Source organism: Zootoca vivipara, chromosome 17 (assembly GCF_963506605.1).
Source record: "Zootoca vivipara chromosome 17, rZooViv1.1, whole genome shotgun sequence".
Taxonomy (NCBI): domain Eukaryota; kingdom Metazoa; phylum Chordata; class Lepidosauria; order Squamata; family Lacertidae; genus Zootoca; species Zootoca vivipara.
In genome coordinates this window covers 25134314-25195668 of record NC_083292.1, presented here as the reverse complement: position 1 = coordinate 25195668, position 61355 = coordinate 25134314, and the positions used below count along the sequence as shown (strand labels likewise).

Here is a 61355-nt window from a genome sequence, read left to right as displayed (position 1 = left end):
TCTGGAATATTAACCAGTCATCTGTCACAAAGCAAAGACTGGCCCAAACTAGCTGAATGACTGTATCCAAACAAAAGTATCAGCATGTGGGCTGTCCTTGCTAAGAACTAGTGTAGGGTGGGGTGGGTGGAAAGAAGGATGTAATAACATAAGAAGAGCCTACTGGATCAGGCCATTGGCCCATCTAGTCCAGCAGCCTGTTCTCAACAGGCCAACCAGATGCCCCAATGGGAAACCCATAAGCAGGAGCTACTGTAAGTACAAGAGCCCTCTCCCCTCCGGTGGTTGCCAGCAACTGGTATTTGAATGCATTACTGCCTCTGGCCATGGAGGCAGAGCATAGCCATCGTGGCTAGCAGCCATGGATACCCCTCTCATCCATAAATATGTCTTACACACTTTTAAGGCCATCAGTACTTCCTGTGAGAGCAAGTTCCATAGATTAATAATGTGCTGCGTGAAGAAATCATTTATCTTTCCCAAATCTTCCAACTTTCAGCTTCACTGGATAGCCACATGTTCTAGTGTTACGAGAGAGAGAAACTTTTCTATGTTCCCCTTTTCCATGCTGTGCATAATTTTATAAATTTCTATCATGTCACCTCTTACAGTACTTGCCTTTTCTCTAAACTAAAAAGTCCCAGATGTTGCAACCTTTCTTCATAGAAGTTGCCCTTTTCTGAACCTTCTGAAGAAGGTTGGGCGTCTGTCATGGAGAATGAAAGATGGAAGAAAGAACTGACAATCTCCTGGTGGTGCAGACTACAATTGCATTAAGCAAGCTGTTTCTTTCCACCACGCTGCGGGGGTGGGAATAGCTAGCTTTCTATAAACTTTTCTGATGTGCAATGGGATTCAATGGCTCTCTATTCCTGAAGAAAGATTCCATTAACCACAGCCACAACACTCTTCACTTCTTCCTCAGCATGTTTATTTAGAAGTAAATCCCAAGTTTGAGGGTACAAAGCACTCTGCACATGCACAATGAAACTGAATATTTTATGTATTTACATTTACTTATTAAAATGTCCCTTTGCATCCATGTGCAAGAAAGCACATATCACTAAGTGTGATTAGCCAGAATGGAACACTCTGGACCAGTCTTCATCAACCTAGTGTCCTCCAGATGTTGTTGGGCTACAAATTCCATCCATACCTGCCAAGTTCTGGCCTGAGAAATAAGGGACTGGACCGGAAGTAGCAAACCGGAAGTAGCGCTGCCGCCATTTTGGAACTGGGCGGAGCATGCTCAGAAGTGACTTTTGATGCTGCTCTGCCCTGTTCCAAAATGGCTGCCGCACCAGAAGTCACACTGGAGCCATTTTGGAACTGGGCAAAGCAGCATCAAAAGTTGCTTCTGAGCATGCTCAGCTCAGTTCCAAAATGGCCACCGCGCCAGAATAAATCAGGAAAAAACAAAAAAAAACAGTTTTTTCGGCTGGGGACAGCCGGAAAAACGAGGGTTTCCCGGGGAATACTGGAGACTTGGCAGCTATGCTTCCATCATCTCCAGTCAGCACATTGTAATCCAGTTTGGAGGGTACCAGATTGGCAAATGTTACTCTAAGCCATCTTCTAGGCATAATATGACAGTTAAGAGCCTCCTTACATTGTGTTATTTTGAGATTGACCTATACCCTTCCTCCAACAGCCAGATACCTTTGAGAAGCCTAAAAGCAGAACACAAAAACAACATCTCTCTGTTGTTTCTGTCTTAGCACCTGCTATTCAGAAGTGCATAATGCCTCTGAATATGGAAGGCCAATTGGCTACTGCAGCTAACAAGCAGGACCTGCAACAGAAACTTGCAACATGGCGTGTTCCTGTTCCAGGTTCCAGCCAGCCAGCTTTTTTCTAGGATACTCCATTCCATCCCCCAGCATCCCAACCCAATTTTCCATTCCTCCTTTATGTACACACAACAGGCAGTCAACATGTCATGCCTATTGAGCATGCTCAGTCTCCATTTGGCTGTTTGGGGGAGGGGATTCCTCCCTCCTTTAGGTTATACAATTTGCCTAAGCAAGAGTTTTTTTTTAAAAAAAAGGATGTATGTTTGTCAAACTTTTTAATCTTTGGTGTGGAACACTAAAAAAGTGGTCTCTGGATGGGGAGGTGTGGCTGAGGTTTCATGCTGATTGGAAAATGTGAGCATCCAGCATTTGCCATAGACTCACACTTCTTATCCACACGTATTTCCTCAGCTCTTTCCAGGCACGGTCTGCTCTTCAAAGCACTGTGTCTGAGCACCCTTTTTTCTCCGGAGCTTTCCCTGCAAACACCCACTCTTTAAAGCTGAATCAGAGCAAATGGCGAACCGCAGACACCCTAAATTGTTGTTTGCTCCAGTTGAGCACGAAAGAGCAGTTTTTGCATGGAAAGCTCTAGAGGGGAAAAAAGAGCCCTTAGACACAGAGCTTTAACGCATGGACCTGTGCCTGGAAAGAGCATGGCTTCCTCCAAAGAATTCTAGATGGGCCCAAGTGTAAGTAGGTGGCTGAGGTGGGCAGGATACCTTTCTTCAAAACCGAAAAACTGGAGGTTGTACCAAGTCAGGAAGAATAAAAATCAAGATACCAGGTTTATATTTTTTTAAAAGAATACTTAATAAGGTAGTGAAGCAATGGGTTTGCAAGCAAATGTCCATATTAACAGGACATTTGTTGTAACGTTAGTGCCTGTTTTAGGAGGTATTCACTTTATTACTAAAAGCAATCAAGTATTTCATTAATTGGGGCAAGATAATGGGATCTGGCACACTGAGAACAAACTAGTTCTGAGTGTGCCTGTAAACAGGCACAGAGAGAGAGACATAGACCTCCAAGTGTCAGTGGTGGGTGGGAGATCTCTCTCCAAACCTAGGAAAAATGTAGGGGTTGTACAAATTCAAGACGAAAAACTCAGGACAAGGCTCCAAAAATACCTACACTTGCATACACAAAGACAGTTTGTGTGATTCCAAAGCCTGTGACCTATGAACTCCATCCTTAGATTAAGATAGGGATCACGGAAAAGTCATGGTGAGGAAAAGCCCCTGTGGGATGTCATACCAACACCCTCCAAGGGTGTCCTTGGGGAAAGAGATCTTTTGCAAAAGGGTTGTATGTATGTCATTTTGTGTGGTCCTCTTTGGGCCTAGCTGGTATCTAAATTTCTCTGTCTCTCTCATCCTCTCTACTTCACTGAGAAGCAGTAGACTCCATATTTCTTTCGTAACTTGCTGGGAAATCCAAAGCTGTGGACACTGGGATTTGTGAGTCCCCCACAGTGGGCACGGGGAATGTTGATCGGAAAGCGCACACTGCCGTCATCAAGCCAGCCTCCGTCACAGCGGTCCAGCTGGGAGAATTTCCACGCAGCGTACAGCTGCCCGACCTTGGCGATGGCAGCCCTGTCGTTGCGGCAGGCTTGAGTGGCTTCCTTGAAATTCATGTGGCCCCGGATGAAATAGACCCGGCCTGGGCAGAAGAGCAGAGGGGAAAGAAGCAGAAGCAGGAAATGATGTTGAGGGAGTTAGAGTCAATGCACAAAGGATTTAGCTATGACCCAGCTGGACTACTGTAATATGTTCAATATGGGGCTGCCCTTGAAAAGTGTTCAAAAGCTTCAGCTAGTCCAAAATGCTGCAGCCAGACTGCTAACTGGAGCCACAGGGAAGATGTTACTCCCTTGCTAAAACAACATCACTGGCTACCAGTCCATCTCTGGGCACAAAGTGCTGGTTATGACTTATATAGCCCTAAATGGCTTGAAACCCAAGCCACCTTAAAGTTAATATCTCCCTATACAAATCTGCCTTGGTGCCAAGATCCTTGGGTGAGCACCTTCTATCTGTCCCATAAACATAATTTGTGATGACCAGAGAGAGAGAGCCTTTTCTGTGGCTGCTCCCAGATTGTGGGATTCCCTCCCAAGAGAGGCTAGACTGGCTCCCTCTTTGAATTACCTTCTGCCGGCACGCTGAGACCTTCCTGTTCAGACAGGACTTTGGAAACTAAGGGACAGACAAAGCTGATCACTGGCCGCCATCAGAGCAAACTGTGTTTTAATTGCTGGTTTGAAATGCGCCTTGAATCCCAGTTTGAGAAAGGTCAATAGAAATGCATTAAATAAATAATATAGGAGAATTGCACAGCTGTCACAGCTGCAGAGGGAAAGGGTGGCCTTGTGGAAACTGCCAGGGTATGAAAAGACTGTAGCAGGGAGTAGGGCAGAAAGACTCTAAGCCCCAGAATTCCTTCCTGCTCAGCATTAAAACCTGAGGAACTGGAACAATGTTTAAACAGGTATCCTACACATTGTTGCACACACCCCAATCTCCAGGCAGCGAGAGACTCCAGGGACGTCTGTGTTTTCCCAGAGTTTGGTTTCCTTGGAATGAAGGCCGATGGAGACTATGGAAATTTTAGGATATATGGTTTTATTTACACATATATGCAACCTGAGCATAGGATGGAGGGGCGCACAGCAATAACACTCCAACAGATCTTGCTTCCCCATTAGTTTTCCAGGGATATATCGCAGCCACAGCTTTGGAATCCAGCACAAAAGCAAGACAAGCCTCCTAGGATGATGTAGCATCCACCTGGGAATGCGCACTCATTTGTCTATATGGCAACCTCCTTGGGCATGTAAATGGTGGTACTTAACTAGCCAGCCAAGGCCACTAAAAGGGGATGGTCTGATTGGTTCAGCAGGTGTCTCTCATAGATTCTGACCCCACACACACTGGATCACAGGTTTGGAAAGGACCAACAAGAATCAACAGATAATTTTTAAAGAATGAAGGTGGTGGAATAGAAGCCACTTTGATAGGGGGAGGAAATATCTCATCAAAATTGTTTCGGCATAGTGCTACTTTAGAGAAGTCACTCATGATTTCAAAATTTAAAAAGACTAGAAAAATAAAACAGAAAAATATATGGCCTTTTCACGCCATGAAATTGAATTTTTTTATTGGTGCAGGATAATGGACTTTTTAAAGAATAGAATAGTTGAGAGATAATGATAAAATGTGTTAGAATGATTTAAGATACAAAATGAAAACTGCTTAATTGAGATTTTAAAATGGACCCAGTGTGGGGGGAATTGAGGAAGTCAACAATGTTAAGTAAAAAATGTAAGAATTGTTATGATTTTGTTTTCATGCTTTATTTTTGTTTTATGTTTTTTTGTGATTTTATTTTTGTGAATATTGGAAAATGAATAAAAATTATTGGGGGTGGGGTGGAGAAATTGAATTTTTTCATTCACGACTTATGAGATTGACTATATGGGGTAGGAATGGGGGTGAGGGAGAGCTTAAATGTATGTTACAAGTCTGTGTCAAGCCCAAACAAATTATGTTTGGGCGCTTGGTTTGGGAAAGTTTACGAAACCTAGGGCTGCTAGCTTCACAACACTCTTACAAGGCAGAATGCCACTTTTTACTGAAAGGTGAAAGGATGGAGGAGAGAACAAACTGCTTGTCTAGAGATGCATACAGAGTGCAGGAAACAACTGCTGAGAACCATTAATCTGAGCTACATAAATAAGTTTATTTCTAACAGTGGGGACTAGAAATTTGCTTGGTACATATGAATCACGCCAAGTCTCTGGCTTCGTCTGCACCCACATACCTTTCACAGCTGAACTGAAACAGAAGGCATCGAACCGATCTTTCAGCTTGTCCCGGGCGCCATAACTTCGAACCCCTGGGAGAAGAAGACGTCCGCCACAGGGCTCGCGGGAGTTAATGATGGGGTAATGGACTGTTCCTTCCATGACCCATCCTGCGTTGCACCAGTCCAGCCCTTCTGTCCAAGCTAAGTGAAGAGGAAGTAACAAATGCAATACAACGAGTTAACTGAGCACCAGTTGCTTCCTCTGATCCATTCCCGGCGCCTTGAAGCAACATCCATCAACCAGTCAGGAGATGCTTGTTCTCACCATCTCTATCTTTGCCAGAGAACAAGCTTCATGAGGTTGTTTCTAGAAGCGCAAGGTGGAGGATAACAAAAACAAGCAATCAGTCAAGAAACAAAGGAGGGCATTACAGGGTTTCCCTTTTCCTTTCGGAAGAAGAAATACGGTAGTCATGAGTGTTTCTTACTCATTCCAAAAAAAGACCCAGTTTGGCTGAAATGCAAACAAAGGCTTTGTCTATTTTTAGATGGTTTCAGGGCAGTCATACACAATCCCACATTCAGTACTGCTGCCTTGTTTCCCATCAGTGCCGGTCTTGTAGCTTTCCTCCTGGAACCCTGTATTTTTTATGCCACAAACGTTTTTGGTGTTTGGTTTTTGTTCCTGTCCTGCTTTTGTTGCACTATCCTGCAAGATGGCAATAATGTAAAACTGGGGAAACGTCGGAGAAGAACAAATAAACCAAAATGGTGTGTGGATGGTCCAGTATAAATCAACCATGAATGCACTTATAGTACCAATGTTATGTCGTAAAAATGCACCCACAAAACCCCCTGCCAATTTGAAGGGGCCCTTGGAACTTTCGGAGGAGCTATTTGTTTATTTGTAAAAATAGTTATATATTGCTATTCATTTATTTTTTAAAAAAAATATATTAAAGTGGTTTACAACAATTGTACATACAAACCACACAATAAAATGTACATAAAAATTAAAATTAGAAACGGACTTAACGACTGTGGAAAAATGTATTCTTAATTGCCTGCATAAAGTGGACGGAATAGAAAAGTTTTCAGCATGCGTTTAAAAGTTGAGACAGAAGGTGCCTGCTGAATTTCAATTGACAGATTGTTCCACAGCAACCACAGCATCATAGTTGTTTGTTTATAGTTGAGATACCACCCTTCGTTTTTAAAAATCTCATATCCAAAATAACAAAACGGGGGGTGGGGGGGTGGGAACCACTGAAGAACAGCAGTGACAATGTCCACAGCAGCAAATAAACCCCACAACCTAACCAAAATAAAGCAAAGCAATAAAAACCATCCCTAGCAGATGAGTAAGAAAACATCAGCAAAAATTGGGTTACCTCTATAAAGTTGTCCGTAGCTTGCCAGGCGGGAGTCCTGCTCTTGACAAGCCTTTTTGGCCTCAAAATAGTTGAATTTGTAGCGCCCTTGGCTGGTCTGGTAGGGGAAGACAATTCCTGGAGAAAAGGAGTAAGGGAATTTTGGGAAGGAGGTGAGCAGGGGGTGATGGGCCTCGGGTTACTTTTTTTAAAAAAAAATAAGTATTTCATTATTAAATTTATTTGAAAGTACAAATTGAAAAGAAAAGGCAGAGGGTGAGTGTCAACATATAACAGGCTTAGGATTCCTCGGTAACTATACAGTACACAGTGATAATCTTAACATCGGCCCCACTTACACTATACATTTAAAGCACTATTCTGCAACTATAAACAGTTGTGGCTCCCCACAAAGAATCCTGGGAGCTTTGTGAAGGGGGGCTGAGGGTTCTTAGGAGATCCCCTCCATCCTCCATGCTCTCATCCTGTGCACATTTCCCTCCCAGAGCTACAGTTCTCAGAGTGGTTTAACAGCCAATCGCTTTCCCCAAGGAACTTTGGGAACTGTAGCTCTCAGCACCCTTAACAAACAAACTACAGTTCCCAAAGTTCCTTGGGGAAAGCGATTGGCTGTTTGAAGTGGAATGACGCTGCTTTAAATGGATAGCACAGATAGGACCATTTTCTTTCTTCTTTGTATGCACTGACCATTCTGCACCCTCCCCAACATATATGAGAAAGGTGAGTGTTTATCAGGGAAACGCTCCTCCATGTCACATGCAATTTATGCAATATTTCCTGTGGCAGCTCCAGCAGCAGCAGATGTTGTTTTAGAGATGGTGGCTTTGACCACAGAGAATTTCAGTCCTTTGTTTCCCTCTATCAAAATATTTCCCTCCTAGCATATGTAACAAACCATTTGACTCCTTATCGGACTCCAAGAGTCACCTATAAATGTTATGAAACCAGCCCTCTTATCACTCCCAAGTAGAATCATAGAATCATAGAGTTGGAAGAGACCACAAGGGCCATCCAGTCCAACCTGCTGGCAAGCAGGAAACACCATCAAAGCATTCCTGACAGATGGCTGTCAAGCCTCTGCTCCAAAGAAGGAGACTCCACCACACTCCTTGGCAGCAAATTCCACTGCCAAACAGCTCTTACTGTCAGGAAGTTCTGTTTAGGTGGATCTTCTGTTCAAATGCTGTAAGTTGTTGCTTGGCAGCTTCCAAGGGCACTGGAGATGCAAAATAAATAATGCTGCACTTGCAGCATCCATGTGTACTTAATTCATTTATTTTATTAATTTATTGCATTTGTATCCCACCTTTTTCTCCAAGAAGCCCAAAGTTATCTTCTTCCTCATTTACTCCCCACAACAACCTGTGAGGTAGGTTGAGAGACAGTAACTGGGCCTCAAGGTCACCCAGTGAGCTTCATTGCCTGCTAGTGGGGAATTTGAACCCTGATCTCTCCCAAGTCTTAGTCTGACACTCTAACCACTACACAACACTGGCTGCACACTGACTACACAACCACTACACAACACTACACAACAAAGAGCAGTATATAAACTTAATAATAATAATAATAATAATAATAATAATGGTATGGCTTCTCATGCCCTCAGGAAAATGGCCACACCAGCCCCCTTACCGTCTAACTGCAGGACCAGAGATATGCTCTCATCCTCCAGGCCGTTGATCAGCTGGCAGCGGTAGCGGCCCTCATCATCCAGCGCCACGTCAGAGATGGTCAGCGAGGCATCGTAGCGGTGGCTGCGCCTCAGGCGGGCCCGGCTGCCCAGTGGGCCATAGGTTTTGTGGTGCACCCCGTTGGTGATCAGGATGACAACCTCCATGTATTCGGCCGGCTCCACTTTGCTCCACCTGACCCTGTAGTTTTGGGGTAGCGTCCTCAGGATGCAAGGCAGGGTGACAGTAGCTCCTCTCTGAGTGTGCACTAGCTTGGTCACTGGCTCCAGTAGGAATTGGAGGGGTGCTGGTGTAGCTGTGGGTGAGAAGGAAGGAAGGAAGGAAGGAAGGAAGGCCACTTCAGTACGGCCACACATCCACACCATACATTTAAAGCACTATGGTGCCACTTAAACAGGCATGGCTTCCCTCAAAGAATTCTGGGAGCTGTTGTTTCTTAAAGGTCCTGAGAGATGTTAGGGGACCCCCGTTACCTCCACAGAGCTACAATTCCCAGAGTTCGCCGTGAAGCGAGATAGAAATTCTGCAAACCCCGTTTTCAGGAAAGCCACTGTCACTACACAAGAGTGCACCCTGAAGACAAAGCGAGAAAGAAGCAGTTGTTAGCAGGAACCTAAGGGCTGAATGGTACAGTGGAAAATAACTCCAGAAAAGGTGCATACAGCAAAACAAAACAAAAACCCTTGGGTTGTGTTTTAAGGGACTGGGGTTGGAGATGGTGGACTGGCAGAAGGTGTTAGTTACAGGTAGGTAGCCGTGTTGGTCTGAGTCGAAACAAAATAAAAAAATTCCTTCAGTAGCACCTCAAAGGCCAACTAAGTTTTTATTTTGGTATGAGCTTTCGTGTGCATGCACACTTCATCAGAAGGTGGTTGGCTAGAGGGTGAAACAGCTTTGATGTATTTTTCCTAAACACAGTGTGCCATCATGGAAACGCATTACTGAATAAAGTCTGATAAACTGGGAATCTGGGGTGAGCCTCTGTATTGAACCCACAAAAGGAATTTTCTCCTTCAGAAGAGGGAATTGTATTTCTGTGATAGGAACAGTGGCCTCCTGACAACTCTCAGCACCCTTCACAAACCTCAGCTCCCTTAATTATTTGACCCTGATTTTTTTTTTTTACAAAAAATATATATATTGCCAGGACAGTGTTTTAGCAAACCGTTGATAAAAGTGAGGTGTGTCACAGAATGGTGCCGACCATTGCAAGGGTTAAAACTGAATGTGTGCTGAGCTGTGATATATGGCTTTGGCTGTGGGGCAGATGAAGGTCTGAGAGGGCTGTCGGAGGCCCCACATAGGTAAAAACAGGCAACCTGACCTCATTGTGAGATGGGCATTGATTCAAAATCCACTTAAAATGATTTAGCATGACCCGTGATACCAGCTTCTCAAAGTCTGATAGTCATTTATGCCTCCAATGCCCCTCTGCCACCCCTTACTTCTCAGCACCCCCTAGTTAATCCCCCCAGGAGGCATTACCCACCAACTTTGGAAACCACTGTGCTCAGAGATCCAGTTCTTCTCCCGCTGTGGCTATGTGCGAAATCGGGCAGAGTCATCTCTGTGTGTTTGTACGTGTCTTACACACCTGGATTTCCAGTTGGCTTTTGGTAAATAGCGGGAATTTCCAGAAGAGAGGAGAGACACAAGGAAGCCAGGATCAGGATCTGGTGCATATTTCAATGGCAGAGGAGGGCCTTGCCTGAAAAAATGAGTGACAATTGAGAAGGACCCCCAGTCCTCTCACACGCACATACTCACAAATACACTTCCACTATGAGCAACATAACTGCCTGCTGGATCTGGCCAGTGGTGGCCCATCTAGCTCAGAGTCCTGTTCTCACAGTGGCCAACCAAATGCTTGCGGGAAACCAGCAGGCAGGAGCCAAGCACAAAAGCACTACCCCCCCCCATGGTTTCTAGCAACTGGTATTCAGAAGCATTGTTGTTGTTGTTTAGTCGTGTCCGACTCTTCGTGACCCCATGGACCATAGCACGCCAGGCACTCCTGTCTTGCACTGCCTCCCGCAGTTTGGTCAAACTCATGTTCGTAGCTTCGAGAATTCAGAAGCATTACTGCCTTTGATTTAATAGGCAGAGCTTAGCCAACATGCTTAAAATTCTACAAGGCAGGCTTAGGCAGTATGTGGACCGAGAACTCCCAGAAGTGCAAGCTGGATTTCGAAAGGGCAGAGGAACCAGAGACCAAATAGCAAATATGCGCTGGATTATGGAGAAAGCTAGAGAGTTCCAGAAAAACGTCTACTTCTGCTTCATTGACTATGCAAAAGCCTTTGACTGTGTCAACCACAGCAAACTATGGCAAGTTCTTAAAGAAATGGGAGTGCCTGATCACCTCATCTGTCTCCTGAGAAATCTCTATGTGGGACAAGAAGCTACAGTTAGAACTGGATATGGAACAACTGATTGGTTCAAAATTGGGAAAGGAGTACGACAAGGTTGTATATTGTCTCCCTGCTTATTTAACTTATATGCAGAATTCATCATGCGAAAGGCTGGACTAGATGAATCCCAAGCCAGAATTAAGATTGCCGGAAGAAATATCAACAACCTCAGATATGCAGATGACACAACCTTGATGGCAGAAAGTGAGGAGGAATTAAAGAACCTTTTAATGAGGGTGAAAGAGGAAAGCGCAAAATATGGTCTGAAGCTCAACATCAAAAAAACCAAGATCATGGCCACTGGTCCCATCACCTCCTGGCAAATGGAAGGGGAAGAAATGGAGGCAGTGAGAGATTTTACTTTCTTGGGCTCCTTGATCACTGCAGATGGTGACAGCAGTCACGAAATTAAAAGACGCCTGCTTCTTGGGAGAAAAGCAATGACAAACCTAGACAGCATCTTAAAAAGCAGAGACATCACCTTGCCTACAAAGGTCCGTATAGTTAAAGCTATGGTTTTCCCAGTAGTGATGTATGGAAGTGAGAGCTGGACCATAAAGAAGGCTGATCGCCGAAGAATTGATGCTTTTGAATTATGGCGCTGGAGGAGACTCTTGAGAGTCCCATGGACTGCAAGAAGATCAAACCTATCCATTCTTAAGGAAATCAGCCCTGAGTGCTCCCTGGAAGGACAGATTGTGAAGCTGAGGCTCCAATACTTTGGCCACCTCATGAGAAGAGAAGAATCCTTGGAAAAGACCCTGATGTTGGGAAAGATTGAGGGCACTAGGAGAAGGGGACGACAGAGGACGAGATGGTTGGACAGTGTTCTCGAAGCTACGAACATGAGTTTGACTAAACTGCGGGAGGCAGTGCAAGACAGGAGCGCCTGGCGTGCTATGGTCCATGGGGTCACGAAGAGTCGGACACGACTAAACAACTAAACAACAGCCAACATGGCTAGCAGCCATTGACAGCCTTCCCCTCCAAGAATTTGTCTAATACTCTTTTAAAGCCATCCATGTTTCTGGAAATCACTCCCTCCTGTGGGAGGGAGTTCCACAGCTTAACTATGCACTGCAAGAGCAAAAACTTTCTTTTATCTGTCCTGAATCTTCCAACATTAGGATTCATTGGATAGTTTCCATTGGGTCCTAGTATTATGGGAAGGGGAGAAAAAAATTCCTCTCTCCACTTTCCCCATGCCAAGCATCATTTTATAAACTTCTATCATGTTGCCTCTGACTCGCCTTTTTTCTAAACGAAGTCCCAAACACTCTCCACGTAGGGGAGTTGTCCATGGGTGTTCCTTTTCTAGCATCCTGTTTCTAACAAGGGCAGCCAGAGAAACCCAAGGAAATTCATGAGCTTGAAAATTCTAGACCAACCTTCCTCAACTTTCCTCTTCCAGTTGTTATAGACTACAGATCCCATCAGCCCCAGCCAGCACAGCTGTTTTCACAGCAGCCAGCCAGATGCCCCAACAGAAAGCGCACAAACAGGACCTGAGAGCAACAATGCTCTCCTCACTTGTGGTTTCCACCAGTCTTTGATAGTGGAGGCAAAACATAGCCTTTGATAGCCTTATCCTCTATGAATTCATCTCATCCCCTTTTTAAAAGCTGTCAAGATCAATGACCACCACCATTACAACCATTCGTACACCACAAGTAGAGAACGGAGAGAATCAGAGAAGGAGCCACCACCCGTTACCATACCTCTCTAGAAAGACAGGTAAATCGTCCAGCCACTTTGACGAGATTGCAACGGAAGCTGTCAGGAGACGCCGAACCTGTAGCTTCTCATGAGAGTACAAAACCAATCCAGGGACACATCTCCATGGAGCGATGATGAGCTGTTGTTCCTCTTAATCCAGCCTCATGGTCAGCATCCCCCATCCCCACCACACAGATCATAGAGAAGAGTGGAAGTCCATCTCTGCCAATGTCACCAAGACAGGTTCTCCGGATGAGAAGCATTCCATCTCCCAGGAGGGACTCAGGTGACCACATCAATGCCAGTTGGGCCTCATGAAGACATCCTTATGATGGTGGTGGAGAGGCTGGCCAAGGAAGAGGATTGTGATTTCCCCTCATCCTTCCTCTGTATTCTTTCCTCCTCTCTTTCTCTCCTCTGGATATGAGGTCCCGTCAACAGTTTGCACATTCTTTTTCTGTTTTGTTCACCCCGCCCCAAGAATACATTAAAATGAAAGAAAGAAGAAACAAGATTATCATTGTTCTGCTCGGCAAACAGAACAACCCTCGCCAAACAAGCTTGCCTTTATTCCGGGGGAATTCAGACAAAATGTCAACACAGCCCTCATGCCGGCATCTGGCACCTTCCATGGGCCCACTCCTCAAGCTGACGATCTTAGTAAACAAGCCAATGTGCCTTTTGGGGGGTGGGGTGGGGAGGCTGAAGCTCCAGAGAGTTTCCCACAATGCACCACATCCTAAAGCTGTGTCCAAATTCCAAATTATTATTCTAGCCACTGAAGAGGCCAGTTCTCACAGAATGCCTCAGACTAGCTATGTTAGTCATTCTGGTGGGAATCCAATTGGTCATCCTGGAATAGATGTTCTAAGCCTTGGGAGCTTATGATTCCTAATTGCTTTGAGGTTTTTGGATATTAGTCAGCGGTTCTTCATTTTTGAACTCCGGCCATACAGACCGCCTACAGATGGCAACATTCAGTCACAGCCCATCCAGAGGCAGCTGATAGGGCTAAATTTGTGGGGTGGGGGTGGAAAATGTGACTTGCCTCTTCTCTGTATGTGGGACCCAGTTGCTAGGTAGGGAGCCCTGACTTCATTCCTAGAAGGTGTTGTAAACGAAATCTGCCCTTATTCCCTCATGGGGTATACAAGAGCCCTTATAGAGTCCTTTGTAGGTTCTCCATCGGTAGGAGAAAATAACAGAGGCCAACCAGAGAATATTGAGAAGCAAAGCAGCTAATAAGCCTGATCTTTATTGAACTGTTGCAACAGGGTGCTCCCTTCACAGGCAGGAGAGAGGAGGAGGACCCAGAACAAAGGTGTGCCTGCCCTTATATAGACATTTTAAATTGCCTGCCCTGGAGTCCAAGACCACCCCCAGAAACATCATACATAGATCACAGAAGGGGTGTGTAGCCCAAGACCACCCCCCAGATACATCACAGAAAAAAGGCGGTCTACAACAGAAATTTGAACGTTGTTGTTTTTCCGGTCCGCCAGGTTATCTAATAATGCCTTATCCGATTGCCTTTTCTGGTAGTCTGGCCATTCCTTTGAGATAGTAATCACTTACAGTGGTACCTCAACTTATGAATGACTCGACTTGCGAATGTTTCGAGTTACGAACAGAGTTCCATCCGCCATTTTGGATGCAGTTTAGATAGGATTTTTTTTACTTACGAATTTTTAATTTACAGTATTTATTTTTTAATTTCCCCATTGGCTTCGACTTACGAATTTTTCGACTTATGAAGGTCCGTTCGGAACGGATTAAATTCGTAGGTCGAGGTACCACTGTCATTTCTGAGACAATGTAAAGGTTCCCTCACCCCTCCCTCCTTGCAGAGAAACAGATCAGTTTGGGAGTCAAAATCATAGCTGCCAAGTCTCCCGTTTTTCGTGGGGAAACCCCTGTATTTAAACCCGTTTCCTGCTGTTATCCCGAATAGAGAAAAATCCCGTAAATCCTCAGGACTTCCTACCTGCCAAGGAGGCTCCTTCTACGCATGTCTGGACATGCGCAGAACCGATTTCGGGTGCCGCTCTGCCCTGGGCACTGGAAATCAGACAGCGGCGGCACCGCTGCTGATCCCGGTTTTTTCTTAACGGGAGTTGGAGGGTAAGGTCAAAGTGGTTTCAAGACTGTGCTGCTCCAGACATGTGGTTTTTATGTACGTGTTTGCTTGGTACATTTATGAACATTATATATATATATATATATATATATATATATATATATATATATATGAGCCTAGGGCTTGCCGATCAGAAGGTTGGCGGTTCGAATCCCTGTGACGGGATGAGCTCCCGTTGCTTGGTCCCAGCTCCTGCCAACCTAGCAGTTCGAAAGCACGTCAAAATGCAAGTAGATAAATAGGAACCGCTACAGTGGGAAGGTAAACGGCGTTTCCATGTGCTGCTCTGGTTTGCCAGAAGCGGCTTTGTCATGCTGGCCACATGACCTGGAAGCTATACGCCGGCTCCCTCGGCCAATAATGCGAGATGAGCGCGCAACCCCAGAGTCGGTCACGACTGGACCTAATGGTCAGGGGTCCCTTTACTTTATATATATATATACATACACACTAGCTGGCCCTGCACGCGTTGCTGTGTGTTAGTCTGTGAAATGGAGGATAATAGCCCCCCTTCAGATCCCCCTGAGCCTCAGAGTCCCCGAGTCGAGGCAAGATACTGTGGATAGGGCAGGCTTCATCCCTGTGTCTCCCCCCAGCCTGTTCTGACCCATTACGTATCCCTGCCATCTATTCAGACACCCCATCCCCCCCAGGCAGGCCCCTACCTCCACTTGGCCTAGTCTGGAAAGCGGCCTAGTCTGCAAAGCCGAGGTGAGATGCTGTGGAGAGGGATGGTTTCATCCCTGTGTCTCCCCCCACCCTGTTCTGACCCATTACGTATCCCTGCCCTCTATTCGGACACCCCGCCCCACCCCCAGGCAGGCCCCTACCTCCACTTGGCCTAGTCTGGAAAGCGGCCTAGTCTGCAAAGCCGAGGTGAGATACTGTGGAGAGGGCAGGTTTCATCCCTGTGTCTCCCCCCACCCATTACTTATCCCTGCTCCCTATTCCCCCCCCCCCGCATCCCCTCCAGGCAGGGCCCTACCTCCACTTGGCAATGTTGGTTATTTGGTGGGGGCCTAGGGGTCTGATAATGGCCGCCTTGGTGGTTTCAGTTGCTTGGTTGATGATGTCATTTGGTTTGTGGGTGTGGCTTAGATTTCACAGGAAGGGAGGGGTTGGAGGAGGGTATTACGCCACTTGAGGGCACTGTTTGACTTGGTGGAAAACCAGGTCTATACCTGCCCAGGTGTGTGATTTGAGGGATTTTTGTCCCCAACAACGCTCGGGGAGTGGCCTGGATCGTTGTGTCAAAATTTCAGGACAATCGGTCAAGCGGTTACGGAGAAAAGTGGAAAACGCAGTTTCACGATTTTTACGTATATATATATATATATATATATATATATATATATATATATATATGAGAGCTTAAATTTTTGTATTACAAAGGAAACAGCTCAATAATAATAATAAATTTTATTTATACCCCGCCCTCCCCAGCCAAGACCGGGCTCAGGGCGACTAACACCGACTATAAAACAATTAATTAAAATACAGCTTAAAAACAAGATTAAACACAACATTAAAATTAAAATTAAAATGCCGCCTCATTCAGAAAAAGGAAAAAGGGGGAGGGGATCAAGTTGATTCCAGGCCAAAGGCCAGATGGAACAACTCTGTCTTACAGGCCCTGCGGAAAGAAATCATGCCCTGGTCTCATGAGACAGAGCGTTCCACCAGGCTGGAGCCAATGTTGAAAAGGCCCTGGCTCTGGTTGAGGCTAATCTGACTTCCTTAGGGCCTGGGATCTCTAAGGTGTGGGTTGATATATGTTTTGATCTGCTGATCAAAACATTATTGTTGTCAAAACATTTGATCATTGCTGATTTTATCTTTTCAGTGTTTTAAAGAGGGGGTTTTTAGTGATCATTTTATTGTTTTATTCTCTTTGTAAACTGCTTTGAGGTTGTTGTCTTTGAGGTTGTTGGTGTGTAAATTTTACTAAATAAATAAATAAGCTTTTGCTGCCAATGTTCTGTGATGGGACTAGATGGTGTAAACCTGACATATCTGCATAATGTTGACACAATTTATGTGACTGATTCCCATCACAAAAAACTGGGTGGGATGGAGAGAAAGAGAGACCTCTGCTGCGTATGGCGCATGCACCGTGCGCATCTTGCACATGCGTCGTGTGCGTACCATGCATGCGCCGTACATGGCAACGCTGCACATGCGTGCTGTGTGGGGCAACACCCCTCCCCGGGTGCATGCCCACGGTGCCGCTGCGGGCCTCGGAAAGTCTTCCTCCACCCCTGTCTCTGTCTGTTTCCCTGTAATCTCACTTCTCCACTGAGGGAACTGCCAGAAGGCCCTTGGAGCTGAATCTCAGTGTCTGGGCTCAACAATGGGCTAAACAGTAGGCGTAGCTAGCTGCTTGAGCTCCGGGGGCTTCGTAAATGCCCTGCACCTGGGGGCGGGGCAAGCTGGTGCAGAGCACACTGCGTGGAAACTCCACAGAGTCCACAAGCCCCATGTTGCCGTTTCGAGCAGCGTGGAGCCTGTTGGTGCCAGAGCCTAGGAGAGATGTGTGGCTTGGGCGCGCTGCAGGCCAGGCCCCGCTGTCACCCCGATCAGTGATGACACCCCACTCACCCCTTGATACGCCACCGACAAGGGATGGAAACACTCCTTCAGGTATACAGGGCCAAAGCCATTAAGGGCTTTAAAGCTCAGCACCAACACTTTGAATTGTGCTCGGAAATGTACTGGGAGCCAATGTAGATCTGTTAGGACCGGTGTTATATGGTACCAGGACCAGTCTAGCTGCTGCATTCTGGATTAGCTGTACTTTCTGACTTACCTTCAAAGGTAGCCCCACATAGAGCGCATTGCACTAGTCCAGGGGTCAGCAAACTTTTTCAGCAGGGGGCCGGTCCACTGTCCCTCAGACCTTGTGGGGGGCCGGACTATATTTTGAAAAAAAATATGAACAAATTCCTATGCCCCACAAATAACCCAGAGATGCATTTTAAATAAAAGGACACCTTCTACTCATGTAAAAACACCAGGCAGGCCCCACAAATAACCCAGAGATGCATTTTAAATAAAAGGACACATTCTATTCATGTAAAAACATGCTGATTCCCGGACCGTCCGCGGGCTGAATTTAGAAGGCGATTGGGCCGCATCCGGCCCCCGGGCCTTAGTTTGGGAACCCCTGCAACTAGTCTAAGCAGGAGATAACCAGGGCACTGAGATCCAACTCCGAGGGCTTCTGACGGTTCCCTTACTGTGAGAAGTGAAGCTACAGGGAACCAGACAGAGGGCCTTCTCAGTAGTGGCACCTGCTCTGTGGAATGCCCTCCCATCAGATGGCAAGGAAAGTAACAACCACCTGGCTTTTAGAAGACATCTGAAGGAAGCCCTGCATAGGGAAGCTTTTTAACATGCAATGCTTTATTATGTTTTTATATATGTTTGAAGCCACCTAATGTGGCTGTGGCAATGCAGTCAGGTGCGTGGGGTATTATTATTATTATCATCATTATTATTATTTCTCCTGAATAAAACAACGTGACACATAGCAAGGCAGTATTTCATTTCACAGAGGTTGTTATGGTCCCACAGAGAGGGTTTCTTTAGCCCTTGTTTCTCACCCCCAGTAGTCCCCTCCCATCCCTGTGCATCAGGTCCATTTCAGGGATGGACTACAAGGCAAGCAACAGTTTGTTCATTGTGAAGGAAGGACAAAGAGTCCCAGGACTTGGTGTTATTATCACATGCTGGAGAAGACAACAAGGGATCTTGTTCATCCCATTCTCCTGGATGAATGGGCAATAAAGGCTCCTGGAGGAAGTGGTGGGAGGGCAGAGAGAGGGACAAGGGCCACATTCAGACCATGCATTTAATGTGATACCACTTCGAACAGTCATGGCTTCCCCTAAATGATTCTGGGAGCTGTTGCTCCCAGAGTTCCCTGGGAGGAGGGATTGATTGTTAAACCACTCTGAGAATTGTAGTTCAGGGAGGGGAACAGGCAGTGCTTTTGTCTAAAAAAAGTTTAGGGGTACTCTCATTTTGACTCAAGAAAATCACCATTTTATAGTTCAAATCAGGAAAAATAAATACAGTAAATGGACCAAAGTACAAAGATTCACAAAATGTTTAGGGGTATGCGTACTCCTAGAAAAAAAGCACTGGGAACAGGTATAACTCTCAGCAGCCTGAACAAACTTTAGAAATAATCAGGGGCTGATTTAACATGGGCCTAACCTGCCCTTTCCCCCTAAAACAAACCTTTTTAAACAGTCACATAAGCCACAGTCACACAATACATTTAAAGATGCCACTTCAAACAGTCATGGCTTCTCCCAAAGGATTCTGGGAGCTGTAGTTTGCTAAGAGTGCTGAGAGTTGTTAGGAAGCGCTGTCGCCCTCCCGGAGCTACAATTCCCAGTGTTTCCTATGAAAAGGGATTGAATTGTTAATCCACTCTGGGAATTGTAGCTCCAGGAGAAGAACTGGGGTCTCCTAACAGTTCTCAGCACCCTTAGCAAACTACAGCTCCCAGAATTCTTTGGGGTGTGTGTGTGTGTGTGTGCCATGACTGCTTAAAGTGCCATTGTTGAACTTTACATGTACGGCGTGAATGTGGTCTGTGTATGCTTTCTTTCTTGCAATAAACAACATCTTTTTAAGATGCCTTGTTTGATTAGTTTTAGGGAATAAATGTGGGATACGCCTTTGTTTGTTTGTTTTTTTTAAAAAAAAACTTGACTATTTCTTCATGCAAAAGACCCCTCCTCTCTCAAGGTAAGTGTTTCTGGGGGTTTGAGGTGGGGTGGGTGCATGTCTTTTGCCTCGTGTTTGGCTGCAGCGGCATCAAGCTGGAGGCCTTTTGGAGTTGCTCCTCCCTTTCAGGGTGTCCCCCTCCACGCTGCCTGCCACCTCCCTTGAAGCAAATGGCTTTTTGCCAGGGCTGAGCAACCACTGAACATTTCCTGGGAGCGAGATGGGTGGGGCTCCCCTGCGAACTCATTGCCTGGAAGGTGGGGCTTGGCTTGGCACCTGTGACTGCTTTCGCTTTCCTCTTTTTCTCTCTTCTCTCCTTCTTTCCCGGTCGCTTCTCCCTTTCCCCACAATGTCAGGGCACACCACCAACCTAAGGCTCAAGCTCCCCATTGCCTGCCTTTCCCTTCAGTTCCTGACTATTCTCCTCTTCGCCCTCTTCGTCCAGTACGATGCCGAAACAAGCGCCAACCTCTGGCACGACGAACTGGCTCTCCGCAACAAGAGCCACCTGCAGAACGAGTTCTATATGCGATACCCAAGTGAGTATTTACTGGTTTTGTTTCATTTTGTCTCTATCCTGCTTTCCTCCCAGGAATCAAAGCTGCTCACAAAAATTAAAACAAGCAGGGGAGGAAATACAGAAAGCTAAAAACATATATAAGACAAATAGTTGAAAAGTAATTATTATTGCTGTTATTATTAGTCTAGATGTATACTCCACCTTTTCCCCGATGGGACTCAAGGCGGTTTACAGATACAGTGGCACCTTGGAAGTTAAACAGAATCCATTCTAGAAGTCGGTTAAAATGGTTCGGAAACCAAGGCATGGCTTCCAATTGGCTGCAGGAAGCTCCTGCAGCCAATCAGAAATTGTGGAAGCTGCAACGGATGTTCAGGTTCCAAAGAATGTTCACAAACTGGAACAATCACTTCTGGGTGTGCAGCATTTGGGACCCAAAACGTTCATCTTCCAAGTCGTTCAAGATCCTAGGTATGACTGTAAAGCAAGAACCACTGAAATTGTAGGGAAAAAATAGTCATTACAAAACATTAAAACATGGATAGATTTAAAACATATAAAATCTGTTACTTTAAAACATACAAATAACCAAAATAAAAACAGCACAGCACCAGCCCTTTCTTTGAAAGTAGTCAGTTCCTAAAAGAACAGGAAAGTCTTCACCTGCTGGTGGAAGGACAACAAGGAGGGTGACAGTACGGCTTCTCTAGGGAGGGAGTTCCAAAATCTGGAAGCAGCCACCGAGAAGGCCCTCTCCTGCATCCCCACCAAGCATGCTTGTGCGGATGGTGGGACCAAGAGAAGGGCTTCCCCTGAAGATCTCAGATCCCAGGCTGCTTTGTATGGGAAGATAGTCTTTCAAATATCCTAGACTTAAGCCAAGAAGTGAGTATTAAAATCCTGACAGATTTTTGCAAAGGGTTTTTATTTTATTTTAAAACAAATCATGGGCTGATGTGGAAATATTACAAGCTGAAGGCTGCAGAAATGAGACAGAGTCATCTATCTTTAAGCATAACAGAGTCAAATTATATCCAGATTACTGAAATCCTGCCCCCACCCCCCTTTCCTGAATTTAACCTTGAGCCCCTAAGGCCTGTTCATACAGGGACATATATTTACTCGTGTATTTAAAATATTTCTGTACCACTTTTCATCCAAGCAGATTCCTGGATAGTATACAATAATATGATGGGGACGAGCTGTGGCTCAGTGGAAGAGCCTGGAGTGTCTAGGTGTATAAGATTACAGTATGTCTAATAATGTGTCTAATGTGCAAGATTTGTTCATATTTTTAGCAGAACTATGCAGAAAAACTCACTTCCCACCACAATTAAGGAGCAAGCTTTGGATTAGAAAATCTCATCCCTGGTTGCTTGTGAATCCCTGCAATTCTAACTTTCTGCAGCTTTTACTGGTTACAGGGACCACCTTAAATTGAAAAGGTGCTCCTGGAGACCCATCCCCATTGTAGGAGATCAGCTGCCGCATAACTGAAGGTATCCACATGGTTATCGGCCTTTAAAGATTGCAAGGTTACTACTGCAAAAGGTAGCCGACAATTGTTCTGTTTGCAGACTGCAATGGCCCCTGTGTGTATATTGGATCTTATCAGCACACGTATCCTCATTCGCTATCAGAGAAACTCTTTGAAGCTGGCTGTGTATACATGGCTAGTGTACATTTCAGCCTTGGAATCTCGTTGAACAGGCAAAGGTCTTTTGTAGGAGGCGTTCCTGGGTAACCGCATTTGGAATACAGTGGTAAATTGGTTCTCAAACTTAATCCGTTCCGGAAGTCCGTTCCAAAACCAAAGTGTTCCAAAACCAAGGCGCGCTTTCCCATAGAAAGTACTGTAATGCAAAACGGATTAATCCATTCCAGACTTTTAAAAACAACCCCTAAAACAGCAATTTGACATGAATTTTACTATTTAGCAAGAGCATTGATCCATAACATGAAAGCAATAATCAATGTGCTATCCTATAAAATAAATAAGACAGTATTGTACCGTAGTATTGTAGGTGATAAAAATTAAGATTATTATTTTTTCTTACCTGCACTGATGATAATGGAGGGGATTTTATCCATTATCGCAGTCACACAATCAATCAATCAATTAATTAATTAATCAGTACCGATAGCTGAACTGGGTTCCACACAGTCACAAAAACAAATTAACCGAAAAAGCCTCAAAAACGAAAACGCAAAATAAACTCAAAATAAATAGCAAAAACAAAAGCACATAACTTAATTCGTTCGGAAACCAAGGCACAGCTTCTGATTGGTGCAGGTGCCCCAGAAACAATAGCTGGCAGCCACACTGGATGTTCAGCTTCAGAAAAACATTCAAAATCCGGAACACTTGCTTCCGGGTTTTTGGCGTTTGAGTACCAAGGTACCACTGTACTGTGACTGCACTGGGAATGCTATGCACAGTTCTGGTTGCCTCACCTCAAAAAGGATATTCCAGAGTTGGAAAAGGTTCAGAAAAGGGCAACTGAAATGATTGAGGGGATGGAGCAAATCCCCTTATGAAGAAAGGTTGCAGCATATGTTGCTTTTTAGTTTAGAGAAAAGGGAAGTGAGAGGTGACATGATGGAAGTTTATAAAATTTCGCATGGCATGGAGAAAGCGGACAAAGAAAAGCTTTCTTCCCTCTGTCATAATGCTAGAACTCATGGACACCCAATGAAATTGAATGCCTGAAGATTCAGAACAGATGAAAGAAAGTATTTCTCATTGCAGGATGTGGTTAATCTGTGGAACTCCCTCCCACAAGACACAGTAACCTAGATGGCTTTAAAAGAGGATAGTGCAAGTGCATGGAGGACAATAAGGCTATCAATGGTGAATAGCCACAGTGGCTCTGCTCTGGCCTCCACAGCTGGAGGCAGAAATGCTTCTGAACAGCAGTTGCTGGAAACCACAGGAGTGGGGAGAGGGCTCTTGTGCTCAAGTCCTGCTTGCAGGTTTTCCATTGGGGCATCTGGTTGGCCACTATGAGAACAGGATAATGGAAGAGATGGGCCATGGGCCTGATCCATGACCAGGCAGCTCTTATGTAACAGGACACTGGGCATTTGTGCTCACATTTTAAACCAGTCCATTTCTCACCCTGATCCAGGTTTCCAAGATGTTCACACTATGATCTTTGTTGGCTTTGGCTTCTTGATGACCTTCATGAAACGGTACAGCTTTGGGGGCGTGGCCTTCAACTTCCTGATAGCTGCCTTTGCCATCCAGTGGTCTATCCTCATCCAGGGCTTTTTCCATTCCTTCCATTATGGCAAAATCCACGTTGGAATAGAAAGGTGAGCAAAGTGGCTCCTTCTCCAAGCTGCCTGGTTGGGAAAGGGCCTTAGAGAATCCATTTCAGCCAGGGAGAGAGCAAGAGACCAATTCAGGAAAAGCTTGGTGCCATCTTGGAGGTCTGGGGACCCAGGAGGCAGTTGGTTGGTGGTAAGGAGGAGGGTGGGAGAAAAGGACAACATAGACAATTGCAGTCGTTAACAGTCAGCCAATCGCCCATTCCGACCACCCTTCTGAGTAATACCCCTCCCCACCCTCTCACTATATATAAGGGTCTGGTGACTTCTGTTTCAGTGTATCTGAAGAAGTGTGTATGCACACGAAAGCTCATACCTATGACAAACTTAGTTGGTCTCTAAGGTGCTACTTGAAGGATTTTTTTTATTTTGTATAAACAGTTCATGTTAACAGATGTTTAACAAGATACCTGCAAAAGTCAAAAGCAGGGGCAATGATTTACTGGAAACGGGTATCAGAAAGTACGGTAGGTGCTGTCCCTGGTCAATAGAGACAATTGTATGGCTATAGGTGAGGGGGGGGTCAGTCTGGATGATACTCTGGGTCCCTTCTGTACCTGTTTAGAATTTAGTAGCAGAGGCTGCAGAATCAGCCAAGCCATTTGTCAGGGTAATGGCCTTTTCTGGCCTGTGAAGTACAGCTATTTAACATATCCAAAGAAGTTGTTTTGTTGTCATAGAGACAAATGGGTATTCCTTATACCACATCACCTGGCTGGATCATCCTGGGCATAGCTGCCAAGTTATCCCTTTTTTAAAGGGATTTTCCCTTATGCTGAATAGGCTTCCTCACGAGAAAAGGGAAAACTTGGCAGCTATGATCCTGGGATGGGCAACAATAAACCAAGAGAGGCTGTTTGGAAGAGCATTTTGACTGGTTCTGGAAGCTGGATACAGAGAGGCTTGTCTTGTTCTGTGCTGGACCCAAAGCTGTGGCTTGGGGCTTCTCTGGAAACCTAATGGGGAAGCAAGATCTGCTAATGCTGTGAGCCCCTCCATCCCTCTCAGGATGTATATGTGTGTAAATACAGTAAAACCATATATCCTCTATACCAGGAATCCCCAAACTGCGGCCCTCCAGATGTTTTGGCCTACAACTCCCACGATCCCTAGCTAAGAGGACCAGTGGTCAGGGATGATGGGAATTGTAGTCCAAAACATCTGGAGGGCCGAAGTTTGGGGGCGCCTGCTATAGACACCACAGTCTCCACTGACCCTCATTTCAAGGCACCCTTGGAATCTCTCACCACTCGGAGATTGGAATCTCTCACCACTCGGAGACTGACCCCCAAACCCACTATTATATTACAGGCCTTGTCTCCCAGTGACCCTTTCATCAGACATGAGCAGTTGCAAGCTTTCCGTGGCCTTTCAGAACTCCCCATTGGATGACTTTGATGGTTGTGTCGTGTAGGTCAATCCTCTGTGGATGTCCCTTCATTGGCCCTGACTTAATTGGAGTTAACTTACAGCATTGCAGGGGGTTGGACTAGATGACCCTTGGGACCTCTTCCAACTCTACAGTTCTATAATTCTATGACATGGGGCAGGAAAGGGCGGCAGCCTAGACTGTCACATTCAGACTGTTGCTTCCAATGTTTCCTGCCAGCATGATCAATGCCGACTTCTGTGCCGGGGCAGTCCTGATCTCTTTCGGAGCCGTTCTTGGCAAGACGAGTCCTCTCCAGCTGCTGCTGATGACCGTATTGGAAGTCACCCTCTTTGGCATTAATGAATATATCTTACTTAGTCGCTTTGGGGTGAGTCTTTGCGTTAAAATGATGCTATTTAATCATGCCTTGCATTTGTGTCTTGTATTTCTCTCAGGTTGCTTGAGGTAGCAATGTGTACATGCAACAAACATAAAATATTAGGAGAAAATCCTTGCAATAGTGTGTATACATTAGTCAAAGCCACATACCCAAAAAAATGCTTATTAGGGGAAAATTCACACTAAAGTGCTGAGGAATTTTCATGAGGATTTATTTATTTTTAATCACAAATTGCTGCAGAAATGGGAAGAGCTGAGAGCCAGTGTGGTGTAGTGGCTAGACTATCATACGAGGACCTGGGTGAGACCAGGGTTCAAATCCCCTCGGCCATCGTGAATCTCACTGGCTGACCTTGAGTTCTTTGGGGGGAAAGGTGGGATACAAATGCAAGCCATAATAAAAATAATAATTTAAGATAGCAATAAATGAGAAACTGAGAGAACCAAAATTGACAGATGCTTCTGGCCCTATTACTCTGTGACTTTTGCGGAAGCAAATTTGGATGAATGCTGAATAAGGATGTTATCTGGAGGTACCCTCAAAGGATATTTCTGAAATTAATCCTGGGACTGGAGCACCCATACTTTGCTTAGCTTTCTGCTTCATTTAGTAGAGGTAAGCCTGTGTGGGCAGGGACAGTCTTGTTTTAATTGACTGTATAGAAACCACTAATAATAATAATAATAATAATAATAATAATAATAATAATAATAATATCTGCGTGTGCCACTTTTGCAATTGTGTGCTCCTTTCTGACCTCCTGGCTCAGGTAAAGGATGCTGGGGGCTCCATGACCATCCATACCTTTGGGGCCTACTTTGGTTTGATGGTGTCCAGGATTCTTTACCGGCCTCAGCTGAAGAAGAGCAGAGAACGAGAAGGCTCCACCTATCATTCAGATCTCTTTGCTATGATTGGTAAGAGCCACCACATAGGTGGAGGGTTGCTGCTGGCGTTAATGGCTCAATCTTATAGAAAGAGGGGAGTATTGGGTCTGGTTTTTAGAGCTAGAGGGAAAGGACTGTATTCTGTCCCAGAAAAATGAAGTTAGGAGAGAAGGCCCACCTTCTAGTCCAGAACCTTCTCCCCCTCACAGTGGCCAGTCAGGAAATAACACCTGAAGAACCTAACAGAAGAACATAAGCAGAGCCTGATGGATCAGGCCAATGGCCTATCTAGTCCAACATCCTGTTCTCACAGTGGCCAACCAGATGCTTGTGGAAAACCCACAAGAATGGCCTGAGCACAAAAGCAACTCTCTCCTCCTGTGACTACCAGCAGCTGGTATTTCAGAAGCATTACTGCCTCTGACCAGCCTATAGCCGTTGCAGCTAGTTGCCACTGTTTGACTTATCTTCCTCCATGAATTTGTCCAGTCCTCTTTTAAAGCCATCCAAACTGGTGGCCATCGCTGCCTTATGTGGGAGGGAGTTCCATTGTTTAACTCTGAGTTGCATGAAGAAACACTTTCTTTTATCAGTCCTGACTCTTCCAGCTTCATTGGATGTCCATGAGTTCTACTCTTATTGTTTGCAAGTGGCGTCAGTGCGTCTGGCTGTTAACCAGAAGATTTGGGGTTCGAGTTCACCCAGGGATGGCTGTGGGCAGGATTTCTGCATTGTACGGGGTTGGAATAGATGACCCCCGAGATCCCTTCGAACTCTACAATTCTATGAAGGAAGAAAGTCATTTCTCTACATATGACTTTACACCCCCTACGTCTTGGTTGTTTCTTACCAACTGGATGCTTCTGGAAAGTCCAGTGGAGGCAGAGCATGCTCCTCATGGCTAGTTGCCCATGATAGCCTTATTGTCCTCCATGACAATGTCCAATCCTCTTTTAAAGCTGCTTACCTTTCTTCCCTCAATGCAGGAACTCTCTTCCTCTGGGTTTTCTGGCCCAGCTTCAACTCAGCGGTGGCGGCCCATGGAGACGACCAGCTACGGTCGGTCATGAACACCTACTTCTCCCTGTCTGCGAGCACCCTCGCCACCTTCGCCCTCTCGGCCCTGGTGAATGGAGGGGGCAAGCTGGACATGGTGAGGCCAGTTGGGTGGCCTCTTTTGTAGGGTTTTGGGTGAAAAGAGCACCCCTGCTCACCCCTGTTATACATTAGATCAGGCTTCCTCAACCTTGGCCCTCCAGGTGTTTTGAAACTACAATTCACATCATCCCTGACCACTGGTCCTGCTAGCTAGGGATCATGGGAATTGTAGGCCAAAAACATCTGGAGGGCCGAGGTTGAGGAAGCCTGCAATAGATTCTGGGGCTTCCAGATTGTCGTTCTTTTCTGATGGGATTAAATCACATATTGGCAGGTCAACAACCCCTCTTCCCTCAAAAGACTGGATTTTTTTGGCAACAAGGAAAGTGAAGGGGAAATGACTTGCTTTCATGTGACATTGTGGCAGTGGCCCAAAGGGCCAAAATTAAGGTCTGCCCCCTATTGATTTTCACCCTTGCTAGCCCTGATCCCAGCAAAATCGGAGAAGTATTATATCAAGTTCCTATTGGAAGACCGGTCAAATGCTAGAACTTTAGCAGTGGTGAAGTTTCTATCGGTGGTTGCAAGACTCATTGATCCCAGCTTAAGTTTGAACAAAATGTTTTTGAAACCTGAAGGCAGGATGTCCTTATTGGGTATCGCTTTGTAACTAATTGATGGGTCTGTGGACTGTAATAAAGATTGTTGATTTTCTCTTACCAGGTTCATGTTCAAAATGCAGCCTTGGCTGGCGGAGTGATTGTTGGGACCTCAGGAGACATGATGCTGACCCCATTTGGAGCCATGATTGCAGGGGTCTTGGCTGGCTCTGTGTCGGTTCTTGGCTTCAAATTCCTTACGGTATGTTTCCCTCCAAACAACAACAACAACTTTTGGGGAAATGCAAAGAATTCTGTGCCACAAGGAAGTGACATTACCAGCTTTCCTTGGACTTCCAAAGAAGGGCCATAGCTCAGTGGTGGGGCATTTTTACACCCTAGTCCAGGGATAGCCCTTGTTACGCCTTCCAGGTTTGAGCTCTAGATTTCTGAGCAGCCACTAAAAGAAACGTCAGTAAATCTTTGTTCTTTATGCCAGCATGTAGGCCTTCAAAAAGGGACAATAAACACAAACGGGGTGAGAAATCCATTGCCTCCCAAATTAGTTTGGATACTTCTCAGGAGGACACCATAGAATCACAGAATTATAGAGTTAGAAGGGACCCTCAGGGTCATCTAGTCCAACCCCCTGCAATGTAGGTATGTCAGCTAAAGCATCAATGGCAGATGGCCATCCAGCCTCCGCTTTGAAACCTTAAAAACCAGTCGTCGTCCCCCCAAATGCCTGCATGACCAGGCAACCATAAAACCCACTAGCTCAAGTTTTACTGAACAACAAAGGCACCCCCTGCCATCATAAATACTGGGAGTCTCCTACAAGCCCCTTCTGGTTTCTAACACTGTACTGTAATTGAAACGGTCTGCCATGGGGACTAGAGATTTGGTGCCATTTTAAAACATAATAATAATAATAATAATAATAATAATAATAATAATAATGTTCGGGTTCCCAGGATTTTGGGGAAATATTATGTGTGTCTTTGTGAACAGAAAGTGCCCAGCTAGATGGGCGAGTACCACCACACACTTGATGCAGGAAATCCAGGGCTAGAGCCTCCTCGAGAGATGGCAGTCTATCTTGCGGCATGGAATCCCATCCATCCTGTGCCAAAATTCTTTCTTTTTGTGCTGAATGCCTCTTCCTCCCCAGCCCTTTCTGGCCTCCAGGCTGAAAATCCATGACACCTGTGGAGTCCACAACCTGCACGGGATGCCAGGAATCCTTGGCGGCCTCCTTGGCGCGCTGGTGGCAGGGCTGGCAACAGCAGATGTTTACGGAGATGGGTGAGTCCTGGTGAGAGCCAATGTGGCTTAATGGTTCTTCCCTAAACTTTGATCTATGGAACTGGCCCTCTTAGAGGGGTCACATAATGCACATTCCACATTTGTAAGAAATCAATCTTTTAGAGCGGCAGCACCTGAACTTTGGAGCTCCCTGCATATTGACACTAGGCAGGCACCCACGTTGTACTCCTTTTGGTGCCTGGTAAAAACATTTTTTAAAAAATATATTTTAAAATGATGGTTACATTTATTACCTGCCCTTCACGAAGAGGTCCCAGAGAGGGTTACAGCGATTTTAAAATAGAGAATTGAAGACAGTTTAAAATACTAAATTCACAAGAATAAGGTATGGCCTGAAACATACAAATCTCAGATGTCAAAGGCCAAAGCAAAGAGGTTTAGGCAAGCTTACCCAGTTACGTAGAATGTCAACATGTGTTTTTAGCTCATTTTTTATTTCAATAGTTTTTTGAATGTTATACATACATACATACATACATACATAATTTTATTTGTATGCCGCCTTTAGAGAATCATGCTCAAGGCAGCTTACGACATGAAACAGCACATATTTACAAACAAAATTAGAAACAAAACTGTTGTTATTGATATTTGATATTTTTCATGTTTTATTCTTCTTGTGAATCTCTCTGAGGCTTTTTTCTTACTATCAAGTGGAATATAAATTTTAGGAAAGAAATAAATGTACAGTAACTGGTGTGTTGGGGCTAAGGGTTCAAATCCACACACATTGAGTGGCCTTTAGCCTATTATTCTCTCTCAGCCCAGACAACCTTAACAGGGTTGTTGTAAAGATAAAATGGGGGGAACCTGTTGGAGGGAGAGTAGAATGTAAATATGGATAACGACGTTAATATTAACGCATCTCGCCAGAGATCAGACTCTAGCCTGTTTTCCAGGACAGGCCAAGCTTGTTGAGACCCACTCACTGGATCTTGTCTGTTCCCTTTGCAGCCTGGCAGACATCTTTCCTCTTGTCGCCTCTGGGAAACGGACCACTGCGTATCAAAGCCTCTTCCAGCTGAGTGGTTTGGTTGTCACTCTGGGGTTGGCTCTGATTGGTGGGAGCCTTGTGGGTAAGTTTTTCCATGGCCAAAGATTTGAAGGTGGAGGTAACGCCATTCCCAACCCTCTGCAAGGGAGGAGGAGCAGGAGGAGCTTTCTGATTATTAAAAATATTTCTATTGCCCTTTTACCACAGTAATTTCAAAAACACCCCCAGCTCCCTCAACCATTCCTCATAAGGCTTGGTTTCCAGACCCTAAATCATCTTGGTCGCTCTCCTCTGCACACCTTCCAGCTTGTAAACATCCTTCTTAAATTGTGATGTCCAGAATGGACACAGTAATCCAGGCATGGTCTGACCAAGGCAGAATGTAGCAGTGCTATGACCCCCGTTGATCTGGACACTAGACTTCCATTGATCCAGCCTAGGATTGCAATAGCTTTTAATGTTGCAGTTGCCATAACCATCACCACCACAATGCCCTAGATTAGAATGATCATTTGAACCTGGCACTGTAGAGCTGATTAGGAAGGGTCAAGGGGCCATTTTCCACACAGCCCTAGAAGCAATAACAAATAATAATAATAAACATATATTTGGTGGCAGTAAAAGTTCTCATCATTATCTGTCCTGGTGACAGAGAGGCTCCCCTAAATTTCACCAGGCTCAGCCCACCATAGATGGTACCACAATTGCTAGCGTTGCCCCCCCCTTCACTTCTGAAAGCAGAGGGGTACCCTTGAGTGCCAAGAATTACTTCTGGTAGGTGACTGTTTGCTACTCCCTATGCATTCAAGATCATGCTAAAGGCCCATCCAGTCCAGCATCCTCTCATAGGAGAATTTGTTTCAACACTTTGTGCGCATTTGAACATCACGTTGCCCTTAAGTTTGGCCTGTACAACTTACCTGCCTCCATAGAGGACCAGAGCAAAAAACATATGTGTTGTACATCTCTCATGAGTGGTGAGAGACTCCACATGTTTCTGTGCTTACCCAGGGTTTGGTGTCCTTGGAATGAAGGTTGATGGAGACCGTAGTGTCTTTTTAAAAATATAAATCTTTATTAAACATTCAACAATTACATACATAACAATGTGGAGACCGTGGTGTCTTTAGGATGTTTGGTTTTATTTACATATATATACAACTTTAGCACAAGATGGAGGAGCTCACAGCATGAATTCCCCAATAGATCTTGCTTCCTCTGTTAGGTTTCCAAGGAGATCTCCCAAGTCATAGCTTGGGGTCCAGCCCCTTTTAGCCTCTTGTTCCCCATAGGAAGATATGCCATCCAGCCAACTGAGGTGGGAAAAGGTCCACCCATTTATCTCTATGGCAAACTCTTAGGACACGTAAATGGTGCTCTCCGTGTGAACCAGCCAGCGGAGTGTGGTGGTTAGAGTGTCAGACTAGGACCTGGAAGACCAGGGTTTGAATCCTCGCTCAGCCATGAAGCTCGCTGGCTGACTTTAGCCCAGTCACTGCCTCTCAGCCTAACCTACTTCGCCAGATTGTTGTGGGAGATAAATGAGGGAGAGAACCATGCACACCGCCTTGAGCTCCTCGGAGGAAAAAAAAGGCGAGATACAAATGCAGTAAAAGAAATAAAACACTTAAAAGGCAAGCCAAACCAGTGTGATTGGTTCACCAGGTTTCCTCCTGTAGATTCCAACTTCACCGTCACAGGTTTGGAAGGGGCCCAAGGATATCATTCAGATTCACACCCTAAGGTTATCACTCTTAAAATCATGGGAGGGTAGATTTCAAATTTTTGAAGACACCCCTTTGATTGCTACATAAAACCATTTAAAATGGAGTTTAGCAATGCTGGTTTGCTGATGACAGTATTGCAAGAGAAAATAGAAAAGACCAAATTGTGGTCACTGAAACCGTATTGAACCAATCCATTTTCTCCATTCATTTCTTTTTCGAGGCACAACCTTTTTCTTGCCACTGGAGGTCAGTACAAGCTACAATATGGATAAAGGGAGATACTCATTCCCAGCCATGGCCTCCTCAAACCAGCAATTTGAGGATGGACTTGGGCTGGATTATAAAAAATAGAAGGGCTATTTTGTTTAATGTTGGAAGAACTCAGAAAGATTTTGGCCACAATCACACCATACATTTAAAGCACTATGATACCACTTCAAATGGTTCCCCAAAGAATCCTGGGAGCTGTAGTTTCTTATGGTTGATGAGAGACCCCCATTCCCATCACAGACCCACCAGTTCCAGAATGGTTTACGAAATCAATCCCACTTTCCAAGGAAGTATGGAAATTGTAGCTGTGGGAGGGGAAGGGGGGGGGGTCTCTTAACAACTCTCAGCACCTTTAGTTCCCAGAATTCTTTGGGAGAAGCTGTTAGATGTATGGTGGTATGAATGTGGCTTCCTGTCCTGCATATGAAGGCAGCTTAGAGTTCTCCTTCTATGCCATGACACACACACCCTATTCCTCCCTCTTGTGTTTCCCAGGGTTCATCATGAAGTTGCGGATACTTGGATCTCCAAACGACTCTCTCTGCTTTGAAGATAATATCTACTGGGAGGTATATGAAGACTTTTGCTATTTATTATTTGGTCGTTAATACTGTGGCATCAGTATGTTATTTTGCCCTGTGCCCCATCCCACTGATGAAATGACTGCTCCCAGGTGACCCTTGAGGAGCTCTGCTCCACCATCTCCCTGTGTGGGATATTTAAAGGGCAGTCAAACCAACAATTCATGTTTTGCTAGACAGGCACATGATAGGAGCTGAAGCTCGCAGAGTTTTCCTGTAAACTTGCTAGAGAGAACTGTGAGAGAGACACTCCCACTGTTCCCTAAAAGGGAGAGGATGTAGCTGTATATTATCCTACCTGCCTGGGCACACCCTCTCTTTCCATCTCACTTCATCCTGCCAGCAATTTGAGAACAAGCTCTAATGCCATTTCAAGCAAGACTTAAGTCTGTCTTTGTAACTGAATTGCCATTTTAAGCCTGCTTAAACAAATCTGCTGTTTCTGCTACTCTTCAACAAGTATTCTGTAAATGTTATTTTCACCTTTTACAAGACCCTTTGTGATATTGTTATTTTAAGGGGGGGTGGAGAAAGGGGGGAATACCAGGAAAATCTAGTCTGCCTTAAATCATCCTGGATTACTTAAACTAAAAGGCCAAAACTAGCCTATCTAAGCTTCCATTTTCAGCTGCAAAGGGGTGGCACTCTGCTGAACTCACAAACGTGAGGAAGGAAGCACATCATCTAATAAATATATTCTCTCCTAGCATCTATTCACATCCCAGCACCCATGAGCTGAGGGGTATTGGGATGTTGGTGTCCTTTTCTCACCTGATCGCTCCTTCTCCTTAGGTTCCTGAGGATCATCACAATGGCTTCCAGCATGTTGTGGTTGTGAGAGCCCAGGAGACAGACAGAGACTCAAGCGCCTGACAGAATGCTGCCATCTTCTACACAGCAGCAGGCAAAAAGATGACAGCAAGGGATCTGCCATGTTCAGGAGATCCCAGCCATTAGGAGATCTGCTCTGAAGTCAAAACACCACAAAGGTGGTTCCAGGGCTCCAGTCCCCTTAGAAGGCGGAGCCAGAGGACTTGCCAGATGGTTTGCCTGTGATGACTCTGTTTTGGAAAGGAGTGCATTCTGCGTATGCTCAGACACACTGCCTTATGTGTTATTACTTTGCATATTCCAAAGGTGAGCCATGGCACTCTGAAAGAGGTTCCAGCATTACACACTGATGATCCACCCTTCTCAAATGAGGCCCCTGACCCTTTGGACAAGAGGGGGACCCTGAAGCCAAGATGAAGATGAAATGGTCAAATCTTCTACCTGAATATACTTGCCTTCACTTGGGGATTTCTTCCACAAGACTGCCAAGGCAGTGCTCATTTCCTGAAAGGCTGGTGGCTAACTACTGCCATTTTTGTGGTGTTTGTTCAGCATCCTGTGATCCAAAAATACAACTTGGCCTTTCAACATAAAATCCTTGGCTAGCATGGTTGAAACCTAGGAAAGCAAACATCAAGACAGAAATGCAAAATCAAACAGGGGGCACTACTTAGAATATTTGTAATGATTTGATTAACAGTATTTGTATTTAAATAGTGGAAACATTTGTGTGATGACTTACATATTTTTTTATTATGCCCTAAATCCATATAACTGAAGTCCTGAGAGACCCTCTTGTGCTTCTTTCAAATATCTGTTAAAATGACAGTCGTTTGCTTCATTGGTTAAAAACAAATGAAAAGTTTAGGATGTCTGTGGTGACCCTCGGAACCTTCTGAATGAGTAATAATGAGCAGATTTATTGTGGCAGACATCTTTGCCACAATAAATCTGTTATTACTGAGGATGCCACAATACTTTCTGTTGCATTTGCTGCAGCAGATAAAATGCAAACTAACCCCTCTGAGTCACTGCGGCAGGGATTTTCAAGAACTAAATCTATGGCCAGCATGGAGGCCTGATGCTGAAATGAACCCAGAACTGAGTTCTACCTTTAGAAAACCCCCAGGAGTATTTTTAGGAGGCTGTAGAGAAGCATCATGCTCTCCAGAAAAACACAGACCAATACAGAAGTCTCTCCTGGCTGGAATATTATTACTATGTACAGTATTCGATTTATATACTGCCCTTTATCAAAAGATCCCAGGGCCGTGCACAATATTAAGAACACATTTTACAGCAGTTTAGACATTTGTAAAACAAACAAATCGCTGCCATATGGCTTTGCCATTTGGTATCAGAGCAGCAAAACCACCACTAGATGTATACAGCTAATATTTTATAAATGATTGGCTTGCACCTCAGCAAAAGCCTCCTTAAGCCAAAGCAGCTTCAGCAGGCCTCTAAGCATCCTAACTCTACGGCCCTCTCTCATCCCTGGCCAGTGGCCATGATGGCCGGGGCAAGGGACCCTCATTTCTCCCTTTCCTGTTGAAACATGGGGCTCCCCTCCCTCGACATTTCAGGAGAGAGTCCGCCGTGGCTTGACTGAGAGGGGCTGTGAGGAGAAGGCCATTTTGGCAGAAAAGTAGTAGAGAAAGGGAAGTAAGAAATTAAAAAACTCAGAGAAAGAATGGAAGACAGATACCAAAGACAGCAAATTGGGGGGAGGGGGGGAGGACAGAGCACGATATTTAAAGGAAAGCTGGCATAAGCCTGAATCGGGCACATGACACTAATATCCGCTCAATGTCCTCACACTTTTTATTTGGTGCTGAAATGGCTTCTCAGGCTTCTTGGGGGGGAGGGAGGACTGTTTATGTACCCCGCAAAATTTTGCAGTTGAAAACACAGAAATGTATCTGTACTGATGTGGGGTGGGTGGGTCCACCCCAGGCCCAGACCGTGTCATTAAGAACTTGGTGATACCCCAAAGCCTGAGTTCTAGGAGTTCTGGTTTGAGGGGCAGGCTCCTTGGTGCTTTATAGGCCCGGCCAAAGACAGCACTCTGCCTGAAGTGCAGAACAAGATGGTGCCCCTACATGAAGATGGTTCCATGTAGACTGGCCCTCAAATCCTTACTTCAACAAAGGGGGTCTCTGCACCTGAGGCAGCAAGTCAGGCTGTGTACACAGGTCCAACAGAGAGGGACTTAGGAGGAACAGCTCCCCAGCACCAGCCGTCTGAGGCAGTTGCTTCACTTTGCCTAATGTTAGAGCCAGTCCTGTTGCCCAACCTTTGCCTGTCTGTAGCTGACATTTCTAATGTCCTTGGCTTTCCAATGTCAAGGTTTTGCAAGGGCTCTGTTTCAGCGGCAGAGCATCCACCTTGCAGGCAGAGAAGGTCCCAGGATCAATCTCCACGCAGGACTAGGAGAGACTCCCGCCTGAGAGCCATCGCTGCCAGTCGGTGTGAACAATACTGACAGCTTCCAGTGTTCCTGTGCCAAACTTCCCACTTCAATTTGACCTCGGCCTTGACATGGTTTCAATTGGAAGCACCTTGCTGGGCAAGGCTTGTGTTACTCTCTTGGCGATGGCACCACACAGATCGGAATAACGGCGAACGAGCAAGGGCTGAGATAATTGGTGTGGAGGAGAGATGACAGCACGGATCCCGCTGTCCTTTGGAGAGTCCAGAAAAGGGGGAAGTCAACTGCCTGCTCTCCAAGTAGTGGCCCCCACTGGGCTTAGCCTAGTTGGGAAGCAGGCCTCCCCCTCCGCTATGTCACGGCCCGCCATCAATGTGCAACCTTTTCATCCACTTCCCCTTCTTCTCCTCGTCCTTTTTCCCACCCACTTGTCTCTTTCACTCCCCCCCCCCCCCGGGTGTCCTCCACATTCTTCCTCTTTTCTCTTCTGTCTTCTATAAACAATATATCTCAGTGTCTGGAGGAAGGGACATTGCATTATGCAGATTGGGGGGACAACAGTTGCATGAGAGATTTCCCACTCTTCCAGTCCCCTCTGGCTCTTCCCTCCCTCCCTCCCTCCCTCCTTCGCCCCCGCCCCCCCAACACCCCCCCTCCCCTGTTCTCACCAAAGTACTTTGGTTTCCATGGTACATCCAAGGCTGTCTGGATCCCATTTTGCATACGGATGAGGGAGGGAGGGGAGACATAATGAGCTAAAAAGAAATCCATCACCCAGCCTCCGAAGAACCCTGTCGTTTTGTCTTGTCTGACGCGGAGTCTGATGGAATGTCATAAAACAAAACCCGCTCAACTTCTGTCTCTGAGAGGCCTTCTTTTTTTTCTTTTCTTTTTAAAAAGGAAAATGATATGCCAATGGGTTGCTGTCTGTGTGGCTGGGCTAAGGAGCGGCATTTGCCTGAAGTCCGCAAGGACGACCAGCTTCCACCACATCTCCGCAAGGTGGTGGTTCGCACAGAAGGTGGCGCTAAAGACAGCATATTGCTTGGGGCTGTGAGGGATGCTTAGGAATTGCACAACAAAAACCCGTCCTTTAGATCATGTTGGAAAGCAGGAGAAATTTGAGGCAGTGGCGAGGAAACGAACACGACTGGGTTGAAATCTTCACCCTTTCGAAATTTCCACTTCTGATTTCCATCTCTTAGGGCATGGATTCTAGGCTTTTGTTTTGTGTACGAATGAGACGGTTAAAATATTGATGGCAGACAGGCTTGGCTTTTTTTTTTTCCAGCAGGGTTTCGTAACATCAAATGTGGAATATTGAAATCCGGGGATTTATCATTAATTGAGGTGGGGAGGGGGGAGAAGGAATAGTCTGTTTGCTTTTGGAATGATGTAGAATTCTGCATTAGTGCCCGATTGAAAGACAAAACAGAATACTTTGGAATAATCGTAAGAATAAGGGGAATAGGAACAAGCACAGTACATCATAATATAGTGTCATAATATAGTTTATTTCGAAGAAATAAACATAGGGAGAAAAAGCAGGTTCCTGCCCCCAAAGAGCTTACAATATAAGTGGTACCTGTATGAGGTGCATCAATGACCATTAAAGGTTGGAGTGTGGGGGAGGAGGGACTGTGCTCATCACCTGAGCTCCTTGAAAGAGGTGTGTGTGTGTGTGTGTGTGTGTGTGTGTGTGCAATAATCCGGAAGCAGTCAGCTCAGAATGTTGCAGCATGCTTGCTGACAGGCATATAACACCTCTGTGGAGAGATCTGCACTGGTTGCCCATTTTCTAGAGGGCCAAGTTCATCTAAAGCCCTGAAAGGCTTGGGGCCAATTTACTTGCCCACCTGACCACTTAAATCTGTTGAACCAGCATGGTTTCAGCTGTCATATAGTACTTCCTTCCACACACTTGTCAACCTTATAATGTTGCAGAAGCTACATTTGGAACTCCCAGCCTAGTGACTTCAGGCAGGTCCCTTTGCTGTACTTTTTTCATGTTGACATGTGTTTTATTCATCAAGTCAGGAAGAGAGCAGAGAGAATTGCTGTAGACCAGGCACCCCCAAACCTCGGCCCTCCAGATGTTTTGGACTACAATCCCCATCATCCCTGACCACTGGTCCTGTTAGCTAGGGATCATGGGAGTTGTAGGCCAAAACATCTGGAGGGCCGCAGTTTAGGGGTGCCTGCTGTAGACCCTTCGCATCCTGGTCGCCACCTGTTTGAGTTACTCCCATCCGGACGTCAGTATAGGACTCTATATACAAAAACGTCTAGGCACAGGAATAGCTTTTTCCCTTGTGCCATCAAATTGTTGAATCTATAGTTGTGGGCAGAAGGGAGGCCAGTTGGTGGTATGGGGTCTTTTCGCTGTGCTGTTGCATTGTGAGGGGAATAGTGTTTGTATGAGGTACGTTTTTTCTTTACATTGCAATGTAGTCGAAGGAAAATTCCAAGTATGGTTGATACTTGGCCAATAAATTTTTCTATTCTTTTCATTCTGTTCTGTTCTGTCCTATTATATTATCTTTTGATTTTTTTTTAAAAAAACCCTGTTTTCAACAGTTTTTTAATCAATAATTTTAATGTGTTATTTTTTTTGTTTTTTTGCCAATCACTCAGAGGTGGTTTTTGTTTTGTTTGTTTTTTACCATCAAGCAGTATATGACTTTTATTAAATGAATAAATGAAACATACTGGGGTGCTGGATTGCTGAAGTCACTTTGCTAGATTTGAAAACGGACTTTCAGTCTATGTGTGACGGTTTATACACCTTTGGGAAAGTATTGCAGTTGAGTGGTAGACGATGTGCTTTTCAGGCAGAAGGTTGAGGAAATCCCCTACCAAGAACCCCAGAGAGCTGCTGCCAGCCAGTGTTGACAGTACTGAGCTAGATAGATGGACTATAGTCTGACTGGCTATAAGGCAGCTTCCTATACAACAAGATCAAAACAGATTTTTTAAAATATATATGTATATATATAATCCCAATTTGAAGTTGATTTGTTATCCTGAGCACTATTTTCTGAATCCCAGCAATAAAAAAAAAGGGGGGGGGAATGAAAAAGAGGCAAATTTCATGCTGGGGCCATGCTTTTGTATGTTTTGCGGTATTTCATGCATTGTGACTTGCTGCTATTTATATTGATTATAGTTTAGTAATCCTTTATTGTAACTGTTAAGTGTAAACTGTTTAATTATTTTTTGCTGATATTTAATTGTACTACTTACTATTATATTCTAGTAGATTATTATTGCTTTATTTGATACAAGTTGTTTATTTTAAAGTTTTGTTTTTATTCTAACTTTTTTTGTATTGGAGCAGTTTGCTATTAGGCGTGTGTTCTTCGTTGTCTGTTTATTGTTCCTTCAGCTTGTAAACCACATCGTGCAAAAGAATGTAGAAAGGTGGTATACAAATTAAAAGTGAAAGGGAATGATGTGAAATTAGGAAAGGGATTGAAAAGAAAACTGCCAATCTCATAATGCCATTATACAGATATAAGGTGCCACTGCATTTGAAATACTCACCTCAGAAAAGATACTGTCAAGTTGGAAGAGGGTTCTGAAAAGGATAATCGAAATGATCGAGAGGGTGGAGCAGCTCCCAGGTGAGAAAAAGTTGCCGCATTTGAAAGTTTTTAGTGTAGAGGAAAGGCGAGCAAGAGGTGGCATGATAAAAGTTTATAAAATTGCACCTGGCGTGGAGAAAGGGAATAGAAAAAAAAAGTTTCCACCTCTCTCAGAACACTAGGACTCAGGGACAGCCATTAAGTTGAATGTTGGAAGACTCAGGGCAGATAAATGGAAGTACACAGTTAAAATGATGGAGCTTGCTCCCGCAGTGGTGGCCACCAACGTGGATAGCTTTTAAAGAGGATTAGACAAATTCGTGGAGAATAAGGCTGTCAACGGCTACTGTGCTCTGCCTCAACTGTCAGAGGCAGCAATGCTTCTGAATACCAGTTGCTGTAAACCACAGGAAGGAAGAGGGCTCTTGTACTCGAGTTTTCCTTGCTGGTTTCCCACAGGTATTGACCCCTGGGAGAACAGGAAGCTGGACTAGATGGGCCATGGGCCTGATCCTGCAAGGCTCTTCAGGTTCTTTTATGCACAATCCCCACCCCACTCACCAACTGAAACTTCCTTCTTGGTTGTTTGCAGCAAAACGCACCCCACCCAGGAATCTTTTTTAAATAAAATCTCCTTGTTAAAAGGAGCAGTTTCCAACTCCCAGGAACTCTTGAGGCATGGATGGTGGCAGCTGCCGGAACCTCCTATGTCCCAAAAATGGAAAACCTTGCAGGATTTGCGACATTCACTTTTGTGTAAAAATATGTGGAACTCAGCTGGAAGAAAACAACTCGTAAGTTACCTATTGCCAAAGGCTTGGAGGACCCTGAAAAATTCCATGCTGCTTGGTGCAATTTTATCTTGAAGACACAAATACAGACACACAGACAATGTGAAATTTGACTTTCCTAATGCAGGGGGATTTTGGTCTTTCAGATTTCAGTGGAACCCTGTGCGAGCCCAAAATTCGGCACCCCCTGCCTCTTGCCTTCTGTTGTTCATTATTTCATAGCTGCGATACCCCGCAGCAACCCCTGGGCTTGGCACCCAGTGTGGCAGAACCAGTCATGCTGCCCTAAATCTGCCTCTGCCTACTTTACCAACCTAATGTTAAGTCTCTCTAGGACAGACACCACCAAACTCCGGCCATCCAGATGTTTTGGACTACAATTCCCATCTTCCCCAACCACTGGTCCTGCTAGCTAGGGATCATGGGAGTTATAGGCCAAAACATCTGGAGGGCCGCAGTTTGGGGATGCCTGCCCTAGGACATACTGCTCTACGTTTTTGTACTTCTGTTATTTTTGTTGTATTGATTTGTTTGGTTTAGTTGAATAAAGTTAGCATGCATGTGTATATATATATATATATATATATATATATATATATATAGATATATATATAAATAATTAGAGCACATCCACTAAACCGGTGGTTTCCAATTAGGGGTCCCCTGGGGTTCCGCAAAACACACCCATCCCTCGCCTCCACCCCTCCCACTATTTTTTTTGCCATTTTTGCATGGTAATACCACAAATTTTTAGTATACCTAAAATCCTCTGCTTACTAGGGGTTACCTCACATTTTGTTCAAAAAAAATGCTTGGCAGAGGTAACTACCACAGAGTTGTCAAAATTTTCAAAAGTAGGGGGTCACTGGGTTGGCTTTTGAAAAATAGGGGGGTTCCTCAGTAATTAGCTAATTAGAAACCACTGCACTAAACGGTAACAGAAGTGGAAGACCTCCTCTCATCCCTAATCCAGTGCTTCCTCCATACCATTAGGGATATTACAGATCAGCTGTGCTACTCCTGCCCTGCTCTGATGGTCACACCAATTTGTTACCAAACACCGCAGTACAAGGCCGTCACAATAGGAAGAGGTCAAGCTATGTAAACACCAGGGCTCGGTCTACTAGCTGAGGGTCTGGTTGGCCGAGGGCATTCATGAAGCTGCCTTGTCTCCATGCAACACACTTAATGCAAACTAATGGCTCGCAAGGGTCCGCAGAGGCCTGTGGGTCAAGGAGGGGGTCGCGGTGGAGGGAGAGGTGGAGAGAGATGAGCAAGCCGATAAAATGGACCTCTATATGTCACAAAGGTCAGACAGGAACTAATTTGGGGTGTCGGAGCCCGGGTCTAGCCAAACAACCATTTAAAATGCAGCAGGTCCCAAGATGGCATATTGGGGGGTGGGGGTGGATTGCAGCTTTGAATTATCTCCCAGGGCTAAATGCTCCTTGAAAGTGGAGAACCAGAAGAGCAGGGAAAGGCGCCGGCCTCTAACCTTCCCCTTGACCGGACAATTTTGTTTCTGCTTTATAAATGTGAGCATTAGCATAAGAACGTAAAAAGTGGCAAAGTGGGTCAAGCCAAGGGGGAGGGGGGCACCTAAGCCCAGCCTTCCATTTCCACAGCAGCCAATCAGATCCCTCTGGGAAGCCCACAAGCAGCAGGTGCACAAAGTCAAGAGCCCTCCTGCCGCAGGGGAGAAATTCAATTCTGTTCACATTTAAAGGTGAACCTACCTGATTTGCAATTGCTGGACAGTTCGCGAAGAGAAATTCACATTTCCATGAATTTTGTATTGCGGTCCTCCAGCCAAGCAATGTGTAACAAAATGCATCTCTTAAAGTGTGCGTATATAGATGCATATACTACCGGTAGAGGATGTTTTAAAATGTGCTATATTAGAGGAAAGTACTTGCCTGTGTGGTGTGGTGGTTAGAGTGGAAGACCAGGTTGAACCCTCAGCCATGAAGCTCACTGGGTGACCTTAGGCTAGTCATTGCCTCTCTGCCTAACCCACCTCACAGGGTTGTTGCAGGGAGGATTTAGGGCTGCGCAAGTGTGTGGGACGACAGAGGACGAGATGGTTGGACAGTGTTCTCGAAGCTACGAACATGAGTTTGACCAAACTGCGGGAGGCAGTGCAAGACAGGAGTGCCTGGCGTGCTCTGGTCCATGGGGTCACGAAGAGTCGGACACAACTAAACGACTAAACAACAAGTGTGTGCGCGAACCGGGTGCCCCGGGCACATAGACTGATGCTGAAAATATCATTGCGGTGTTATTTCAAGCCACACTAAGTTTGTTTCCCATCAACCGATAGCATGGGGTGGAGCGGGGAGTCAGCGAGCCTTGCTCCAGCACCACATTGGCTCCATAAAATGAGTTTTAATTGTCATCCCTTAATCCTCCTCAGATGGCCTTCTGTGCATTGGAGTGCTCTGCAATTATGCTGCCCACCCCCAGTTGCACCAGCCCTAGGAAAAAAAAACTTCCAGAGGTTGCGAAGAGAAGCACGTGCGTACCACTTTAAATGTTAGCCCAGCAAATTAAGGCTTTGAGAAGGAGGTGATGGTGGGGAGAAATGCAGGTTGGTCAAGGGCAACAAATAGGGATTATTGGGAATTTCTTTCTTTCCCCTGCCTTTCTCCCCCTGCCCCCCCCTCCGCCCTACTTAATTTTGCCCAGTCCGCCAAGAATCAAAGCTTGTTTTCTTTTCAACAGACCCCCATTCATGAGAACCACAATGCGAAAGAGCCCAGACAGGTGTGGCAGTGTTAAGGTTGCTCATGGGAGCAGCAGCAGGGTGGGGGTGGGTGGGGGTGTGGAGAGCTCCCAGCACTTAAGGATAAACAAATATCATTCAGCCTCAACAGTCATTAGCCTGGGTCAAGTTGTTGGGGGTGGGATTCCCCACCCCTCCCCCTTCTCACATGCCGCCCTTTCCAAGCTTCTTGGCAATTAGCTCATCGCTATGGCTATGGCGGGTTGTGTGCTTCCACATCCGTAGTGAATGGAGTGGGAATCTTTCAGTTGTGGTGGAGGAAGAACCCTGATTGATTGATTGATTGATTGATTGCCTGCCCATCTCCTTTAAGGTCTCAGGGCAGGTTACAGCATTAAATCACAATATTAAGGACAATAGAAACAAACTTAACAATCCATAAAAATAAGGTGGGTCCTAAAAAAACATACCCCTTGGGTGTCAACAGAGGTGCGTCTTCAGCTTCCTCCAGAAGCTGTATAGCGAAAGTGCCAGACACACCTCTGTGGGGAGGGAGTTATGTCACTTACGGAGGGGCTGCCACAGAGAAGGCCCTGTCCCCAGTCACTCCCATCCCAGAGCCTTTGAGGGACCCCTCTGCCGATCCCAGCACCCAGGAAGGTCTGTAGTGAAGAAGAAAGTCTTTCATGTATTTGTGGCCAGATTTGAGGCTGCAACCCTAGTATACATTATACTTGCAGTAGCATAGTGTGTGTGTTGGGGGGGGGGCTTACAGGGGCAGTTGCCCCAGGCACAAAATTCTTAGGGGTCCAAAATTGTTGGCTCTACTATGCTTAGGGCTCAGGCCGGAGTTGGGCTCCCTCGGCAAGCAGCCCTGCTCACATTTCAAGTGCACCTCTCTGCTCCCCCTACCTCAGGTACTTGCAGTCTCCTACAGGACTTGCTGCCCAACTGACGCCTCTTGGTGAGCCAGGTTTGGGGTAGGTGGTGGGGTGGCACAATGGTGCCCTCTCCAGAGCCACTGTGCCCGCCTGCCTCCCATGGCTAACAGGCTGAGGTTGAATCCTGACAAGACAGACGTACAGGGGGGGCAGGGGGCGGGCAGGTGTGGAGGACTCCCTGGTTCTGAATGGGGTAACTGTGCCCCTGAAGGACCAGGTGCGCAGCCTGGGAGTCATTTTGGACTCACAGCTGTCCATGGAGGCGCAGGTCAATTCTGTGTCCAGGGCAGCGGTTTATCAGCTCCATCTGGTACACAGGCTGAGACCCTACCTACCTGCGTGCAGACTGTCTCGCCAGAGTGGTGCATGCTCTAGTTATCTCCCGCTTGGACTACTGCAATGTGCTCTACGTGGGGCTACCTTTAAAGGTGACCTGGAAACTACAACTAATCCAGAATGCAGCAGCTAGACTGGTGACTGGGAGCGGCCGCCAAGACCATATAACACCGGTCTTGAAAGACCTACATTGGCTCCCAGAACATTTCTGAGCACATTTCAAAGTGTTGATGCTGACCTTTAAAGCCCTAAACGGCCTCAGCCCAGTATACCTGAAGGAATCGTCTCCACCCCCATCGTTCAGCCCAGACACTGAGGTCCAGCGCTGAGGGCCTTCTGGCGGTTCCCTCCCTGCGAGAAGCCAAGTTACAGGGAACCAGGCAGAGGGCCTTCTCGGTAGCGGCGCCCGCCCTGTGGAACACCCTCCCACCAGATGTCAAAGAAAAAACAACTATCAGACTTTTAGGAGACATCTGAAGGCAGCCCTGTTTAGGGAAGCTTTTAATATCTGAAGGACTATTTTATTTTAGTATTTTGTTGGAAGCCGCCCAGACTTGCTGGGGAAACCCAGCCAGATGGGTGGGGTATAAATAAATAAATAAATTATTATTATTATTATTATTATTATTATTATTATTATTATTATGGCACTGTGGCGTGGGTGCCAGGCAAACAACTTCTCGCCAGGGCTACTATTTCTGCATATCTCCAGGTCACGATATGCCAGGTCACTGCCTCGATCGCTGCAGACCTTCCCGCTCCTGGCCAGCAGTCATGCGTGTGCATCTTCACCCTGGCCATTTGAGCCCTTTGAGGACACACAGGCATTGCACTCAGCTAAGGCAGGGTGTGGGCACACACTTTTGTGTCCCTTCCTTAGCCCCTTCCTTGCTTCCCAAGCACTGAATTGGGCTCAGAAACTAACTTCCGCTGTTTTAAAACGGTTTATCCAAGAGCTAAGTGGAACCCTGGTCAATACCCTGGCTGCTGCTGCTGCATTTTGGACCAACTGAAGTTTCCGAATCGTCTTCAAGGGCAGCCCCACGTAGAGCGCATTGCAACAATCCAGTCTTTACGTTAGCACAGCATGCAGTACAGTGAGCTACGACTTAATTCCCAAACCATCTTTGACAGGTTATGATGAGGGTTAATCCTCTCCTAAGGTCCCGTTTTGCTTTTCTCTCTTGCCCCTGGTATCCTGCCTTGGGTGGAACTCCATAATAAGCTGCTAATAGCTGATTTGCTCCGACAACAGTTCCTACAGCCTGCGCCCCATTGTGGCTTTTCTTCCCGTGGCTACCGCAACACTGCTTGGCGGCTCTGCCATGCTTCATGAATTAAATTGACATTCATGGAGGACGGCCTGACCCTCTGGGGACAGGGGGGGGTTGCAGCCACAGAGACCTTAAAGGTCAAGTGATTCTTTGGCAGACAAAAAGATGCTCTGTGTGGACCGTCGGGGGGTCCCCGGGCAATTAACTCTGCAGAAACCAAACAAGGCTCTGGCCTTTGGAGCTAGTGGGAGTTTTATAGACTTCGCTGCTGAGATCCTTTGGTTGGGCTGGTGGTGCTGGGAAGGTCATGGAGTGTCAGGTGGACCAGCGCTTTACACCCTTGAGAGGAGGAGAAAGAAAAAGGAAGGGATGGGAGGGGTTTTACAAGTGGGGGCTGCAACTCCCAGAGCAAAGGGAGAAACGGGATGAAAGTAATGGCGTGGCTGACAAATTAAGATACCTGGGACACCAAGAGGGAGAAGGAGACAGGTCCTGCCACACAGAAAATATGGTATTTACTTACTTGCTTACATATTAAATTTGTATACCGCCTTTCATCCAAATATCACAGGGCAGTTCACAATAATTGTTTTGAATGAGTTGTTCTCTCCTGCTTTACTCCATTGAGGTCATCTTGAAGTCTCATTCTGTCTTCTGCGGCATTAGCTACCCCTCCTAGTTTGGTGCCATCTGCAAATTTGATGGACGTCCCCTCAATTCCTTCGTCCAAGTCGTTTATAAAGATATTGAACAATGGGCCCAGGACGGAACTCTGCGTCATTTCCAGGATGATGAGCAGCCATTGGTGAGCGCTCCTTGGGCTCAGTTAGTCAACCAAAGACAAATGCACCTAATGGTAACATTGTCTAGCCCACATTTTACCAGCTGCTTCTCCCATTTGCAGTAGTTGCAGATATCTATAAAGCAACAAAAACCATTCTAGTTCTTTGCTTTCTCTCCAGCAGCCCTATTGTGAGGGACAGGGGATATCGCGAAGTCCCTCCCCTCCTGAGTTCAAGCCCATCCCCGAGCAAAGGGGAAAGCAGGGAGAGTTCCGATTCCAGTGGGGAAGCAGGAAGTCGTGTCCGAGGCTCAGGCAAGGTAGAGGAGCCAGGGTCCCAGGTGGGACAGGAAGGGGCAAGTAAGGGGGGAAGACCCATCCCCCCAACTCCAGAATTACGCAGGAAGAGGAGGGGCAAGAGGATGGGTCTGCCAAAGCTTTTGTGTTGGAGAAAGACGCGCCAAAAGTCATTCGGAGGTTCTGAAACCGACTGACCACATCACTCCGTGTAAATAGCAATGACTTCAGCACTGTAAATACGCAGCACCAATAAAAGAATAAAAATGCAGAGCTGCGTAGCGTCGTTACTCTGAAGTAGTCCGCTCCGGCCACTGTGACAGCAACCTCCGAATCTTTTTTTGGGCTACTTTGGAGTTGCCGGGATGAGCGTGTCAGAGGCGGAGAGATGGCGGCAGATCGCGGAGCAAGCCCAGCAAGAACTGCAGCAGCTGTCGCTGCAGGCGCAGGGGGAATTGAAGGCAGCTAAAGAAGAGACTAAGAAGGTCCAGGACGACCGGCTACAACTGGCGGAACAGGTGAGAGCGCTACAGGAAAGAGAGCAGGAATTAAGGGCGGTGGCGGTAGACCTCCAAAACAAGCTGGATGCAGAGAAAAACAAGGCGGGAGGGGCACCCCAAGTCCAAGTGCTGCCAGGAAGGAGAGCCGGGACCCTAGTGAGCAAGTTCAATGGAGACCCGAGGGAATATCAGGGCTTTGAGACTGAGATTGTGTATGCTCTTGAGCTACACCACGCTGAGTTCCCTGATGATGAGCACAGAGTAGCGTTTATTGTGGAGCACCTTACCGGGGCAGCCAGGGAGTGGCTAAGACCGTTAATCGCAACAAAGAATCCTTGCATGGAGAATGTCAAACTATTTCTAGAAGGTTTGAAAACGATGTATTCGTCCGATAGTCATATGGACCAGACTAAGGAGGAACTTCATAATTTACGCCAAGGAAATATGACAGTTCGCGCGTACTGGGCGAAATTCACCATGCTGGTGCACAGATTGGGGTGGGAATTAGAGTCACCCCCAATGCAAGCGGCGTTCTACTTGGGGTTGCATGAGGACGTGAAGGATGAGCTCTCGAGAGGTCCAAAGCCCAGTAATATGGATCAGCTGAGCAAAGCGGCTCTGGCGGTGGGGGTGAGACAGGAATCCCGGTGGAGCGACAAACAAGCAACGCGCGCAAAGCGGGCTTGGTTCCCACGGTCGCAGGAGAAGCCACTCCCCCAACAGCCCTTCCAAGCCACGCCTGGGGCCAGCCAAGACCAGGAACCCATGCAGATTGACAGCGCGCGCGCGCGGGCTTTTCAAACCCCAGCGGCGCCAAGACGCAAGGAGGGAAGGGGTGGGAATTGCTTTCTCTGCAACTCCCCCCAGCATCTCGTCAGAGACTGCCCACATCGCAGGGAGTGGCAAGGAAAGGCGGGAACGGTTGTGCCCTCCCCCACTGACGCAGCACCACAGCAGGGAAACGGGAAAGCCTGGCTGCAGGAGACAAGGGGCAGCAGCCAGGCACAGTCAGCAGACAACAGCCCCAGCCCGCCCACCCGCACAGAGAGGAGCAGAGCCAGCCCACCCCTCCCAGAGCAGGAGTGGTTCTAGAAGTGACGCTAACGCTCCCAAATGGCTATCCCCTGACAGTCCTCGCCCTAATTGACAGTGGGGCGTCCGCAAACTTCTTCTCGAGGAACTTTGCAGAAGAGCACCAGATCCAGCTGCTGCAGCTGGATTTTCCTCTGCATGTGGCAACCATTGACGGCAGAGAGCTGCTGGGAGGGGCCATCACTCATCAAACCCCCCCCCCATGAGAATGACGGTGGGAAGGCACTCAGAGACACTGGCATTCAACGTCACCACCATCTCAGACCCCCCCATCGTCTTGGGCATGAGCTGGCTGGCGCGCCACGACCCCTCCATCAGTTGGCACCAGAGATGCATCACGTTTGGATCGGACTTTTGCCTGGAACATTGCATGCAGCACCAACCAGGGGAGGGGCCTCCGATAGCCACGGTGGCCACCATGCACGTCAAAGGGGGTGAGGCGATACCCAAGCCGTACTGGGACCTGCAGGAGGTCTTCAGCGAAGCGGAGTCCGACCACCTACCCCCACACAGGCCTTTTGACTGCCAGATCAACCTGGTGCCAGGGGCAACTATACCCCCAGCCAAGCTGTACGCCATGTCAGACCAGGAACTGGAGGATCTGCGCGCTTTCATCGACAAGAACCTCAAGCGAGGGTTCATCAGAGAAAGCAAGGCAGCAGGGGGCAGCCCGGTCTTCTGGGTGGACAAGAAAGACACGCAACAGCGCCGTCTGGTGGTGGATTTCAGACGGCTGAATTCGGTGACGGAGCCAGTGGCTTTCCCCATGCCCAGAGTGGATGACCTCCTGACAGCGGCACGCAGGGGCAAGATTTTCACCAAGCTAGACCTGAGGGGGGCGTACAACTTGATCAGGATCCGGGAAGGCGATGAATGGAAAACCACGATGTTCACGCCTCTGGGCTCTTTTGAATATCTGGTGATGCCATTCGGGTTGCAAGGGGGCTCAGCATGCTTCCAGGCCTTCATGCACCACGTCCTGGGGTCCCTCCTCTTCAGGAAATGCTTGGTCTTCCTGGATGACATCCTTATCTATTCCGATGACCCAGTGCAGCATGTGAAAGATGTCAGGGAAGTGTTGCAGCGCCTGAAGGAGAACCACCTGTATGTGAAGCTGGAGAAGTGCAAGTTTCACACCAAGGAGGTGGACTTCCTGGGCTACAAGCTGTCAGACAAGGGGCTAGCGATGGACAAAGACAAGGTGCAGGCCATCCTGGACTGGCACAGCCCCAGGACGCGCAAGGATGCCCAACGCCTACTAGGCTTCGCCAACTTCTACAGGAAGTTCATCAAGAACTTCTCTCGAGTTACGGCTCCCATCACTGACTGCCTGAGAGGCAAGCAGAAGTTCAGGTGGACACCAGAGGCGCAAGCAGCGTTCGAAAGCCTCAAGAGGGTGTTCGCCTCAGACCAGAACCTGTTCCACGTGGTTCAGGACGCGCCCCTACGCATTGAGACAGATGCTTCTGATAAAGCTGTGGGCGCCATTTTGTTGCAACTGGACGCCAACAGGGAGTGGAGACCCTGTGCCTTCTTCTCCAGGAAGTTGACCCAGCCAGAGCGAAACTACACGGTTTTTGATCGGGAACTTCTTGCGATCCACGCGGCGTTCCAGCACTGGAGACACTTCCTGGTGGGCGCCAAGCACCCCATCCAGGTGTGCACAGACCACAAGAACCTGGAGTTCTGGAGAACTGCCAGGGTGCTCAACCAGCGGCAGATACGGTGGGCAGAGTTCTTCTCGAACTTCAACTTCTCCATACACTACATCCCGGGAGAGCAGAATGTCAGGGCGGATGCCCTCTCCCGCAAGCCAGAGTACATGGAGGAGGAGGCGCCACCAGCCCCAAGGCACATTTTCCCCCCGTCAGCATGGTCCTGCGGAGCAGCAGTGGTGAGCGAGGCAGAACTCACAGCACTGACGGCAGCGGATGAATTTGCCAACCGCATCTTCAGAGAACTGAGAGGGGGGAGGGAGCAGGCAAAAGACTTTGCAGAACGCAGAGGGCTGCTTTTCTACAAGGGTGCACTGTACCTGCCCACCACCCAGCTTAGACGTACGGTCCTCAAGCAGATGCACGACAACCCAACGGCGGGGCATTTTGGAAGGGACAAGACCACTCAACTAGTCATGAGACACTTCTGGTGGCCAGGGGTGAGGGAAGATGTTCGAGACTATGTACGGGGCTGTGACACCTGCCAGCGGGCAAAGGTGGTCAGAGCAGCGCCACCAGGGTTGCTGGAGCCCTTAGCCACGCCACACAGGCCGTGGGAAGTGGTGTCCATGGACTTCATCACAGATCTGCCTTCTTCCAGGGGTAAGACCGCAGTGTTGGTGGTGGTGGACCTCATGTCCAAAATGTGCCACTTTATACCGTGTGCCAGGGCAGTCTCTGCAGAAGAGACAGCCAAACTGTTTGTTGATCACGTTTTCAGACTGCATGGATTACCTTTAAGGGTTATTTCGGATCGTGGCCGCCAATTTGTTTCCAGGTTCTGGCGGCGGCTCATGAACCTCCTGCAGGTGGAGGTCAGCTTATCGACGGCTAGACACCCGCAGACCAACGGACAAGCGGAGAGGGTCAACGCCATTCTGCAGCAGTACCTGAGATGCTACGTCAGCCAGCGGCAAACGGACTGGGTGGATCGCCTGCCACTAGCAGAATTTGCCTACAACAATGCAGTGCACGTCTCCACAGGGGTGTCGCCCTTTAAGGCCAATTACGGGCGCGACCTCAGATCTTTCCCAGAGAGGGAGGGGGAGGAGGAAGAGGAGGGCCCACAGGCTGAGGATTGGGCAGAGGAGCTGGAGACGGTGCACCAGCAGCTCAGAGAACACTTGGAGAGGGCCAAGGAAGTGTACAAAAAGGGGGCAGATCGCCACAGGCGACAAGGGGAGGTCATCAGGGTGGGGGACAAGGTGTGGTTGTCCTCGGAGGGCCTTCCCACCAGAGGGAGGTGCAAAAAGCTGGCACCCAAAAGGCTGGGCCCCTTCACGGTCACGCAACAGGTCAACCCGGTGGCATACAGGCTGGCACTGCCAGAGGACATGAGGGTGCATCCAGTGTTTCATAGATCGCTGCTGTCGCCGTACAGGGAAAGCAGCAGGCTCCGAGACAGCGAACAAACCCCCGAGGGAGGGGGGGAGAGGGGAGGCAGGGAGCAACTCAATGAGGCCACGGCCATCCTTGATTCACGGAGAGGGGTGGGGGGCCTGGAGTACCTCATGGCATGGGAGGATGCTCCACCGTCCCAGAATGAATGGGTCCCGGCCACTCAGATACAGGAGGAATTCTTGGTGGAAGAATTTCACGCCCTCTTTCCCCACAGACCCAAGCCCTGGCACATGGAAAGGGAGGGGGAGGAGGAGGAGGCACGGGAGAGCAGCTCACCATGGCGCTGGGAAGCGGAGTTTGAGGAACCAGAGGATGAGGTATGGGTGTCACCGAGATCCACCCAGTCAGAGGAAGGAGCAGATTGGCAGAACATTTTCACCCCCACCAGCTCTGACGCCACGGACTTTTTGGGATTCCCGTCCTCCCATGCGGAAGGGGGGGGGCTCGCAGGACTGGGGGGAGGTGTTCACACCAACGGGCTCGGAGAGCACTGAGTTCTTAGGCTTCCAGTCGTCACCGACACATGGGGGGGCCTGGGGAGGGGTGAAGGAGAGCTTGGGAGGGGGGTGGATGTGAGGGACAGGGGATATCGCGAAGTCCCTCCCCTCCTGAGTTCAAGCCCATCCCCGAGCAAAGGGGAAAGCAGGGAGAGTTCCGATTCCAGTGGGGAAGCAGGAAGTCGTGTCCGAGGCTCAGGCAAGGTAGAGGAGCCAGGGTCCCAGGTGGGACAGGAAGGGGCAAGTAAGGGGGGAAGACCCATCCCCCCAACTCCAGAATTACGCAGGAAGAGGAGGGGCAAGAGGATGGGTCTGCCAAAGCTTTTGTGTTGGAGAAAGACGCGCCAAAAGTCATTCGGAGGTTCTGAAACCGACTGACCACATCACTCCGTGTAAATAGCAATGACTTCAGCACTGTAAATACGCAGCACCAATAAAAGAATAAAAATGCAGAGCTGCGTAGCGTCGTTACTCTGAAGTAGTCCGCTCCGGCCACTGTGACACCTATATAGAAAAACTTTGGGCCTTTCTTTCAACTTCCAGCCTATCAAAACTATGGCACTAAGTTTCTGTTTCCCCAGAAAGGGAGTTTTCACTACAGTACAGATTTCCTGAGAACCTAGTCAGCACTTTAGGTTTGTATTCCTTGCCCCCACCCCCAAAGCAGAACCGGGATCAGTAGCACCCCAAGCTCCTCACCTGATCACAAAAAGGCACCACAGCACCTTTGTTTATACTATCATTGTATATATAGGATTTCCACATTTTGGAACATTTGCAAAAGCTGCCCAGGCAGCCTCTCCTCCGAGAATGGTCCTGGCAGCCATTCTCAACAGGATTCCCCTCTAAACGTCTTCTTTCATAGCTGGATATGCGTGTCTGTGTCCATTAAAATAAATAAACACATTTATGATTCCAGGGGGGGCAACCCTCCCCACCAGACACCCATGATTCCGCTCTGAGCAGGGTTAATGCAGTGCTTTTTTCTAGAAAAAAAGATGCTGGTACTGCGTATCCCTGAGTACCCCCAGGAAAAAGTCAACAACTGGGCTGATGGGAGTTGTGATCCAAAACATCTGGAGGACATCAGGTCCACGAAGGCCTAGTGCATCCTTTCCACTTCAGAGACAAGACTGGATGATCCATATCGATCCATGTTTTGTGTGTTGAGTTCAAGTCCATGGAGCATGTGCCTGGAGGAGAAAAACTGATGGACAGGGAGGCAACTACTCTGGCCCTCAACCAGAGACCAGCTGGAGAGCTGCTGGTTTGGACGTGTGGGAATGTTCAGGAATGTGGATGAGGAGATATTGTCTAATATATCCTATCCTAGCTTGTGTTAACAAGCTTCAAACTTAGCAGAGTTACATTCCCCTTTGAAACACAGCAGAAACGGTTGCTCAGGCTTGCTAAAGCCTCTAAAATAATATATATTCCTGGTAAAGGTAAAGGGACCCCTGACCATTAGGTCCAGTCATGACCGACTCTGGGGTTGTGGCGCTCATCTCGCATTATTGGCCGAGGGAGCCGGCGTACAGCTTCCAGGTCATGTGGCCAGCATGACAAAGCCACTTCTGGCGAACCAGAGCAGCACACGGAAACGCCGTTTACCTTCCCTGTGGAGCGGTACCTATTTATCTACTTGCACTTCGATGTGCTTTCGAACTGCTAGGTTGGCAGGAGCAGGGACTGAGCAACGGGAGCTCACCCCGTCGCGGGGATTCGAACCGACCTTCTGATCGGCAAGCCCCAGGCTCTGTGGTTTAACCCACAGCGCCACCTGCGTCCCTTCCTGGTATTTTCCCCTAAATCCCTCTTAAAAGAAAAGACACAACACAGTGCTCTTTAAAAGTAAAAAGAGTTTACTTACAAGACATCCTGAGTTAACAGCACAATCTCAAGAGGCAGGCTAGCTTAGAAAAATGTATTCACATATTGAATCTGCTCCACAGGGGAAAGCAGTTACATTGTTCTCTTGGCTGGAAGCTGGAAGATGTTGCTTGCTTGAAGTGTCACGATCAAAAGGGAAGATGGAGGATCTACTCTGCGTTTTTGTTACTTGCACAGGTCACACCCATCTCATGTTACATGCAAGAGGAAGTCTGTCCCGGGTCAGTGACAGGAAGTCAGCTACTGACCTGGTCAGGTGCCCCTCCATGTGGTCACTCTAGGAAATGTTGTGACTTGACTGCACCTTGTTTTTACATCCCACAGGACATAGGGTTGCCTTCCTTGCCATGCAGCAAGAGGCCCTACCATTAGGCCAGGGGTTGTCAACCTGGTCCCTACCGCCCACTAGTGGGCATTTCAGGATTCTAGGTGGACAGTAGGAGGTTCTACGGCACAAGCTGACTCCTCCTTCAAATTGAGCACTGGTGGGCGGTAAGGAAATTTTACCATCAAGAAAGATGCGTTAGTTGGCGGTAGGTATAAAAAGGTTGACTACCCTGCATTAGGCAAAGGCCAGCAGCCACCTCAAGCAGCAGATGCTGTGGAGTTAGGGTTGCCAGACTCAATAGTGGACAGGACTTCTGTGCCTTTAATTGCCCTGCTCTCTTTTGAGTCTGGAAACCTTAAAGAGAAACCAGCAGACCCTTTGTTTAATTTCCAAGCAAAGGGTCTGCTGGTTTCTCTTTAAGGTTTCCAGACTCAAAAGAGAGCGGGGTAATTAAAGGCACAGAAGTCCTGTCCACTATTGAGTCTGGCAACCCTAGGTGGGGTGGAGGTGAGGTTTTTGAGGAGGAAGCTGTGCTGACTCTGTGACCAACCCTGCACCCCTAAGCTAGCTTGGTCTCTAATAATAATAATAATAATAATAATAATTATTATTATTATTATTATTATTATTATTATTATTATTATTATACCCCACGCATCTGGCTGGGTTTCCCCAGCCACTCTGGACGGCTCCCAACAGTGTTTCAAATGTATGATGTGAATCAGTAGGGTTGCCGTGTGTCCTCTTTTTCCAGGAAATGTCCTCTTTTTCCGGGGTAAAATTTCTGTCCGGGTTGGTTTTTTAAATTTGCCAAAATGTCTCTGGTTATACTTTCTGGATGAGACATAGACATAACAGGTGCTTGAAGACTTGCTTTCCTCTTCTCTTGCCGCTTTCACCAATATATCACAGCTTCTATAGCCTACATATAGTTGTTGTTTAGTCGTCTTAATCCTGCTCGACTCTCCGTGACCCCACTTTCTTTTCAAAGCTTCTCCTTTTTTCATGTCCATGGAGTTTTCTCGGCAAAATACTGGAGTGGTTTGCCAGTTCCTTCTCCAGGTGGATCACATTTAGTCTAAAGTCTCAGCTATGACCTGTCCGTCTTGGGTGGCCCTGCACGGCATAGCTCATAGCTTCTTGGAGTTATTCAAGCCCCTTCACCACGACAAGGCAGTGATCCATGAAGGGGCTACATATAGTAGGGGTACAGTGGTACCTCGGGTTACAGACACTTCAGGTTACAAACACCGCTAACCCAGAAATAGTACCTCAGGTTAAGAACTTTGCTTCAGGGTGAGAACAGAAATCATGTTCCAGTGGCGCGGTGACAGCAGGAGGCCCCATTAGCTAAAGTGGTGCTTCAGGTTAAGAACAGTTTCAGGTTAAGAACGGACCTCCGGAACAAATTAAGTTCTTAACCAGAGGTACCACTGTATTTGAAATGAGAGTCGTCATAGCATCTTCTTTTTTGCTCTTCAAAATATGCCAACCCTATAATATGGCCTTATACTGTGTGTGTGTAAAGGGGGGGGGCAGATTCACAGCAGAATGTTGCCCATGTCTAATTAGAAGTCCGCTGAGTTCAATGGGCCTTAGGAATACAGGAAAGTGTCTTATGTCTTATTTTGCTTCCATCCAGCTCAGTGTTGCCTACACTGACTGGCAGTGACTCTCCAGGGTTTCAGGCAAAGGACAGTCTGGAGATGCATGGGATTAAACCAGGGAACTTGTGTATGCGAAGCAGATGCTCTACCTCTAATCCCCTCACAGAGCGACAATTCACAGAATGGTTTAACAACCAGCCCTTCTTTCTAGTGAACTCTTGAGAATTGTAGCTCTGTGAGAGGAACAGGGGTCTCCGAACAGATCTCAACAACTTTAACGGCACTTCCCGGAATTCTTTGTGGGAAGCCATGGCTGTTTAAAGTGGTATGATATCTGCTTTATAAACCTGTAAGGCAGATGGGGCCTGAGATCCCATTGGCACCGCTATCGCCGCCTGGCTGTGGGACGAGGCTGCCATCTTGTCCTCTGCCTCCTCACAGCCTTGGGTCAGACCTAGAGTAGCAGCAACAAACAGACAACACGGTAATGTTAGCAAAACAATGAAAAGGTAAACTACCGTGAAGTGCAAATATATAAATGTATATGCACCAACAACCTTCACATATACAAGGAGTTTCAAAATTGTGTAGCCATTTTGTCCTCTGCCTCCTCACAGCCTTGGGTCAGACCTGGCATACTAGGTGGAACTGATGAATTGGGTACATTGTTGTTGCTTTTTGTGCTCAAATAACAAGATGCTGGGGTCAGGGGGAGGATGAACACCCCATCTTTTGTAATGCCCTCCCAATTTACTAGCTTTTTTTTTTTTTAGAAAGTTGGGGGGAGAAGAGAGAGAGTGTTGATTAAAAGTGAGAGTTACAGGCATAGGGATTTCATTAAAGGGACACACACCGCCTCAATGCCCGCTTTCCAATCTGAGCACTCTGTTTCTTCCCAACTTTCCCTGCTATGAATGGCCAGTCCTGAAACAAGCAGGATATTGTCTCAGGAATGTTGCCGTTGGCTCATCATCCTGACTCTTCATAAGGATAAAATCAAAAGAAGTGTTTGGGACTCGCCTTTCTCCCTCCCTCTCTGCGCCCCAACCTGATTAACCTCCTCCAACCATGTCATCTCCCCACTGCCACCCACTCACCCAAACACACAAAAAAGAATCTTCATTTATTGGACACCCAGGATTAAGGGAGCTGGCACCGACCGGTGGGAAGGAAATCAACATTGGTGACTGGCCTTACTGTCTGGCCTGGTTGCTACTTACCATCGGCCATTCTGCCCACACCCTTCTCCCCACAAAATGATTTTGCTATATAGGGGCAGCTGGAGAGGCATTGGAAATTTCAAGGAGGTGGGGAGGAGGAAATAAAAATTAAAACACATACTGCACCCCTTCCACCAAAAAAAAGGGGGGAAGAAGAAAAGGGAGGGGAAAACGGGGTTTGGGTATATAAAATCGTTAGCACTAATTATCAGGCGCAGGGACAAATGATTAATTTGCAAGTCAATTAGCATCACGTTTCCTGTTCCCAGCCACTGAGGGGTAAAAGGGAAGGGGAAAAGAAAAAAGGCAAAAAGCACACTGAGGCCTTAATCTCTTCAGAGACGCTGCCAGGGTGGACCCCCTTCATTTGGTGCCAACGTTGGCGGGAGGAGGGAAGTGGGGCAGGATTGGGAGGGCACAGCTGGCACAGCATAAAGCCGAGTGGGAGAAAAGAGGAGAGGCGGGGTGTGTTGGGGGGGTGTCCATACGTGCCAACTGCTGTGCCCCCTTGGAACAGAAGGGGCTTGTTCATTCATCCTGCCCTCCCACCCCCTTTCAAGCCATGTTGCCTCGCTAATTCGGTGGAAGAGACCTTCTCACCCAGCGGAGACAAAAGCATATCCTACCCTCACTCCCCCCCCCAACAGGCCCCACAGTTCCCTCATTCATTAAGCGCCACCATTTTGTCAGGCAAATTTGAGCTTCAGGCTCCAAGGTCCGTCCGACTGGGCCTTCTGCAGTGAATCTGGGCCTCGGGTTTCTGTTAGAAGCCTCCCTCGCTCTGAAAATTCACTCACTCCCGAGCATGTTGGGTTCCTCAGATGCACGGCTAGTCAACAGGCAAGGTAGCCAGCCCCATGTGGAAATGTGGGTTTGACTGCACAAGTGCCCTTAATAGCGCATATCCCAGCGTATAAGACGACTGGGCGTATAAGACGACCCCCAACTTTTCCAGTTAAAATATAGAGTTTGGGATATACTCGCCGTATAAGAAATACGACCCGGCGTATAAGACGACCCTCGACTTTTGAGAAGATTTTCCTGGGTTAAAAAGTAATCTTATACGCAGGAATATACAGTGATGATTTTGCCAGGTATAAGCAGGGCTTTTTTCAGCTGGAACTCACTGGAACTCAGTTCCAGCACCTCTCAGCTGGGCTCCATTGCCATTATAAGGGAACAAGGGAGATGTTCGTAGTGAGTTCTGGCACCTCTTTTTCTAGAGAAATAGCACTGAAAAGGATACGATTGGCAAGAATAAGACCAGTCCTTGCCCTGAAGGAGATGAATTCTGAAATTTGACGCTGGGGGCGTGGGGGGAAGACGACAGAGGAAGGGAAACTAAACAGAGGTTTTGCCAATTTCTCATTCTCAAGGGCAGCCATTTTGAAGACAGGAAACAAACAAACAAAAGGTTGTTTCAACCAATCGCCTCCATCGCTTTGTAAGAAGAAAGGGGGGCAAGGGCACACACTTAAGTTTCTTTAAAGTTGTATCTGGGCACATGCTCCTAAATCTCAGTGCCAACTGACACTGTTTTTATAGAGCGACAAAACACAGGAAGTCCCTCCCTCCTTCCCTTTCTAGGCTTCTCTTGACCAAATGTACTATCCTGTTAGAGCGCCTACTTCAACTGAGGATCTCCTAGTGGCTGATGGATGCCAATTCGTGGCATTTTGTGAGGAGTGGCCAAAAAGGACTGAGCCCCCAACGAGATGAGGGAGCCAAGGACAGGGCACACTAGGGGTTGACACACTGCAACAGTCAAAAGCATGCAAAATATGAATGAGTTGCTCAGCGGACAGATTCTACATTTCTTTGGGAGTCTTCATTTCCCTAAAGAAATGCACCCACCAGAAAACTATTTGGGTGTGGATGGATGAAAGGATGCAACAAGGCTAAGGCTGAGTCAAAGAGCTACACCCATCCCATTTGTGTGTGTGTGTGTGTGTGTTGTTGTTTTTTACAAAAACTGATACTGAAAAATACCTCATCTTTTTAACAGGATTTCAAGCACTCCTTTCAGATGTAACTCATTAAAGTGCCCTCACTTTCCATCGCCCTAAGTGGCACAGCCAAATCTGTGCCCTCTCTTTCCATTGCTGTTAATGGCACAGCCTAATCTAACGAGTGTATTTTTAAATGAATTTTCATGGGGCTGAGCAAGAGAGGGCTGAGTAGAGTCATCTGGAGATGTTCCGAAACACTGCATTTCTTCTCATCCCCAGGTAATAAAAACTCAATGCTCTGCCTAGCTCTTTATCTGGTTTGGGGCCGCAGACAGAAGCTATGGCCACTAAGATCTGCAGGTTCAACCAGAGGGTACGGGACCAAAACAAAAAAACTAACAAACCTGTCACTTCTGTGGAAAATAGTTTTGCTGAACAAGTTTGGAAACAAGCAAGCAAATCTCACCTTTAATTTACAGTATTCGCAAGAGAAAAAAGAAGAGAGGGATAATTCAATAGCTCTATTATTGTTTGAGAAGCTGCAGGCTTTAAGGCATTTTAAGCTTTGATCCTAAATGCACATACTTGGAAGTGAGTCCTACTGAGGAATAAGATTTACTTCTGAGTAAACATGTATAGGATTAGGCTGTTCATATATTAAGATTTGCTTCTGTGCTGTTAACTGCAAATTAGCTGGCAAGCAGGCAAACTGCTTATCTCCTCACCTGCTGATTTCTGTAAGGCGCACATCATACTGTACAAAACTATGAGAAACGACAGAAATTTTCCTGTCAGCTGGCAAGCCACCCTACTCCCCTTCTTTCAAAACAACAACAAAAACCTGTTAATGTGGTTTGGTATGAAATGGCTTAGTTTGAAAACAAGTCCGGTCATCTGAAAAAAGCCGGAATGATTCGTCAGTTAGAAATCTTTTAACTGGTTGGCACCCGAGACTTGCATTTATATACTTTTGAACTGTCGCTGAATTTGAGAGAGATTTAAGTGCAGCTTTCCTTCCATTGAAAACACTTGAACTTTAGGCAGTTCACTGGGCGGCCTAGCTAAAACCATTAAAACAAATTGTGAACAATGCTGGGTGCAAGACGGGTCCTTGCTGATGACAACACCCTCAACTTAAAACAACTCACCACCTAGGGTTGCCAGACTCAATAGAGGACAGGACTTCTGTGCCTTTAATTGCCCTGCTCTCTTTTGAGTCTGGAAACCTTAAAGAGAAACCGGCAGACCCTTTGCTTGGAAATTAAACAAAGGGTCTGCTGGTTTCTCTTTAGGGTTCCCAGACTCAAAAGAGAGCAGGGCAATTACAATAAAGGCACAGAAGTCCTGTCCTCTATTGAGTCTGGCAACCCTAACAGCACCAGCAACAGCCATCCATGTAGCAGAGACACACAGAGAGGGAGCAGCTCCTGCAACAGGCACAGGCGCCAACTCCGTCCAACCATCTCCTCTGGTAGCACCAAGAATACAGGACCTAATAACGTGACCCACAATGTCCAGGGTTCGTTCACACCTGCTCTCACCTTCCAAGGTGATAGATGTCACCATCACCCAGTCCCAACAACGCCCTTCTGCATTCTACACTGGACAAATAATTCACACACACACACACACCTCAAAGCAGTTTGCAAAAAGAATGAAACAATGAAATTATCCATAAAACTACTATTTAAAACATTTCCCCCCCAAAAAAATTTAAATCAGGGATGAACTAAAAACAGATTAAAAGGCACAACAAGATTCTGCCACACTAAAAAGATCAGTTTCTTACAAATGAGGAATGAGTATTACGTGACACCTGTAATAGTGTCAGTTTCAAAGTGGGAAAGTAGGGCAAGGACACAAATGTGGCATCAGAAAGGGAAACATTCTAAAGCCACAGAAGGGACATTTCAGTCTCCCAGGACCTTAAAGTAGTCATCCTGGAGCAAAGGAATTTTAAAGGGTGATATAAATGTGAAACCACTGAAGTACAATTCATCAAAAGGTTTGGTTTTGGATAAAGTGGGGTTTTTTTAATTTTAAAAAATCACAGTGTATGTGTTAATTAGCTGACGGTATTTGTCTTAGGGACCCAGGTGGCGCTGTGGTTAAACCACTGAGCCTAGGGCTAGCTGATCAGAAGGTCGGCGGTTCGAATCCCTGTGACGGGGTGAGCTCCCGTTGCTTGGTCCCAGCTCCTGCCAACCTAGCAGTTCGAAGGCACGTCAAAATGCAAGTAGATAAATAGGAACCGCTACAGCGGGAAGGTAAACGGCGTTTCCGTGCGCTGCTCTGGTTTGCCAGAAGCGGCTTTGTCATGCTGGCCACATGACCTGGAAGCTGTACGCCGGCTCCCTCGGCCAATAATGCGAGAT

The 61355-nt window shown here is 46.8% G+C and overlaps 2 protein-coding genes across 2 annotated transcripts; one reads left to right on the top strand and one right to left on the bottom strand.

Annotated features, from left to right (window-relative positions):
• Positions 1–917: 917 nt before the first annotated feature.
• HAPLN2 (hyaluronan and proteoglycan link protein 2) lies at positions 918–13243 on the bottom strand. The gene is made up of 6 exons (XM_035098776.2): positions 12818–13243; positions 10283–10396; positions 8630–8983; positions 6995–7111; positions 5619–5804; positions 918–3458 (listed from the first exon to the last, which is right to left on the bottom strand). Exons 2-6 carry the CDS (start codon positions 10368–10370, stop codon positions 3175–3177), a joined length of 1029 nt encoding a protein of 342 aa, XP_034954667.2. The 5' UTR covers positions 10371–10396; positions 12818–13243; the 3' UTR covers positions 918–3174.
• A 6725-nt stretch (positions 13244–19968) lies between these two features.
• RHBG (Rh family B glycoprotein) lies at positions 19969–36336 on the top strand. Its single transcript, XM_035099116.2, has 10 exons — positions 19969–20228; positions 23338–23524; positions 25149–25299; positions 26081–26228; positions 27185–27351; positions 28020–28157; positions 29067–29200; positions 30176–30297; positions 32708–32781; positions 33586–36336. The coding sequence occupies exons 1-10, from the start codon at positions 20039–20041 to the stop codon at positions 33664–33666; spliced, it is 1392 nt and encodes a 463-aa protein (XP_034955007.2). The 5' UTR covers positions 19969–20038; the 3' UTR covers positions 33667–36336.
• Positions 36337–61355: the final 25019 nt, after the last annotated feature.

What these genes read in the sequence shown, in the direction of transcription:
- HAPLN2 (XM_035098776.2), bottom strand. Translation starts at nt 10,370, where the DNA reads ATGCACCAGATCCTGATCCTGGCTTCCTTGTGTCTCTCCTCTCTTCTG. An exon ending in TCTGGTCCTGCAGTTAGACG is followed by an intron (nt 7,112 to 8,629) that starts GTAAGGGGGCTG and finishes CCTTTTCTCCAG; the next exon opens with GAATTGTCTTCCCCTACCAG. An exon ending in CTACGGACAACTTTATAGAG is followed by an intron (nt 5,805 to 6,994) that starts GTAACCCAATTT and finishes CTCTTCACTTAG; the next exon opens with CTTGGACAGAAGGGCTGGAC.
- RHBG (XM_035099116.2), top strand. Translation starts at nt 20,039, where the DNA reads ATGTCAGGGCACACCACCAACCTAAGGCTCAAGCTCCCCATTGCCTGC. An exon ending in GTTCTATATGCGATACCCAA is followed by an intron (nt 20,229 to 23,337) that starts GTGAGTATTTAC and finishes ACCCTGATCCAG; the next exon opens with GTTTCCAAGATGTTCACACT. An exon ending in GCAGATGTTTACGGAGATGG is followed by an intron (nt 29,201 to 30,175) that starts GTGAGTCCTGGT and finishes TTCCCTTTGCAG; the next exon opens with CCTGGCAGACATCTTTCCTC.